General features: G+C 48.5%; 2 protein-coding genes across 3 annotated transcripts in view; one reads left to right on the top strand and one right to left on the bottom strand.

Moving 5' to 3' along the window:
* Positions 1-7,793, top strand: part of FAM174B (family with sequence similarity 174 member B) — a 16,309-nt gene extending 8,516 nt beyond the window's left edge. Inside the window, exons 3-4 of one of the 2 annotated variants that reach the window (XR_009488161.1) lie at positions 3,991-7,641; positions 7,709-7,793. Coding sequence is in view for 1 of the 2 variants with exons in the window: in XM_059858580.1 (XP_059714563.1) it covers positions 3,991-3,994 (4 nt within the window). In the remaining variant the exon portion in view is untranslated. Of the gene's footprint in view, positions 1-3,990 lie in introns of both variants that reach the window. The other variant, XM_059858580.1, reaches the window with a different exon arrangement.
* A 21,980-nt stretch (positions 7,794-29,773) lies between these two features.
* On the bottom strand, positions 29,774-62,144 carry ST8SIA2 (ST8 alpha-N-acetyl-neuraminide alpha-2,8-sialyltransferase 2). Its single transcript, XM_059858579.1, has 6 exons — positions 61,986-62,144; positions 47,819-47,881; positions 45,732-45,860; positions 44,973-45,230; positions 41,820-42,113; positions 29,774-32,167 (listed from the first exon to the last, which is right to left on the bottom strand). The coding sequence occupies exons 1-6, from the start codon at positions 62,081-62,083 to the stop codon at positions 31,882-31,884; spliced, it is 1,128 nt and encodes a 375-aa protein (XP_059714562.1). The 5' UTR covers positions 62,084-62,144; the 3' UTR covers positions 29,774-31,881.
* Between the last annotated feature and the right edge of the window lie 8,531 nt (positions 62,145-70,675).

Genomic DNA, 70,675 nt, shown 5'->3' with positions numbered 1-70,675 from the left:
TAATTTCAGCTTGTGCAGTTTGTACTTTGTGATCAAGCTTTGTTAAACCCAGAGTGCAGAGATCTGAGTTTAAACAGCCCTCATGTCCCACTCTCTTAACTCCATACTTTCTCTGTGAACTTTTGGAAATGGGGTCTGAGGGTTTTTCCCCAAAGAGGGAGAACAGAAGAATCTCAGTCATGGCAGTGACTTCAGGACAAGATGTTTAAAAGTGAAATAGTGGATGAACAAAGAGCTTGCTGGAAATCATTTGTCTCTTGAGAGCTGTGTTTGTGTTACCTGACGTTGCTTCCCTGGAGCAGGAACTCTGCTGCTACCACTGAAGGTATCAGCTCATCCTGGGTCCCTGTTCTTGGCTAACCAGTTCTCTTTTCAGCTGTGGGAATTCCTCCTTTCTGCCACAGCTATTAAACTGCATGTTTTCTGCAGTCCTTGCTGTTTCAAGCATACTTTTGTTTAGTTTAAACAGAGCTACTCATTTTGGAGGGGAAGATCATCTCACAGACAGCCTCCTAGCAGTGCTGGTTTTGGGAAAGCTTCTTTGAGGATACATTTGCTGTGGAAGGTGTCAAGCTCTCTGATTCCTTTGTGCAGCTTAGAGAGTATATCCCAAACGATTCACAAATCCTGTCACCAGTAAAGAGACTCCTTTGCAAACTGGAGTTACTGAGTTTGACCATTGACAACCCCATTGAACTAGTCAGGACTTTTTTCATAGATGCTTGTGTTCAGATGGGAGGAGAGGGAGGGAGCTGCAGAAAGAGCAGCTCAGACTTGCCCACAGGGAGTCAGGGGACAAACTTCTAACAGATCTTCTCTTGGTGTACCTGCCTCAGTCCTCCCCTGCCCCCCAGGCTGGTGTGGGAGGCTCTGAGCTGGTTTATTTGGGATCCCCTCCTATTGCTGAAAGATCCGTGCTGGCACTTTCATCTGTATTTGGGGGAGTAATTGAGATTCTGTGCTCTCTCCCCATGTAATGCAAACAGCTCTCTAATTAAAAGGCAGTTGGTGTGGAGCAGCAACAGGGGAGAAGCGACATTTACCTCTCCAATTGGTTCTTGTGCAGTTAATTTTCTTTCTTTTAATGCTCTGTCCTTGTGCAGATTTGTTTCCAGTCTTACATGAGGCATCAAAGAACAGCAGACAGTGTAAATTGGGCTGTTGGATGAAGGTCATTGCTATTTTTTTCCATTTTTTTAGGAGGCTTTAAAGTTTTAGGCTCTCAGTAGTTCCCCCCCTGGCTTCCCTTGGGCAGTGGAGCAACAAGAAATAACCACCTTTCTACAGTAAGGCAGACTAATAAGAGCACTTCAAAATCTTACCCAAACAGAGTCCTTTCTGTGGATGCAAAAGCCACCCACTGCTGCCTCTGTCAGATGTGTGCTGGATCAGATCCCCTCTTTGCAACCTCATTCCAGTAGCAGGGAAGCAGCTCTGTCAAGAGCCTCTAATCCTGCAGGCAGCATTTCTGTGTGAAAAGAGGTGGAAAGTATGAAACAAAGATTGTCACAGAGTAAAAGTGCCAGATCACTTGGACATTGATACCTCCTTAAGAAGCTTTTTGGAAACCACTTTTTTAATATGTGTGTTTCTGTATGTATTTGCTCTGCTGTTGAGGGAGGCATTTGGGTAAATAGTTCAGGAATTGTTCTGAAATTACTATAAAGCTCTACAAAGAAAGCAAACAGAGCAATGGAAAGAGTGTTTGTTTCTTGATCACTGATTCAGTCTGTGCTGAAGGGCAAAAAGCATTCTTGTCCAGTTGATTCCTGGACCATATGAACTATATTGGTCATCATTTCCCAGATGTCAGATGGTCTTTCAAGTTTTATGATGGGATTTGCTACACATCTTCAAAAATGAGTTAGTGGAAAGCTAGATCCCACTCTCCATATGTGCTTTTTCTCATCCTCCAAATAGATTTTGATTTGAAGATTTCCCTCTTCTCTTTGCTCCTTTAGCTCTTTCTTTCAGGAGGGCAGGGGGAATTTGCACGGGTTCTGTGATCTCTGTGATGGAGCTAAGCCATCAATTCATCAGGCATTTGGCACTCAGGGATACTTGAGTAGAGAGCAGTGAAGTAAAGTAGGTTACAGGCAAACATCCCCAACAAACTGGTGTCCATCCCCCACCACAGAGCACTCTGCTTATTTTGTGTAATAAGAGAAAAGAGATGAAAACAGCTGCAAAAAGAACCAGTTTCTGAAAAGGTAAATAAAATTGTTAGCTTGTTAAGCTTATTAACTCTAGCGAGGCTCATTGGGGGATTCCTTGTCAGCTTCAATAGGAAACTGAAAACAGGTTCTGAATAAATTCCGTGGCGCCTTGCACATGAAAGGCTTTGAAAGCACTTCAGTAATCTGGGATATCAGCAGTGACTCCTCTCCCTGCTGATTTGCAGCTGTTGGAGGCAGCGAGTTCTGCTCTTGCTTCGCTTGCTGGGCCCAGCTGGGGGAATTTCACAACTGTCCAGGGCCATATGTGCCATGTGACAGCCCAGAGCTGGGGAAAGAGCTTGGAATTTAAATGCCAGTGCTGGTGTCAGGCTCCTAAATAAATACTGATAGAAAGTTTTTCTTGGGGCAGATTGAAGCCTCTGTCCTTCCTGTTGGCTGAGTAAAATTCCTCAGTTTGGTTTCCCTGTGGATTGTCATTTTTCCTCTAACAGCAGCAGCAGCACTGGCAGAACGCAGAAGTGGTTTAGGAATGCATCTTCCAAAGTGCTCTTGAAAGGAGAAAGATTTATGTGTAAGGAGCAGTGGCAGGCTGAGGGAAGAGGACAGGAATATTTATTCAGCCATTGTGGGTCTAAAGGGCTTTTGAGAGCTTGCAGGAAGTTTTAGAGGAAAGATATACCTTACGCATGTAAGGGCTGGATTCTGGATTCATCCCTTTTCCAGGCACTGATAGCACTGAACTGTAGAGAAACATCTTCAGCACACTTGCAGGGCTCAGCCTTTGATGTACCCAAGTCTTGGGAGTCTCTGTAAAATATGGGTTACACTACTGGTGCCTTCTCTAGGACTACATCCTTTCCAGATCCTGGCTGTGTGTGCAGCTCTGAATGGAGCATGGAATTGTTCCGTTTGTTACTGCGAGGTGTTCACTCTCAAGGGAGCAGCTCTAATGGATTTTTTTCCAGTGAAAGCTGCAGGCAATTCTGGATGATGCCAGGTGAATTGTACTGGGGTTTATAGCAGCTTATTTTTTTTCCCCCAGCAGGCAGCAGTGACAAGTTGTGTGTAAATCGAGGGGTATCATTTATCCTCATCTGAAGGGGGTGCAAATCACCAACACAGGCAGCAGCTCACTATAAATACAACAAATTGCCAAAGCTTTGGTGCTGCTGTTAAGGATTTCCCATAGGTCCACAGCAGGGGAGAAAAAGAGATAGTCAAAAAGCAATTTTTGCTGGGTTTTGAAGGCCAGTTCTTTCCTGATGCTACTGTGACATTTGTTGCAGAGCACACCATGTTCTGCTGCTCTTGCAGTCCAATGGGAGGGCTCTTGCCTTATTCCTGCAGTGTAGCAGGTTCCTTTTAAGATTTTTTTTTGAACCCTGAAGCAGTTAGGGCATCAGGAGGAACATCCAGAGAAATGAGGATGGTCCATGTGTGTTGATGGGTAAGGGGTGCACTGGTGTGTAAAAGCTGTGCAAAATGTGCAAAATGTGGTTTAGTATGCCTCCCTGTGCACATTCCCTTCTCTGCTCTGCACAGTGAGTGGCCACAGGATCTTCCAGCATCTGGCCTTTCCCTCATCTAACTCTGCTTTTGTCTTCCCTTGGTATCTCTTCTCTTGCATGACACTAACATCCCACCACTCCCACCAGATACACAACTGCTGGAATCGGTGGCAGTCCCAGTGAATGATGCTGCCTTTTCCTTTGTGGCCGTTGGGATTTTATTTTTCCACTTCACACTTCTCATCTCTGCCTGTGAGTAATTTTAATTGCAAATCTCCAGCTGTACTAATTCTTCTGCTTTCCAGGTAAAGCAGCTCCGTGGAGCGTCGGTGCCCTGCCAGACGTCATTCTGCTGTCGAGGGACCTGCTGAACCCATAACTGTGAAAGGGGAGGCTTTCATCTCTGCACCTCCTCGAGGTGCTGTTTGTACAGCAGGCTGTGGATCTTCTGACTCAAACAGCACCATCTGGTTCCCTGGTGTCCCAACTCCTGCGTTGGAATGACCAGAGTTCCTCTTTGCAAACTGGGCTCTCTTGCTTTAGGAGGGCTGCAGTGTCCCCAAAGCATTACAAGGTGCAGCTCCTTACAGTCTAAATAAGTTTTGCAGAAGGAGGAAGACAAGATTAAACCAAGCTGCCCCAAGGACTTATTTTCTAAAATCCTAGTTGAACACTTCAGTCACTGTTAAACTTCAATCATTGTTAAATGGATCACGTGTTTAAAAAAAACATCAAGAAGTATTTTTGGGCCTTACAGAGGTGACTTAGGACTTAAGAGGGTAAAAATGTAAGCCATGCTGAAATGCCACACTATGTTTGGTGTAGGGTTTGGGTGGAAGGGGTTGGGAGGTCGACTCATGTAGGAAATTGACTTGCTACTGATTTTTTTTTTTTAAACAACAATTGCACTAAGTTTTCACGATGACACTCTCATTGTCCCGAGGAGCTCTGATCAGATCAACTTCAGTAAGTGAGACCACAGGGAAATAGGAAGAATCAGGCATGCTCTAAACTACAACAATCTTGGATTAAAGAAGATATATTTTTGTAATTTTCTGCCCTTCCACTGGGAGTAAAACCAGTGTTTTGTACTGTCCTGTGCTGACTGTAACTTGTCTACAATTCATTAACTTTTTCTAAGCAAAGTAAGTCCTCATGTGGAATGATTGGATTGCAGAGAGAACATGTCTTATTTTTCATGGAAGCTTCATGTAAATGATCCTATTCTGTCAAACTGGAAGTTTTCCTTTACTACCTGCTTGACAAAGCTCATTTAACTCAAGGATGATTTTTACCTGTTGATCCCTGCTGTGCTTTGTGCTGCAGAGGTCAGAGCTGTGGAATGACACTGTGGGAATTAGATTGCTGCATCTGGAAAGGTTGGGTTTGGGAGACCACAGGCATCCAGGCATTTCAGGCCAGCAGTAGAAAGGGCAAACCCATCTGGGTTAGTTTCTTTCCTTTGTGGTTTTCCTTTAGAGTAACCACAGATGAAGTTCAGACTTTACTGTTTACTGCACTCCTTAACACCTTCTATTTTAGGTTTTTAAGCTGGCTGAAACCTTGCTTTTCTTGGGGAATGCATATTTTCCAATTGTTTTAGGACTGTCCCACTGTTTGCTTGACCCTCTCCCAGCCTTGCAGTTGCAATCCCTCAAGGAGACTGCAGTTTCTGGCAAAGCACCAGCCTTGCAGCAGGCTGCCACTTTTGGGATTTTTGTCTGTTTTTTAAAGCCCTATTGAGATTTGAGGCCTGTTGAGAAACCAAACTGCTTTGTCATGATACCACGACCTGCGCCAGTTCTGTGTGGTTCCCTTTGGCCCTTCAGTCAGTAAAAAGAGCTGAAGGGGAATTTTTTTTCCTTTCCAGCAGCCTTGTGCATTCATCCCAGCAGCTGCCATACCACAGCTTGCTTTCCCCTAGCTGTGACTCAGCAAAGGCTTTGCAGACAGCCAACTCAGCCTGGATGGAAAAATCCCAAAGCAGACTGTTGTGTTAATATTAGTCATCAAGGCAATATAAAATGCTCTGTTATTTTCATTCATGGAATAGTTTGAGTCATTCTGTGCCTCTGTTACCAAGCAATATTTGACATGTCAGCTGTGAGGTGAGGATGGGCTGGGCAGGTTGTTCTGGCTGGCAGGAAGCACAGGGAGCAGAGAGTGGAACGATGCTGCAGGTTCAGGTGAGGTCTGGAGCTCTTTCCTCACCTCAGTAGAACAGGTTCAGGCTCTAGGCTGGATGCTCCAGAAGGAAATACTGAGTTTATTCAGGGCTGCAAGAGTGAAGGCTGGGAATTGAACTTTGTGGGCAGACCAAGCCCTTTTGAAGTCAGAGAAGTGGCAATCCTGAGAGGAGAGAGGGAGGTTAAAAGCTTCTGTTGGCATTTGTGGAAGGAGGGGATGGGATGAGGTGGCTGCCCTGTCTGTGCAGGCACCATGGCAACATGTTCATGCCCACTCTCCTGACACACTCATTAAACTGAGCATCAGGCACTCTCAGAGTGGAGACAGGGAATGAAACCATCTCTTTGCACCAAAGAAAGGCAAGACCAAGTTACGTAGGAGATAGATGAGGAGAAAATAAGCATGAAGGGCACTTCTGCCTTCTGAGCAAGTCTGTTCTTGAAATCAGTTTTTCCAGCAGCTTCAGGTCATTTGCTGAGTTAGGCTGGCAAAGGCCTTCTGCTCCCCTTGCTTGTAGCTTAAAAAAACAAACAAAAAAAAATCCCACTATTTTCACAACATGGCCAAATCTCAATGGTGGACGGGGACCAGGTATTTAAGATGTTGAAGATGGAGGTGCTCAACAGCAGCTGGGATTTCCTGGCTCCTTGAGGAAGTCCCAAACTGTGTGCCATAAGCTAAAAAGTGCTTATAGGGAAGCAGCAGCTGCTTGGTGGAAATAAAAGGTCAACCTGACCAGTTGCTCACAGTCATGAAAATAATCCAAATGCTTTGTCTGATACTCAGTTGCTGTTGCAAATGTGAGGCAATGTTTACCTCTACAAAACTTGCTGTATGTGATTTAAAGTGTCTGGTTAAATATTCTATAGCTATATTTAGTTAAGATTTTAAGAGCACTTGACGTGACTCATCTAATAGTATATATATGAATATTTTTTTAATTGTAGAAATCAGTTTAAAACATAGTTTTAATAATTTGAACTGTTTGGTTCAGGTAGTTCTAGGAGTTCATCAGAGAAGAAATAGCCATTAACCACTACATGAGTTTTTTACCTTAATGTTCTGTGTATCTGACACTGCAGATTTAATCTGATTGTGGCTGTAACATGTCTTAGCATCTGCTGCTATTTTGTGTTGCGTAGTCAAACTTGCTTTGTTCAAGAGCATTTTAAAAGGCATATTTTTTTGTTACAGAAAATGAAAACAGAAATGTTATTACAGCTGTCTTGTCTGTAGCTCACTTACTGCTTTCAGAATCCTCCAACTCCTGGCTGAGGCAAACCGAGTATGTGAGTCAGAGGCTTTTCCCTTTGTGCATGTGGAGGGAAAACCCTGCACAGAACTGCAGCTGCTTTGCTCCAGCCACAGCCCTGTCACCAGAGATTACACTTGAGAAGCCAGAAGTCAGTGTGCCATGCTTACATGCAGAACTAAGTGCACAGATAGCTTTGTATTTGCATTTTCCCCCGTTTTCTTCCCTGGAAGTTGCAGAGATGACTGCAAACACTTGTTTGGCACACTGACTCTGTGATCCCCCAGTGTTTATCTTAAGACCAAACTTACTTGTAACAGTCTACAGGCACTAATGAAGCTTGAACACATAGACACTAATTAACTCAAACATTTTGTTCATAACTGTTCCCTCTAATTCCATGTACATGGTATAATCTCTGCAGGGTGGAGGGCTGTGGTTTTTGTTAAAGATTTTTTCCTTGTTAGATGAGTTTCTGCTGCTGCAGTTTGTGTGTGAGGAGGTATCAGGACCATGTGTTCTTTTTAAAAAAACTTCAATTGCTTTGAAGTTTTTTTAAAAAGAATTTGTCATTGTGACCAAAGCTTCTTTTTAAGGAAAAATTGGTTGTGGTTGAATGGACTTCATGTGTGTCAGTAGAAACTGCCATCATTAAACATGTTCTTGAAATCCCTGTGCTGTGTGTTATATTTAAGGCAGGAATAGGAAAGGGCTGATGTTTTTTGGAATGAGGTGGGTGTCAGAGCTCCCGTGTGCTCCATTATTAGAGGGTTGCAAGTCCCTTTGTCCTGTGACTCTGAATCAGGGCCGGACAAGGGGGAAAACTGGTTTTAGCAGCATGGTGGAGGAACATGTTTAATCACACAAGGTTCCCATCAACCATCAGGAAGCTGGGCTTACTGCTGGGATCCTAGGGAAAAATCCTCTGCAATAGGGAAGGGATCTCAGTGCCTTTGACTTTGTGAGGTGTTTGGTATCTCAGAGCCCACAAACTGTAGCCTCATTTGTTATCCCAGACTCTGAGCACCACTGGGCCAAGCCCTGTCCCCTCCCTGGGGTGGCCAGGTCACACCACAGCTGTTCAGCAGGCTTCCTTCCCCTCCAGACTTGCTTGATGAAGTTGCCCATCTCTGAAGCAAGTTGCCTTGTGGCTTTCAGGCCATGTCAAGATGCTGACGTCGTGGTGGTAAGGATCAGGGCAGACTGAGGCTGCTTGTTCCACACTTTTGGCAGTTCTCAGGGGACTGTTTTCCTCCTGGATATGGAGAGCAGATACTCCTGGGCTCTGGAGCAGCTACAGGACAGACTGGTCCAGCACCCTGTGCATGGATTAGCTCTGCCTCTCTCCTCTGCCATGATTTTTCTGCCTTGATGTTTTCATCTCTTCAGGAACAGTTGAAGAGTAATTCAGTGCTGCAGACAAGAGGCAGCTGCTGTCCCGCCTCTGCTTTTTGAATTATGTCCTACCAGCAAAGTGAAGCTCAGTCTAATTCAGAATACCCACAAAAATGCTGTCAGCCTTGAGCCAGCTGTTGAGCAGCTCAGCTGGTTTGTGTAGGAAGCTCTAAGACCCCTCAAGGTAAGCCCTAGCCTAACACTGGCTAAGCAGCACAGGCTGCAGGAGTGAGGATGTGACAGAACAAAAGGCAGAGGATGCAATCACTGGTGTACTTACATCTCTGAAGGAGTCTCAAGTGGAAGATGAGCAAATGACCTCTGGAAATTATTACCTAAGTAAGAGCTGAAGAGCTGAGTCTGATGAAGGTGATTGCAGCTGAGGCCATGTGAGGAAAGGGCAAGGCTCAGCTTAACCCTTCCTGAATTTTGACATGGGAAAGCCCAAAGCTGCAACAAAGATTTTCTCAGGCAAGTCTTAATAATTTTTTTTTTCTAAATGGATCCTGTTGAGTGGATGTTTCTGCAGTATCTAGAAGAGTTCTGCCTGGGGCAGAGTACAACACAGCTTCCCCTCTGCTGTGGGTGGCTGTTACCACCCTCGTACAAGCTGCTGCTCTTCTTGGTGAGTCTGTGTGCAGGAGTGAGGTTAAGTGAACAGAGCTAATTCACATTTACAACCCTGGAAAAGGTGGGGGCTGTCTTCCTTGTGTCTCAGTGTCAGTGATCTTTGGATGCCTTGATACTGATAACTGCAAAATTGTCAGTGATGTGTGGCAAATGCTGTCAGGGACAGGAGCTGAGCACTGAGATGATTGGAATCATGCCTGACAACAAGCTCTATTAAGAGTGTGAAACAGGAACAGCTCTAATTGCTTAAGACTGAGTAGTCTGTAACTAGGCTGCACAGAAACCTTGAGGATAGTTAATCTCCCCATCAGCTGGCAATTACCACTTTTGAAGAGGCCAGAAACTCTTCTAGCTCTGGTTTCAGACAGACACCCACTCCAGGTTGGCTCACTTCTTCTGTGGCCATTTGCTCACAGCATGTTAGATGAGCCAAATATATTTCAAAACAGTACTTCTAATTCATGGAAAACAACTCTTCAGCTGAAGAAAGCAGCATGGAAGGCGTGGCCATTGCTTTAAAAGCAAAGAAGCGAAGGGTGTTAAAAATCCAGATGCTGTTTTTGATGGCTCAGGAGGCATAAGGCTGGTTTCTAGGCTTTTCTCTCCCCTCATGCTGGTGTCTCCAGCCCCCTTGTTCCCTCACTTGTCTCCATGCTGGGGGACCAGCAGCACAGGGGAGCCCAGCTCCCTCCAGCCCCATGGGGAGAACCCACTTAGGCTGCAGATGGACAAGGAAGGAGAAGGCAGGTCCTGAGGAGCTTCAGCAGCTGCTTCAAAGCTTCAACCAGCATCTTTAATCTCTGTCTTGGAAGATGTTACAATCCTAATTGCCAGCCTTCAAAGGCTGCCAGCCCTGGCTTAGAACACACTCCTGGTTGCTGCCTGTCTGCCCCGGGGTGGAGGGAACCCACTGATCTGAGTGTGAAGCAAGGACAAGGACTCAGATTCCCTGGCCAGGGTTTCAGCTCTGCCCTGTGCAGATGGGGACTGTTGTTTGAAGGATGAGGAGGGATTAGGATTAGATGAACGACTGCAGCACCTCAGCCAGAACAATTTATTTCAAGGCTTTTCTGTGAAGGGTAACACATCATCTCCTCGAAGCTCAGCCTAACTCCTCTGAGCTTCTTGCAGTGGCTCTTTGGAGATAATTTAATTCAATGTGCATGTTGTTATTCTGTTTTATCAACAGTGTAGCACTAGATACCTGCCCAGGACATTCACCAATTCCAAAAGCCAAATAAGCCAGTTTAAACATCTTCTCTGACCTGTGTGGAACAGCACAGAACATCCCTAGGGGGACTCTGCCAAGTCTAAATGCCAGTGAAATAACTGTGGCACAATTCCCTCTTATATCCAGATTGGAAAGAGACTCTCTTTGGGCTATGGGACCACAGAAGCCAACCTCGCCTCCAGACTTGCTGGCCCTGCTCACAGTGAATCCTCAGCTGTGAGTTTCAGAATGTGCATTTCTTGCCAGGGAACAAGTCTGCTAAAGGGGCCTGTGTTGATGTAGCTCGTCCTCCTCAGCTCTGATGCCAGCCCAGAATAACCACTGCAAAAATAAACTCTTTGTCATCAATTCCTTGAAGCACCATTTCCAAATCCTTTGCCTCCCCCAGCTGTTTCCCCTCCATGGATTTCCAGACTGTCTGTGCCTTGATACAAACATATTTATCTGAAGAGAAGCTCTTCTTTACAGACACATTTCTCTCCCTCTGCCCTCAATTCATAAGGGTTTAAGCTCAGGTCAAGAACATTTGACATTTCCCCACTTCATTTTTGCCTGGCTGTCAGCAGAGCTGTCTCAGTACTGCCTTTTGGACAGTGTCTGAAATTACCTGGTTCTCTCCATCTCCTCGCAAAAGGACTTGTACAGCACAGATCCCAGTGGCACCGAGGTGATTCTCAGGTAAACAGAAAAAACCCAGTCTGTTTAGGCAATGTCTCCTGTTTCCTTTTCTGTGTATAACCTTTATTGGGTCAGACCAGTTCCTCTTGCTGATGGTGCAGCAATGCTTTCAGAGCTCAGCAGTGTATGCAGTGGTCCCTTCCTTTCTTCCCCTCCTGCCCTTTTTGCCATCTAGCTCCCCATGGTATTTCTGCCACCAAATTCCCAGTTTCCTGACTCCCACCTCCAACCTCTACGTGTTACACATTAACAACATCCTTGTGGATAAAGCTGTGGCAAAGGAGAAATAAATCTCTTTATTTTGGACTAACGAGGCAAAACATTGCTGCAACAGCCTCCTGATGAGGATGGGTCTTGCTAGAAGGGCAGGGGTTACCCAGAGCAGTGCTGAGATCCTCAGGAGCTGCCCTTTCCTGTGTCTGACTCCATAGGCAAACACACAGAGCTGGATGATCTTTGAGGTCCCTTTCAATCCAAACTACTCTGTGATTCTGTGATTCAAGGTTCCAATCTGAGCTCCTGTAGTTAAGAGGCAGGAATATTTAGGTGCTCTTAGCACTCCTGAAGCTTGCTAAGCTTAAATAAAAGAATGGTCCTGCTCAGGGTGCTCACAGGGTGCTCTTCCTGAGGAGCTTCTATTTAATGAGCTGCTCAAATGGAGGACATACTCTGTCCCTCTGCTTGTACATAATATTTTTAAAATCACATATTTGCAGTGCACTGTTCATTGCTGTTCAAGGAAACAAATGATTTGCTTTTAACATAATCATTATCAGAAATAAGTTATTCAGCGTTTACTGCTTGGAAGTTAAAAAGGGAATCTGAATTTCTTTTTAGTTCCTTCCTCTTTTTTTTATAATAGATATACAAGCTGCAGGGCACACTTTTATGCTCCTGTAGCCAAGATTTTATAGAATTGACTAATAATCTATTTTGCATATTTATAAACACTTTATTATTTATTAATGGTGCATTTCAGGAGTAAATTTATAATCCTGCCATGTGATCTCAGCCTTTTAGAGAAAAATGGTTGCTCGTGTCAAAGAGCTGGAAATTAGAGCTGGCATAACAAAGAAATGAGTGAGAATATCTCATTAGTGTGAGAGCAAAGAGGCAGGAGCCTGTTTGGAGGATGAGTACACGCACACGAGGTGCAGGCACGGTGTCAAATGCAGAGCACAGCACTCCAGATGTATCAATCCCTGCTCTGTTTGCTCTAAACCCACAAGAACACAGCACAGCCCTTCAGTCTTGTGAAAGCACAGGCTCAACACACCCAGTGCTCACTCTCCCAGCTGACATTACTGCCCTTGGCCACGCCACCTCCAGGCATTTAAAGCTTCAGGATTTTGAAGAGTCCTGATGTCTACCTTGGTGAGTTCAAGCCTGAAGGTCAGGTACAGGTGACCAATCACCTCAGTACTGCTGGGAGTCACAGATCCCTCACCCTTTTCCAGTCTCAAATCTGGATGTCTCAGGCATCCCCTCTCCACCCTGAGCATTATCCAGCCACTAGGAAGGGGGTGCCAGGAGCAAACAAGCAGATGTACAAATGTCGTTTCTGATACCAGCATTATTTCACTTTAAGCCAAAACACCTCTGTGTACTCAGAACAAATCCTCTGAGCTACTTCTTCTACCTTACCTGTCTCGAGGAAGCCCCTGGAGATCTCTCTGGTCAGGTGTGGAACTCCACCAGCCTGGTCTCCACCAGCCTGTAGCTAACAAAACACTTGCCAACCACCTTGTACCACGTGCAGTGATTGCTTCACTTGTGCCCTTCATCATTTTCTGGTCCTGACCCTTCCTCCCTTCAGTCTCATCAAGTGACCAAACACCTGCTAAGTTGTGTCCTCTCTAAAGCTGCTCCTCACATCCCAGTCACTATCCATGAGGTCTGGGGGGAGGAGGAATCCCAGTGAAGATCCAAACAGAGCTGGCAGCTTGTGTAAAGACACAGCACTGGGCTGAAAGTTTCTTGGTCATTCAGATTCACCAAATCACATCCCTCTGAGTGCAAGGATGCTGAGGCTGCCCCAGTGCCTGGCCTGTGGCACCATGGCTGTGCTTCTGGGGAAACATGCCAGTTTTGGAGCCCCTGCGTGCAGAACTTCACAACACAAAACCCCCCAACAGCTTCAGTGGTGCTGTGTGCTTTTCTTACCCCGGGAAGATGCTTTCTCCTGGCTCCTTGCAGCCATAAAATGAATGACACTTCCTTCCCCAGTGCCAGGGCAGGGTTATTCAGCTGTTTAGCTGTGTGGCTGGCCTTGGAATCACTGCATGGCTGGCTGGCTGGCTTTCCATCAGGCTGGGCTTGCAGCTTGTGCCAGCCTGGGCAGCCTGAGCCTCAGGAAAGACCTCTCAGAGCTCCATCCCTTAACCAGGGCTTCACAAGTCAGCTGGGGCATCCCCGCCATGCACAGGGGGCTCAGAACCTAAAGCTCCCACAGCCTCAGGTCAAAAGCCTGGGAGCCCCATCTGCCTCTTTTCACTCCAAAGCTGGCAAGCAGGGAGTGTGCAGTGAGGTCTCTCCTGGTAAGGGAGAGGTGATTAATGAGTCTGGCTCATAAAAGCCGGGAAGGAGAACTGAGGAGACCTGCCAGGCTCTTCATCAGCAGAACAGGCAGCTGGGCACGAGGTGGGTCTGCTCCTGCCACGGGGAGCTGCTGTGCAATTTGCCCTCTGCCAGAGGCATCAAGGTGCTGCTGCTGCTCTGGGGCAAAAGCCTCTGAAAGGCAATGTTTCCTCGTTTAATTTTATTTTTCTGAAAGGAACTCGGAGCGTTTGGAGTTCTCTTTGATGGGATTTTCAGAGGAAGCAGAGCAAACTGGCTGTGCCTCGCCCTCTGATGGGGAGCAGGTGGGGAAGAACAGAAGTGGAGGGGAGAAGGTGAATGGAGCTGCAGTTTGGCAGATCTGAGTGTAGCAACATTTCATTAATGCCATCTAATTGTTCCCTGCACCTCGAATAATGTGAAAGGCATTAGCAGTAATAGCAGCTCCATTATGTTCCTGATTTGATGTGCTGTCTAAAAAGGTGAAATCTGAGGAAGGACAGGAGGAATGTGGAGTTTTAGGCTTCCTTTGGCATTTTGGTTTTGTGCAGGACCTGAAAATACTTTATTTCAGCCTATTAAAGGCTGATAAAAATGTGTGCAAACAGAGAAAACCTTTATGGAGCTCACAAATATCAAGTGTTCAGCAGGTGTGGGGTCAGTCAATGGTGTAGGTGCTGCACTGAGCTTTTGTACACCATGTCTGTGACTCCCAAAAAACCATGAACTGCTAGGTCAGAGACCAGGAGCCCTTGTTGGGAGCTACCTTTATTTAGCAGAACTAATTCTGCTGGCTTAGAAGCCTTGCTGGGATGGAGGCAGAAGGTGCAGGGGAAACAGCCTGGCTTGAGGCAGTGGGGGAAGAATCTGGAGTTCCTGCTGTTGAGGAGGTCAGCTCAGCCCCTGGTGATGCCTGTGCAACACGGCCAATACATTAAATCATCTGGCTCAATGGCTCCAGCTCTCTCCCCATCACACTCCCCTGGCTGGGGAGTGTGAATCTGGAATTCCTGCTGTGGCACCTCCAAGCACACAGAGGATGTCACAGCTTGGTGTCACTCAGCCTGCATTATTAGCCTTTGGTGCAGCACATACTGACCACGAGCGAGGGAAGGAGGAAGGGTTCCTGCCAAAACTGCAGCTGGTGCAGCTGTGGCTCTGCTGAGATGACACAAAGGTGGATTTCCTGTGCTGCCAGCTCCCAGCCAGCAAGCCCTTATTTTGCTCTCAGTATATAGACATCTTGTTTTTGTTTTTTGACTTTGCCCACCCAGCAGTAAAAAGCCAGAAGGATGGACCCTGCTCCTGCTGCCACCAACACAAATGTGGAGCTTCCCCCCCCTGCTTGCAAGAATTCAGTGCCTTGTGTGTGCAAAACAAACTGATTTTCCTTTCACCCCAGTGCACAGAGGGGAGGCACACCTGGGAGAGGTCTCAGTGCCATTGGGGGTGCTGGATGGGTGGTTGCACTGAAGATACTCAGGTGAGAGGCTGGAGTTTGTCACACCTCACCCTCTTTTCCTGCCCCAGGCAGCCCACAGTGCTCAGCCTGTCACAGGGCATTTGCCATTGCTGCTGCCAGCAGATTTCCTGGCCCTGGCTGGGGAGCAGGGACTCGCTGAGAAGGAAGAGCTCAGTGTGGCAGCAGCCCGGGGCCATGGGAGGTGAGAAAATCCTCTTGCACATAAGGCAAGAGGCCCAGCTGAGATTCCAGTTTGCAACTGACCTACATTTGTGCATGAGCTGTGGGATGCAAACATGCACAGGGCAGGAGGGAAGAGCTGGGGAAGGGCAGGAGGGGTGTGTGGCTCTGGGAAGGCTCAGGGAGGCTGCGCTGGTCTGAGCCAGCCCCTCAGGTTTGGGATCAGTGCTGCACCAAGTGTGCTGGGCTTGAACCAAGCCTGCCCTGTTTTCCATCAGCCAACAACAGCATGGAACCAGTGCCAGATATGGCTCTCCCTGGGCAGCCTCAGGAAGCTGTGGGAGGCAGGAAGAGGAGAGGAGCATCGATAGTGATTTGTGCAAAGCACCTCGGTCTTGAAATAAACAGTTCAGGAGAGAATTTGGGCTATTTCTGCTCCCCCAGCTGTTCAAGCTGTGCTGTGTCCTTGATGCCAGGCTATCCAGGATTTGGAGACATTCCCAGGGTGAGCATCATTGCCCTTTCAGATGTTTTTTGTCACTGAAAGGCCACCAAGCACAGCTAGGTGACCTGCTGGCTGCTGTGAGCCATCACAAGGCTTCCCCAGGGCATGTAGGCACCAGGAATTATGTTTTTTTTCCATGCCTTGTCTCCTCTTTTTCTTTCCCTCTTTTCTCATGCCATTCCTCCTCCGTCAGGTTTTTTTTTTTGGTCTTTCATCTTTAGCTTGTGGAAGGAATTGCTAATAATAATCTAGGACCATTTTAAACATCCTCCGAAACTTAAAGTACTGGGCATTGTCCTTGCTCTCTGTGCACAAGATCCAGTCAGTTTGACTCATATTTTCTGGGTGTCCTAGGTGCAGAGGTGATGTGATGGATGGTGACGAGGTCTGAAAGGATCAGTGAAAGTGGCAGTTTTGTAAAAGACAGATGAAGCACACAAAGAATTCCCTTATGCACAAGAAGAACTTGACAGGTTTTTTTTCCCCTCACCTATGTGAAGAAAGAAGAAACCTGGATGAAAAACTTGCCTCCAGTGAAGACACCAGCAGGAGTGCTGCCAGTGGCAACCAAGGCAGGACATTTTTGGGTGCACAGAGATGATCTGAGGGCTGGAGCAACTCTCCTACAAACTTCAGGCTGAGAGAGATGGAGTTGTTCATCTTGGAGAAGAGAAGGCTCCGTGGAGACCTCGTTGTGACTTTCCATACACCAGGGGCTTCCAAAAAAGAGCAAGACTTTTACAGAAGCAGATAGTGATAGGACAAGGGGGAACAGTTATAAAATTTAAGAGGATTAGATATTAGGAACAAATTCTTTCTTGTGAGGCCACTGAGGCCCTGGCACAGGGTTGTGCCATTCCTGGCAGTGTCCAGGGCCAGGTTGGATGGGGCTCTGAGCAGCCTGGTCTAGGGGAAGCTGTCCCTGCCCATGGTAGGGGATGTTGGTTGAGATGATCTTTAAGGTCCTTCCCAATCCAACCCATCCTGTGATTCTGGGATTCCACAATCATTGCTGGAGCTGCTCCCTGCCTGTGGCTCTGCCAGGGGTGCCACGTGTGGGTGCCTTTTCCTCTGCTCCTGCCAGCCCCATCCAACACACTGGAAAGACAAGAGGAATGCTAAAAATCCTTTTGTTGTCCATCCTTCTCCATACCTATGCATGGTACTTTTACACATTGATCTTCAAGCAAGAACTTAAACTAGAATATTCTAAACACAACCAGGCTCCTTGTACTGCTTAGGAGTGAGTCTCAGACAACTCTGAATACTCAAAATATGATTTTGAAGGCATAAGCACAGTGAGTGCTGAGTGAGGAGATGCTTTCACAGAGACCTGAGGGTGCTGTTGGCTCAGGCAGGGCCTTGGTGCAGCCATGTGTGCAGGACACTCCTGCTCTGCTCAGGCACGGTCACACCTCCCCTCCTTGGACACCCAGGCAAAGCAGGGCTCTCATGTGTGCATTCCAGATCAACCTGGGGCTAGAAAGCAGCAGCGTTGGCAAAAGGGGCTTATTTGGAGCTGTGAGTGGGGGTCATGCTGAAGGTCAGCGAGCTACATTTCCCAGGTTTGAAACTTCAGAAACAAAGAAAGTCACAGAGAGACAAGAACCCCCCAGTGTCCTGCTGCTGTCCCTGCCACGGGGGAAACCAGCCTCCAAGGTCCAGAACAGGAGGGAGATGGCCTGCTCTAGGGAAAGCTGAGGTGCTCTGGGCTGGTTAGACAGAATTACAGTTTGTAAGCCAGCACTGTGTTTGTGCTGAAGGGCTGTGAGCACCTGGAGCAGCCATGGGGAGAGGAACCCAGGGTGTTGGTGGGAATTGTCCATCTCATCCTTCCAGCAACAATCAAGGCTCACTGCTGTGGGAAAAGTTAAAAGTCTTGCCCCAGACCAAGCTGGCTGTCTTTATCACAGTGAAGAAGTGAAGCAGGATCTCTCCCCAGGGAACATGAAGTGCTGAGTCCTGTTCCTCTCTCTGAGCCACAGCTCTGTCTTTCCTGCCCACCTATTTCTTCCAGGCCCATGTTGTGCCCTGCTGCTGCTTCTGCCTCTCCTCAGGCTCTCAAGCATCCAACAGTCAAAACACTGGCTTGAAAGGGTTTGAAAAGATCCCAAATCAGGCTTGTTTGTTTATCCATTAGTCCTTTATTGTGTTTTATATAATGTTGTCCCCTAATTAACTTGAGCATCTCAGTGGGCAGCTATTTACACACTTCTCTGCACATCCTGTCACCTGCAAGGTCTTCTAGTTTGGGGTTTGGAAGTGAAGAATGAGCATGGACTCAGACTCAGGAGCTGGAGCTGCAGAAAAAAAAGCACTTTTGAAGGCATGTGAGGCTCAGAGGAGGATCACAGTCTTCTGAAGAGATGTGCTCAGATTGTAAGGGCATCACACGAGAGCCAGAGCTATCCTGCCTGCTCCAAATGCATCCTCCTGGGGTGTGTTTGATGCTGGAGAGCAGGAGCATGCTGGATTCAGGCTGTGTGGAGGTCAGGAGCCAGGGCACAAACAGTGTGCTGGCAGGTTTGGGCAATTAGCAGCCCTGTCTGAGTCCCCAGCAGCTTGAGCTGCTGCCTCTGTGCAACCTGTGTAGTCTCAGAGGGCTTTTCAGCATTTCCAATGGCCAAAGCCTTAGCAGGGGATCAAGTGTTAGATCCCCTGCTCACCTGCCTTGATGTTAACTGAAGAATTATTAGCATAATAAACATTTAACTTGTTTTTTAAGCCTTTGGTGCGGAACATTTTGTAGAATTTGACTGCAAATCCAGACCCCGTGGCTTCTGTCAAAATACTAAACACTGAATTCTCTGCTTGCCTCCCTTCTGACATCATTAATGATAATAATCATCCCCCACAGCTGCTAATCCTCTTTGCAGAACGCTCTGCTGAGAGCTGAGCTGAGTCTCTTCTGCCCTGAATATTCTGCAGTCATTTGTATCCATTTGATAGGACCATGGAAACGACCTGGTGGGGCTGGAGGCTGATGGAGAGGGCCATGGAGATGGAGGGCAGCAGAGAGAGAACTCACTGGTCAGGGATGGCTCAACCAGCTCGTGGAGCTCAGCGTGGGGATGGCACAGCCACGTCCTGCTCCTCGTGTGAGGAGAGCCATGGCAGAAAACCCAGAGCAGGGGTTTCCCTGAGCCCCACCTCAAAGCTGTCAGAACCCAGGACATCCATCTGGCTGTCCTGGATGGCTCCAGCCCCTGCCAGGGGGCTCACAGACCTTGGCACAGAGCCCAAGACACCTGTGACTGTGATTTTGACCCATGGAGCAAATTACCACCTTCATATGAAGGATTACAAGTCAAGAGAGTTTAAGCAGAATAATAGTTAGTTTGTCACGGGGTGAAAAGTAAATTTTTGGGGTTTTAGAATGGGGGTTTTGGGCGTGCTCTGTCCTTCTTTCTTCTTCCCAGCCTCCATGTTTTGGGTGATGTTGGCACTTTTGGGTTGGTTTAAGGTAGAAACTCACTGTCTAACATAGGTGATAGGTATTGGGAAGTTATGGGAAATAATGTACACTAGTTTTTAGTATAAAAGACACCTCCGAGGGCAGTCAGTGTGCCTCTGTCTGACCTGCTGGACAGACCTCAGCAGGCCAGAGAAAGAATGCTATAGATAAATAATAAACAACCTTGAAAACCACAGCCAAGGAATCCCGACTCCTTCTTTGACTGCCAGGCTGGGAAAAGAGACCTGTGCATATCTCAGAGTCACTCTGACCAGCAAAGATCCTGAGACAAAGCTCCAGGAGTCCCAGCTTGCTTTTATTTTTAACATGGGCAAAAATGGAGTGTGGCTGCTGTGTCAGAAACACACCCAAGCAAACAGAGCCTGCAGGTGATTAGCCTGACCCCCTGCCTGAGAAACCCATCTGTTTTTTACATCTATCTCCTCTTGATGTGCAGGTGTAAAGCCTCAGCTCATTTCATGCTCCCCTTTAAAATCACCTCTGAAGTGATGGGTCCCCTCAGACTAACACTTGAAGTGGTGATTGCAGATCTCTGGGATAGCCTCTGCCACGGGCTCACATTCATCAAGCACCAGTTTTGGTGCAAATTCAGCCTCACAGGGGAGCAGCAAGACCTCAAACACTCCCTTGTACAATGGTAACAGGGAGCTTTTATTTAATGCTCAACAATCTGTCTCCAAGAGCTTCAACAAGGTGGGCTACTGTTTCTCTCTCCCTTTGGAAAATCAAGAGCTGCAGCAGATACTAAATTATGTCCTCAAGTTCACACATTTTAAGGGCTGCCCAGCACCACCAGGGAAATAATTCCCATTAAATATACTTCTGATGAAATTTTCAGTTCTGCATGCCTGGAGTTTTCCATGGGAATTATATGATTTCTTGCAGATGTTCTTGATTGGGAAAAAAATCAAGATGACCCAGCCTGCACATTTCAGGCATTTTTATCCAACCTGTGAGATGTCTTGTGGACCCCACAGCCCCACGGAGCAGGAGAGGAGAACCCAGGGTATGTTTGATCCAAACTGTGATGCCAGTGGGGCTTTTCTTCTGCATGTGGGTGGATGTTGGACACGCTGGAACCTTTTCAGCCATTCCAAATTCCCCCTCCCTTATGTGTATTTGTGTCACTTTCTCATCTTGGAAATGCGTGGCTTTTGTCTCTGTTCCCCAAAAAGTCAAATGCTGAGATGCTGAGATGATGCAGATGCTCTTCTGCCTGGTGGGTGGGATGGGATTAAATTGCCAAAGGGATGGAACAGATGGATTTTCCTGCTCACAGGTCCCCTGCCTCCTGCAACAAGTCTGTGCTCTAAAAAACTGCAAATTTGTGCCCTGTCTCAAAGTTTTGAACTGTCCACTCACTCAATTTATGGTAGTTACTGAGGAGTCCAAGGAGAAATAGCTTTTCCTTGTGGCCTGTAGAAGATTCCCAATCTTAGTCCTTTGGCACAGCCTTTCCCCATTTCTCCCTCCTGGTTTATCACAGCCCTGAGACAAGGTCTACAGGGCTCTTTTTTTTTTTTTTTTTTTTTTTTTTTGTTTTCTTTATGAAATGCCTCATGGTCCTTTTACCAGCACACTGTAAAACCTAAACATGAATAATTAAAACTACAGATGTCAAAATAAACGGCTGAAGTCCATTTTGGCAATGCTATGAGATTTTATCCTATCAGGCTTTGCAGGGGCAGTTGGATTTTTGTGTGCTGGCAGCCAGAGCCTGGCAGTGCCCTGTAATCAGCAATGAGTTCCCCAGTCATTAGTTCAAATTAGAGCAGCTCTGATGACAAGTCCATGGCAACTCCAAAGGCTGAGCAAGGTGCAGCCTGACCCTCCTCGCAAGCAGAGCAGAATGGTTTATTTTGTCCCCATTTCAGAGCAGAGGAAGGGCACAAAGCACTTGTGTAACTCTGTGTTCAGATGGGTTGGCAGCCAGGAGGGCTGGGGCCAGCAGAGAGCAGTGGCTTTGGTCAGAGAAGCAGAAATTTCAGCAGGAGCCAGCAAACTCCTGGCATCTGGACAGGGCTGGAGCTTCCACGTGTTCTGCAGACCATGTGCCCCTTCTTTGGGCTTCACTTCACATCCACCTTTTCCTCACCTGCTCCTTCCAAAACAAAGCTAGAGAGACATTTTTCCTGCGAGCTGCTTTGGACAGATCCAGTGGTGTGATGTGTGCAGCAGAGTTTGCAATGTCAGCATCCAGCTTAGAGACCACAGGGCAGGGTGGGGCAGAGGTTCCCATGTGGATCTTCCTTAAAACTGTGGGGGAGGCTCTGGCTGTCAGGGTCTCTGCTCCCCCCAGTACAGCAGCAAGAACAAGCTCTTAAGATCTCCTGATCTCTGCTTTCTCTCCCAGCCATCAGGCTTAGCCCCTGGCTTCTCACAGTGAAAGTCCTGACCCGGGAGCTGCAGCCTTGCAGGAGATGAAAACAAGCTGTGGGTGAGAGTGGGATGTGAGCTCCAGGTAAAAGCTGAGCTTTGCAAGAATAGGGGAAAGGGGTGCTGTGAGCTTGAACTACTTTTCTTTGTTTTTTCCCCACAGGGCATGCTATCTGTGGGGTTTTTGAAGTCACAGCTCTTGAACCTGAGATTATTTGGGATGCTCAGCTTTCATTAATGCAACAAAAGCTGTGAGTTTATGGCCTTCAGGGTTACGGGGGGAAAACTTGAAAAGAGACCCTGAGAACCAGGAAAAACCCACAGTAAAATTAAAAATAGATGGCATACAGGAAGATTCCCACAGGTATTACTCCAAAAGCATTCCCTTGCTGCCTGATCTGTGTTGGGTCACTCAAACCAAGCCACCCCAACCCTGTAATGCCCAAAATGTCATGTGCCAGCCCTTGGCCAAACTACAGAGCAGCTGCTATCACTGGACTCCAAGCTGCATTTTTAAATGCCTGGATTTGGCTGTGGAGATGACAGCACCCTCCTCCATGCCTCTGTTTTCCTTCTCTGTGGAGTGAGGATAACAGCATTGGCTCATTGTCACAAATCACACAGAGCCCTTCCTCTGAGGTGGGAGGGGATGTTTCTCAAAGGCCCTCAGGCATTTTGGAAGCATAAATCCTGGTGAAAATCAGTTTGCAATTAGTCTTAGATGATTTTTGAAATTATTATTTCTCTGCTGGAGGGTGAGGTCTCATCCCTTACACGGAGTTGCTGCTTTCACTCCAGATTAGGAGCTTTTCTGGCAGAGGTTTTCCCAGTCCCTACCCAGCTGCAAACAAGCCCTTCTCCAGGTCCTGAGGACCTGAGGCTGGACACACATTTCATGGGTCCAGGGCCCTCCTGGGAGTGCCCTCTGAGCACTGCTGATGCAGCTGCCTTCTCAGCCAGGAGCTTTCCAATCACTGCTGCTCTTGGATTTCTCTCCCTTCATGGATCTGGCTGAGCCCTTTGAGTGGCTTTTAAATGCCACCTCCCCTGGGACTTGTTAAAGTGCTTTATCAGTGCCCATCTTCCTCTGCAAGGATGACCTTTAACTCATCCCTGCTGTTGCTACCTGACTCAGATCACCTTGGAAGAAAGGTTGCCATGGCGATCTCATATTCAGCTCAGCCAAAAAAACCCCAGCTTCTGTATCTTATTAAATGCTGCTTTTTGAGGGCCTGCACGTGGAGAGCCACTGCCAGGGGTTGTCTGAATTCACTACAGCCAGGAGTTTGGTCACCAGGAATTTCCCTGCCAGCCAGCCTGGCTGCTCCTTACCCCTTTCCCAAGCCAAATGGGTTGCTTTGGTTTGGTTTTGGTGGTTTTTTTTTTTTTTTTTTTTTTTTTTTTTTTTTTTTTTTTTTTCATGTTTGGTTATAAGCTGGTGGTTTGAAGCCATTAGTATTACCATGAAAACACTCCTCTGCAAAATGTCAATCTGCCTTTTCAGGGGGATTTTTCACTGCTCTAATCTAAACCATTCTGTCAAATGTCAGGAATGGGTGTTTAATGGGGATCAGTTGGAAGACTTAATTGGATGGGTATTCAATGGGCTTCCTTTTTTTTTTGGTTGTTGTTTTATCCTTGGGATGCTGTTTTCACAGAGATCCTCGTTAAATTTTAGAAGCTAATCTCCATTTAAACTACAAGCTCAGGGAACTGTGGTCCTTGGGGGCTGCTGGGAGCCATGGCTGTTGGGGACTTTCATTGAATTCTGGATGGCAGAGAGAAAACCCATCCAGAATGCTTCTGTGGGAGCAGCAAGGACCAGCTGGGGGCATAGGCAGGTCTCTTCTTGCAAAAAAACAAAGTAACACACATGGAGAAAACAGTCTAAAGGCCTCAGGGTCATGGAAGAGATGGAGAAAGAGCCCAGGAGTGCTGTGGTGGCTGGCCCAGGGCTCCCTTCTCCACTGAGAATGTGAACACAGGGACAGGAGGAAGGGGACCAGCTCACAGACATATCCAGATGGATTCATCTCCAGATGGACTGGGCACCCCAGCAGTAGGCTGCAAACTCCTGATCCTATCCAAGGCCATGGACAAGCCCAAACCCTCATAATCCTTAAAAACAGCCAGAGATGATGCCTGCATGGCCTGCAGCCACCTCTCTGGGCCTCATTAACTCCCTTCCATCCTGTTCCAGTGTGTCCCTGCTGTCACCTCTGTCAGAGGCAACAGGTGCTGCACAAAATTATTTTAGTGTGCCTGTCACTAAGCACAAAATGCATCGTGCTCTGCAATCTCAGAAATTACAGCAGAAACTCCACAGAGCCATCCAAAGATCATGCCAGCCCAAACCCAACATCCTCCTTGTCCCACCTCCTGGCGTGTGATCCTGCTCCCAATCCTCTGGCATGTGCCATGTTTCTGGCAGACGTGTACCTGGTGGGGAGACAGCCAACTGGCAGAACCCCACAGCAGCATGGAAGCCCCCCTGCACTTTATTGTCTGTGCAGCACGTGCTTCCTGACAGGAAAACCTTTCCCAGAGGATTTATCTCTCCGTGTGAACTCAGTGTCCTGAACTCCTTTACACAAACAATTGTTCTTTGATTTTCTTTCCCCCCTAGAAAACAATTTATAACAGCTGATTGTTAAAACATCCTGGTTTCTGCTCGTTGTGCTTTTATTGTGTTTTTAATTAAAACTTCGGGAAGGCCATAAAAGACACATCACAGATGTGAGTGTTTCCATGCCCTGTTTCACATTAAACACCCCAAAATACCCACACACCCCTCCCTGCCCCCTTTGGCCTGTGGCACAGTCAGGGGTCCACGTTTTGAACTGGCCCTTTGGCTTGGAACTGGCTCCTGCTCCAACACACATGCAACACCTTCCCTCCATCCCTAATTGCCTTTCATTTAACGCGTGCAATTACCAGAATTGCTTCTTCCAAAAATAAACCACAGAACGCTCAGAGCTGCCTGGCTTCTCAGGCGGTTTTCGGCCAAGAAATTTGTGCCCTCCTGGTCTCTCTCTCTCCTGGGAAGCCCGGGAGGAGGCTGGCATGCTTGTAAATCAGCCCCTTCCATAAAATCCCCCGAAAAGGAGCCGTGAAAGCCGTGCTGGAGGCAGGTGAGACGCACAGGTTACAAATCACAACGCCTGCCCCGTCATTTCCAGCCATTTGTTATGGTGTCTTAAGGCAGCAACCTCAACAACTCCCCTGGTCTCCAGCCAGGAATAAAAGTGCTGAAGGAAATCAGGCCACGGTAATTTCCCCAAACCCCAGAGCTAACATGCATGGCAATTAATTAATTTAGTGGAGAGAGGTTTTTTTTCCCTGCTATGAGCTCTCCCAGGGGCTGCCACAATAGCCCATCTCCTTGGCGGTCATCCCATGGCTTTAATCATGTGTCCCACACAGTTCTGCAGGAAAATTCAGCAGAAATGTTTCCAGCATGGTGCCTGAAATTCAGCCTCTGAGGCCCATCTTTCAAAGCAGAAATGTGACCTGAAGAAGGATGAAGCCGTGGTGGTGCTGCTGGGCTGCAGTGCCTCCTGATTCCAGCGAGGGCAGGACCAGTCCCACCACACACTGGCTTCTCAGTGCAAGAAACAGCACAGCATGCTAAGACTTGGAGTCTTTTGGGGCTAATTATTTGTTTTAAAAGAAAAGAAAACATCCAAGTCTGGAGCTTGTGGTTAATAAAGAGCTTGTAGGAGCAAAGTTCATTTTCCCTAGAGTTGTTTTAGTCGTGGAAGAACTTCAAGAGTTCTTTCTCCAGCTTCCTTGAATTTGTCATTGAGAGTTGCCTGAAATATGCCTGCAAACATCTTTAAATCTGATCACAGATGGAGCATAAATGCCATGTTATTGAAGGTGAAGGACACAGCTTACTTTCTGGGGAATAATACGCAGGAGGAAACTGATGCAGAATTACTAGGATGATTCTTGTTTTGTTTTCTTTTAGCCATGTTGCCTTCAAAGCTTCTATCAGCAGCACAATACTCACCCACCCCCGTAACTAATTCATTATTTTACAGCAAGTAAAATCAAACAGGAGACAAATGATTGTTGTTTAGTGCCATCAGTTTCAATGGCTTTGCACAATATTTGAGTCATTGGCTCTCGCCTTGCTTTGGAGGAATCCCAAATCTGGATGAATCTACGCGCATTATAAACCATCCATGGGGCCAGAGCAGGCCTGCCTAACAGATGGAGGTCCATATGCTTTGGCTCTGCACCCATATGGAACACTAATATGCAGTCCAGGAATAGAGCATGCCTCTTCTCCTCTTCCTAGCAATCTCCAACCCAAAGTTGTTTCCAGGCACCAGCCGAGTTAAGCAAGCTCATCTGGAAGCGGTGCAGCAGGACACCACAAGACTGATGGTCCAAGCACAACATTTTCCTTGCTCTGTGGTTCCTGCTGAAGCCTAAATTGCAACATTTTCTAGAGAGTGGCACGTGAGGCTTTCCAGAGCCCTGGTTAAAAAGCTCATTACGCTGCTCTAATGTGCTTTAACCTCTGCTGCCTGGGTTGTGTGAGAACACCGAGTGCTCCTCCAGCCCTCCACGGAGCAGCTTCTCCAGGCAACCAAGCCAGCAAATAGCTGAGGATATTTCACAATGCCTCAGAGGCTTTGTTTGCTGGAGGCTCAGGATTAGTGTCAGATGGCCTGCCACCATCTCAGCGCAAGGGGACTTTACTTTTATTGCTGGCAGTGTTCCTCCAGCAGAGCCACGGGTTTGTTCTGGCTGGGCACCTTGAGAGGGGACAACAGTCCTAGCTGCTTTTTGGCGTTCAAGGACAGTGTTTTTTCCTAATCCATGCTCAAACCCTGTGCTTTTCTCCTGGATACAATCAACAGATACTGCTCACTTCTACTTTGAGCATGAGAGCAGTAAATTCAGTGCCTGCCCTGTGCAGCCTTCATCCTGGAGAGTTTGGCATCTCCTTTAGGATGACATCTCCCTGACCATCCCTGGGGTCTGTCCTCCTCTCTTCAGGGGCTGGAGATGGCTGAAGATTCCTTCATTAACCAAGCAGGAGGTATTTCCATCCATGTTGCTACTTCACATTTGCTCTCAGCTCATGCACAAGGTCTTGGGGACATCTCAAGGGTCGGTGAGTGCTGACCCTGGTTTTTGTAGGGGCACGGGTGGATTTGCTGGGAGATGATGTTATGCAGCCAAATGCATCTGCCTGCAGCTGGGCTGTGAAGGGAACCAGCCCGTGACAGCTTTGCTCATGCATTGGGTCGGTTTGATGAACAGGAGTTCCTCAAACAGGAGTTATTCCAGCTGGAAAAGGAGCTTACTGCTGAATGCCTTGATGTTGAGAGACAAGTCCATCCTCTTGGGTGGATGATGGATTTCTTGGCTATCATTCAAGGCCCTTCTCAGTACTTTCCTTACCTACATGGGTGATGTGCAACCACCTAGGGGGCACCAGGAAGACATGTGGAGTCCCTTCCCTGCTGCTGGTGGTGTTCACAGTGAGAACATGACCCAGTGCAGAACCTGGACATGGGCACCACTGGAGCTGCAGACAACTTCTGCCAGCTCAGAGGTGCTCAGCTGTTTTCACAGAGAAAAATAAGATCAAGTCACAGGGAAGAAGAGGAAGGCTAGAAAGAATTTGATGTGGTTAAAAGGGGGACCCCAAAATGAAATTCTGCTGTTTGGTGCTGAGGGTGATAGAGTAACACATAGAAATGAAAATATATGCTAATGAATCATTCATAAACATGAGGAGCCTAAAAATTTAAACAACCAAAAGACCAAAAGAGCTGAAAAATGTATGGTTTGACAAAGCATTACATTGGAGACCATGGATATGTGCCTGGTTTTACCTCCTGACATTGGGGGGTACTCTGGAGGAAACCAAACCACTTTCTGGCTGTCCCCTGTGGGTCTCTCAAAGCTTTAAGCTTTAATCTCCATATTTTCAAGCCTCTCTAGCATGAAATTGGATTGTTTAAATTTTGAAAAGAAGTGGTGGATTAAAAAAAACCCCCAAACCCAATATCTATGTTATGATTTGTAGATGGTGCAACCTTTTTGAGATTATTTTGCACAAAATTAAAAATGAATTTGTTTTGGGATCAACTGAAATAATTTGTATCATTTGAGACTGTCTAAAGCACTCAGTGTTATTCCCAAGAAGTATCCAAAATGCAGTGTAAAAATGCAAACAACTTGCACTACACCTTGAATACAAAATATTGTGTCTTTCTGGTATCCAAGATTGGTGTCTCAACAAAAAAAAAAAAATCATTTTTCTTCACAGGACTAAAGAAATCCCTCAGGCACCTTGAAAAGAAATTAAAAGGTAATTTGAATCACAGTGACTATTTGCACTTTGCTCACTAATTATCTGTGCTGGGAGTGAAGCAGAGGGTTGGTTATTGACCCACAGCAAGTCCTGGCTGGTGGAGAGTTTGGGGGAAGGGGACGAACTCCATTCCTGTCCTGTGGGGCTGGGAGGGGCTGGGCAGGGTGGGAAGCAGCCAGGGGATGCTGTGCTGCAGGTGAGAGGAGCTGCTGCAACTCAAATCACCCCAGTCAGCTTTAAAGAAGGTGGTGCAGGTATTAATGATAAAGGATGCTGGCAGTGGAGCCTGCAGACTCTGCAGTTTGACCAGAGGAGATGTGCCTGGTGTCAGATATGGCATGATCTCCCCCAGGAGAGCAAGAGCCATGCCACTACATATATATTTTATATATAAATATATATGCCAAAGCTGTGGCAGACTCCAAGGGTGGGATGTAACCCAGCAAACCATGGATAAAATGAAAAGACAGCTCAGCCTCTCACTGTGGTGTGGGGAGCAGGGAACACACAGCCCTTATCCCCAAGCTGTCATACCTGGAAAATGCCCCAGGGGCACAGGGTGAGGAGAACACTGTTTGGCCAGCAGCACCTTTCAGAGCATTGCCCCAGAAAGCCCCAAACTCTGGGCTTAGCCAGTTGGAGACTCACGTTTTCCTCTATTTTTCAAGTTTAGGTCACTTCTTACCATCCAGGGGCCTTTTGGCACAAGTGTGCCTAACCCATGGGAAGGAGCTTCCCATCCCAGAGCCACCAGCACCACCAGTTTGGACCAGCCCCAGTGCTGGAGGGAGTGCTGGGATGGAGGAGGGAAGAGCAAGGGGAGCTGCTGCTGCCTTTTAAGGCAGTCAACCACATTCATGGTGCAACATGTGCACCTGCCTCTCTGCCTAAGCAGCATCAATGCTCTCCTCTGCTCACTCCTGATGACAGAAGAGCCTTAATTGGGCATGAAGAAATCCATCAAGCAGCAGCTTGGTGCAGCTGCAGGGTCCCCACAGCATCTGGCAGCTGCTGTGCTGCTCCAGGGCTTGGGGCTGCCCCAAAAGAGCCCAAAAATCATCCACCCACCCCAAGCTCTGCTGCAGGAGGTGAATCTGGGTCTCTGCTCCTGCTGCTCATGAACAGCACAAGGGCTTCATGGCTCGCTGGGGCTTGGTGGAGCCAGGTCCCACCTATTTGCTGGAAACTGAGATGATAAATTGTGCTCCCAACCCGAGGAGCTGCTCAGAGAACCAGACCAGAGGGCCTGACACAAAACACTAAAGCAAGGGGAAATTGTTAGTTGTTTTTTGTGCCTATAAACACAGCAGAGACCAGCCTGCACGGCAGCAAGGTGAAATGGGAGCTCAGCCAGGGATTTCAATAGCTGCAGGGTCTTGCTCATGGTTTAATGCATTTTTACAACGGGGGTGGAACAGGACCCATTCTGGGAATAGAAACATCACCAGCAATTTCATCCCCCTGAATAATTTGCTTATAACTTGCCTGTGCTTTGATGCAGCAGCTGCTTCAAGAGCACCAGAAAGAAAATCCCTTCTCCCATCCCCTTTTCACCCCCTGGCACACCCTTGTTGTGCTGCTGTAGCTTCAGCTCAAAAATCCCTGTAGGCACAGCAAGAACATCCTGATGGCTCTGGATGTCTCCCTGGCACAGCCCTGACACCCACCCCACGTGGGCAGACAAGCCCAGCCTTCCCCTCTCCTGCACCAGCCCAAGGGGTTCCAGGGTCTCCTGGAATTAATCCCATGGCACTTCATGGTCTTGGCTCCCCTCTTGCCCTTCCACTCGATGAAAATACAGAATAAAAATAAAACCCCTGCACATTTGTTTCATTTCCTCTACTTTTATTTAAAAAGAAGGTTTGCTAACAGCAATCAGTACCATGGCCCAGGCCCCTCAATACAACAGTTGGCTTTAGGAGTCCCTGCAGCCCCAGCCCTGCTCTGTCCCTCCCCCTGTGCTGGGGACAAACCTGGGAATTATCTGGCTTTAAGAACCACTCCTGAATCGTGGGAAGCTCCCTGGGACTGCAGATTACTTCCAACCTGCAGTGTTACTCTCTGTCTCCTTCTGTCCCAGCTTAAGCTGAGGTTCACAGCCAGGTTTAGCTTTATTGTGAAATTAAAGCCAAGTAAAAATAATATGCAGGAAAAAAAAAAAGCACCAGGTTTAAAAAAAAAAAAAAAAAGACATGAAAGAAATTATTTTCTGGTGCTGGAAAGAAACATCCCCTCAGTGGCAGATTAGCCCACATTTACCCACTATAATGTTGCTTATACCTTAATCTTAGCCATCTTCATCTGACACTAATTAGCAGGCTGGAGGCTCCTATGGGTACAGTAGCTTCTATGGCCCAAAACATGAAAGTGAGCTCTTTACCACTTGAAGCACTCAGCATTTAAAGAGACAATGTCAAGTATTTCAGCCCCAAACTGTACACTTTTTAACTTAAAAAACGCAGCAGCAGGAGGAGGCCCAAAGGTGATGATAGCCAGCCATGGCAGCAGTGAAGTGCATGTCTGAGGTCTGCCTGTGCAGTGTTATTTACTCTCCCACAAATTAAACCCAAACAGCCCTCACTGAACGCTGGACTCACCTGCATTCTGGCACTGAGTGCTAATTAGGAGACAAACAGAATAGGCTATAGAGGCAGAAAATGAAACAGAATCACCAGATCAATCTAGTTGCTTCCTTCAAAACCCCCGAAAATCAGAGAAAAGCAAATGTGGTTATAAAAAATTCTTTATATTTTGGGTTCTGTCTGGCAGGAAAAAAAAAAAAAAGAAAACATTATTTCTATGATGCTCATCACTAGGCAAGCATCCCATCAAGATCCATCTGACATCCTATTTAACTGTTGGGAGTGAGAGATAATTAGGGCTTGAAAGGACTGACAGAGTGGGACTCCAGGAATTCAGCACTATGTGCTGGTTCTTCGGGGAGAAACTGAAAATAAATTATTTAGACTTGAAAAAGTCCCTTGAATTCCTGTGGTCTTTCTGCTTGGCTGGGTCTAGGCCTATCATCCATATTTTGGCAGTTTTTGGAGGAGGAAAGAAGGCAGGCTGCTTAGCAGGGAACAGTTGGGAATTAGAGCTGGATATACTTATGGTTTTCACAAGCCCTGACAGATACTGGATGTCCTTGTGACACAGTGAGGCTACTCAATACTAATGGTGCTGCTCTGCAAAGCTCCTTCCTGTGACATTCCAGCATCTCTGCTCCTCGGAAAAGGAAGAGAAATACACATTCAGCATCCTCCTCACCATCCCCCTGGCCCAGTACCTCTGTGTGTGTGTCACTGGGATCAGCCTTGCTCTGCTCCCTGCCACCTCCTGCAGCCCCAGAGGCTTCCCCTGCTCCCAAGGCTGCGCCCACCCCGTGTTTGGACGGATCTGGGCACTGCTCCCTGCAGGGCAGGACCCGGCTCCTGCTGGGTGCCACGGGACCCTGGGCTGTGAGAGCCACCAACAAACCTTCCCTGCCCACCCCCTCCCTGCCCCTTCCCCTCCCCGCCACGAGCACGGGGCCAAGGGAGCACCTCGCTGCCCTTGGCCAAACAAACTAACTACCAACCTGGGACCAGTCACGACAAACGGCTCACGCTTACCCATCCCCACACCCCCTCCGAAACCAAGGCCCCCTCCACGCCTCTCCGACGGAAGGCAAACACCCTTCGAGTCCAGCAAGCCCCACAGCAGAGGGGTCTTGGCCAGGCCAGTGCCGTGAGACGCCCCTGCATCTCTCCTGCCCCTGCCCTGGTGAACACCAAACAGTTATAACACTCAGGTCAATATATATAGGTACCACGGAGATATAGTTGTGTCGCTGTGCTGCGCCTGAAGCGAGACCCACCCCGCCAGGCGCCGCTCGTCCTTTCTGCCCCCTCCCCTCCTCCCGTGGCTGTGCAGGAACGTGCCTGGGGACCAGCCTACGTGGCCCCATCGCACTCCCCCACAGTCAGCTTCAAGGCTCCTTGCTGGTGCAGCGTCTTTAAGGCTTTGAACTCCAGGGGCATGGTGTGCGGGCTGGCCTGCGAGGTGTAGCCGTACTTGAGGCTGTCGTAGTAGTGGTACTTGACTGGGTTCTGGTTCTGGTCCAGGGGGAAGGGCCAGAAGCCATAGAGATAGATCTGGTTGCAGAAGCGGGTGGCCAGGGTGTACATGAGGAGGCCGGTGGTGGGTCGCTTGATGTGCACCTTGTTGGTCAGCCAGTACCTGCAGAGGGACATGGAGCCTGTTATTCACCCTGCACACCCAGCTCCTGCACCTTTTCTCTCTCTCCAGCCTCTCCCTGAGATGTACTGGTGATCCAAAGTGAGAGGATTCTGACTGGCAGAGCTCTCCATGCCAGGAAAAAGCCTCTCCAGGGACTGCATGCTCCTGCTCTCTGCCTGCTGGTTACATCACACTTGTTGCCATGGCACTGAAGCATCTCGTGCCTCGACAATCCTTTATGAAAAACAAATTGCTTGCAACAGTGGCCTTCGGTACTTCAGCCTACAATTATCTTCCAATCAACCCTGGAGATCAATACCACAGACCAAAGCATCCACGTGTCAAGTAGACTCCAACAACCCCTCCAAGCAGACACAGTCAAACACATGCTGATGACTTTCATTGATGAATGAAGATTTTACTCTGACAGCAAACACGACAGGGCTAGAAAAACATCTGCCTTGGAACAAAGGGTCACCAGGCTGAAAGAGCTAAAATGCACTGCTGAGTTCCCATTACACCCAGCCACTGCTGCTGTGATCCTGGACCAAAATTCATCACCACACTCGGCAGCATGAGTCCATCAGACACACAATATGGCACACTGCAACAGAAAATGTGAGATATGGAGGTCAGCTGTGCTCACTGCTGGGAAACATGTTAGTTTTTATGAGGGATGGCAAAAAGACAGAGGAAGCATGGAGGGATGTAGTGATGCAGCAGCAGAAACGGTATCAGCTGTGGTATTTTGGGCTGCTGATAAAAATCATTGCAGAATCAACATCCTGTAAGAAGATGTTTCCAGCGCCCCGTATTTATTGCAAAAGCAACTTATCTGGTTCTCTCAGGAAAACACAGTCAAGAGGAGCAAAATCAGAAAGCAAAAGGTTTGGGGAGGTAGGAAATATCCCCATCAGGCACAGTCCCTCCTCCCCCAGCAGGTCTGATGCCAGCACTGCCCCAGAGCAGGCAGCACATCCTGCCGTGCCATAGCCTCTCTGAGCCCTTGGATTATTTTTACCAGGTGAGTGACTGGCAGCACCTTGGACAAAAGGCACGAGGAAGCAGAGCAGAGCACGTGGCACTTCTGTGCCCTCACCAGGTGTTTGGGATCCTGAGGCAGCTCCTGCAGTCTCAGTGGAGCCCCAGGAAGTGCCTTGCTCCTCATCTGCACTTTCTCCTGGGCTCCTGAGGGTCTGGTGCTCAGACAGCAGGAACCCTTGGGAGAGCTGAGCCTTAATCCTGCAAATTAGCTTTTCAAGAAAGCCATTAAAATTTAGCAACCAAGGCACAAAACGTGCTTGCTTGTTCTCAGCCAGATAAGAGAAAAAATTGACTTTTGTGGTGAATCAAATTCTGGAAGCAGAGTGACCTCCTCAGCGTGGGCAGGAAGGGCACAGGGACAGTTTTTTGGGGTGCCACATCCAGGGGTGTTCAAGGGGGCTTTAAAAAAGGATGAACATAATGTTTTGGGAAGGAGATCTCTGCCTGGCTCGTGCTGGTATCCAGCACAAAACAGAGCAAGAAACTGGGGGAAAAGCAGTATCAGCAGCATTTTCTGTGCTTGCCCAGCCATGGGGCTGTGCTGAGGGGAGCCAGCAGAGCTCACTGCAGTGCCACAGCACCTGCTCCCACAGGTAGCCATAAAGCAGCCTCCTTGATGAGTTTATGGGTAAGCACATTAGCCCCCCAGTGTGCAGAGGGAAACGGGAGATTATCACAACCATTTAACACTGTGAATTAGGGTCTCCTCGTGCAGCAGGGAAGCCACCTGGGAAGAACTGTCAAGTCATATTAACCAGCTGGCTTTGAGGGAGGACAACTGTCTGGGTTTGTCCTGCGGCTGCTTTAGCCTCAAAATTCTCATTTCTATCAATTTAGCTGGAGTACACAGAAAAACACTGGTGACCTTTTGCCCTCCCAAAATACTAACTTCTGTGTTTTGTTGAGAGGCTGTAAATACTCCATGAACATCCAAGGACCCTGACAGCAAGATGAAGAGATTCTTGTACAGAGGCACAGGCCATGCATGTGACCACCAGTTTCATGCATATTAACAAGGATTAAAATGACCTGGGTCAGACACTGAAGCACCCTATAGACACATGCTGCCCTCTGCAACCCAGCACACACAAAAAAACTTACCAATCCCAACAAGTGTGCACAAGCCACCACCCAAACCAGCCCTACCACAACCAACCCAGTGTATCCACCTCACCAAAGGCAGCTAGTGAGCACTCACTTGATAATACTGGGGTAGAGAACACTGACAAGTCATTTTTTAATAATGAAAATTAAAACCTGGCTCTTTTGTCTGAGTGTCCCTTTGTTGCAGGCAGGGTATTGCAAAAACCTCACTCGTGCAGCATTACAAATTCTCAATGCAGCTTTGAGAGGGGGTGAGGGACTCCAGGCTGTCCCAAACCACCCACATGGATGACACAACACATAATGCCCAATCCATAAAGCAGGCCATGCCACAGCTCCTGCAATTTGTTTCCTGGACAGAGAAGGTGGGAAATCCTCTGGTGAGGTCTGGGAAATACTTTTTAATGACTGGTTTGTGATGGGAGTCTCAGAACTATGCAAGACCTTCCTCTTATCTCTCCCACCGCTGTCCAGCTGAGACAGCAGCCACAACCCTGGTGCAGGAGAGAACAGCTGGGGATGGAAATAAAACCTAATTAATTCTGTAAATCCAAATGAGGTTGTCTGGGCGCACATGGGATGCTGTGTCAACAGCACACCTTTAATATGTGAGGTCCAGGATTTTAATTAGGAGGAAAGATAATCTCGAAGCAGGCAGTAATTATTTTTCAAACTGGCTACACCAATCACCATAACTATTAACTGCAACATTTTATGGAAAGAGACAGCAATTAAAAGAGAAGAGCAAAGAGCATTCCTGAAACCCAATACCTCTGTTCTAAGAGCTGTTCTCCCAGTGAGGAGCTGGTGCTGTGTCTGTAAATAAACCCTCAGTGCAGCTCCCAAAATGGGCAGGAGCCTGAGCAGGATGTGGCTCAGAACAGGAATCATGATCCTGTCAGGGAAAAATTGCCTGAGACAGCTCTGGTTTCAGATCGTGATGGTGACAGATGGAAAATGCCATCAGATCTTCAAGGCCATCTTTTGTAAGGAGGCAGCCTAGACACAACCCCTAACACCCTGAGCTGAGACTTAAGAAGAGCAGCTCAGAGAGTCTCATCCTACAGCTGGGAGATGGTTCTGGTTGCTCCTCATCTCCTAATCCTCAACTGGAGATGATCAGAAGGTTCCTAAGGCAGAACTGCTGCCAGGTGCCTTTTCTCAGGGAAAGAAACTGCTGTACTGGGACCTCAAAGCCCAGTGGGAATCCTGCAGGAGGCAACGCTCTGACACTGCCACAGCTGCCACACCAGCCAGGGAAGCTGGTACCTCCCCACTGCTCACCTGGAGCATGTGCCCCACCACACTGAGAGTGCTCATCCTCCCCCAGCATCACTGAATCTGGGGAGAAGAGCCTGGCCTGGATTTGGGCTGGGATGCTGGGTGCAGAACTCCTCCCTGCAGGCAGCATTCAAGGACTGCTAGAGAGGGCAGGGGTCTGCCCTCTGCTTACCAACCTGACACGCCTGAGAAAAACCTAAAATAACTTGTACCCTCCTGGTAAGGGTTAACCCGCAGGATAAAATTAACAGAAAATCCATTGCCCTGATGAAATGAATAAAATACATAGGTCAATGAAGAAATCAAATTTCAGCAGTATCAGCTGCATTATTTCATGATACAAATCAGAAGAGCTGAAATAATGCAATTTCAGACTATTTTAAAAAGCTAATTCATAAAAGGGTGATATAAACACAAGCTGTTGTGGAGCTGCTAGTCCTTGAGTGGCAGCAGTGCATTATCAGTCTGCCACACACACCCTGCTCCAGTAATACCCAGGAAAACCAGACACAGATAACCAGTGCCCTGACTGAGGTTGGTGCAGGGTGGGGCAGGAGCTGCTGGTGCTGCCAGGGGACAGAACCCATCCCAGTGCTGGGTGGATGGAGTGCTGGAGCCCAGGGAGCAGCTGATACCCCCATTCAGCTTCTTCCAGCTCTTTTTCTGCCCAGGTATGGAGTTTCCTCTGTCACCTCCACCAGAACAGCCAAGAGCCACGAGCACTGATGAGAGCTGTGCTGGACAAGCAGGAATGGGCATGGCCCCATCCAGATGCTAACACTGACTCCAAAAACTGCATCTGGTGGCAGCTGGGCTTTATCCAAGGCCCAAACACCAAACCCAGCCTCCTTGTCTAGGCTGGATCCAGACCATGTAGCCTGCTTCTGCTTGTGGTGACTTGGCATGAGGAAATCAGCTCTGAGCCACAGATAAAAAACTCTCTTCTTCTCCTCCAGATCTTCAGCTATGATGCTTTTTCAAACACTTATGGTACTCAACACCCTCAAGTGAAAGCTTTTCTAAACAGACAAAAAAGAAAAATAATTGAGAATAACCTTATTTCTTTCCTTTCTATGCCCCTTCACTTCTTTTGAAAAAGAAAAGACTGAATCTTCCAGATTAACAGGAACAAATTGACTCTCTTGGGCCCCCAGTGCAGACACACCACAGCTCGCGTTCAAGGTGCCTCAAGCACAGAAGAGGAGAGGATAATAGCTCACACTAGGACTTTTTCTGCAGGATATCCACTGATCTAACCCACACAAGGCTTTACGGGTGTTCACAGCTCCCCCTCACATCCCACTGCAGGCACACACTTGTGAATGGCTGTTTTCTTTCCCTACACCCTTTGAACATCTTTTCCCCTGACCTGAGCGCAGGACCACAGTCCTTAAACCATTTGTTTAATGTTTAGGGGAAGAGCTTTAAGCTACAAGACCCCAGGGCAGGTATTTCAGAGGAGCCCCTGTAAGCATGAAACTCCATCAGGGAGGAAGCATGAAGCAGGTGCTTTAGAAAACCCACGAGTGAGTGATGCTGGCCTGACACTGCTGGACACAGCAGAACCAACTCTGAGATAGGGGGTGAGAAAAGCTGAGCGGGGAGGGCTGTGAAAAGGAAAAGCAAGGGCTTAGGTTTGATGTGTTAGAGAAAAGGAGAGGCTGTGGAGGGATGCAGTGAAAGGAACAGGTCAGGAGAACCATCTGCACACATGTCCTGTGTGAGGCAAGGGGATTGGAATGGAGGTGGCAGGATGGGGGCACGAGGAGAGGAGGGAGCAGGTGTGGGTTTCCACCAGGAGGGCTCCCACCACGGCTGATGGATGGCAAAGGCAGCCCTGAAACCCTGCAAAGGTGAAGGCTCAGCCCCTGCCTGGGTGTGAGGGGCCAGGCAGACACCCAAGGCAAAGGTGAGTGCACCTTGTGGCTGCCAGGCTGCAGTTCTGAGTGCCTGTGGCACCTGGGCAAGGTGATTGTCCTGAAGAGCACACACCAGCTGTCACAGCTGCTTGGATTTAAACCTAATGGGAGACCAAGCCAAGGAGCTGGAAGGTTTATTGATTTTTAATTTTTTGTTTTTTCCTCAAGAAGCCCTTAACAAAATCTTATGGGACTGGAATTGGTTACTGCCAGGAGCCCCTTGTGATGGACACAGTGAAAAATGCTGGAGCAGACCAGACAAAGTGAAACCAGTCCCCGAATTCGCTGCAAGGAGTGACAGACAAACCTCCCAACACAATTATTTTCCCTCTCTGCCTGCATCCCATGTTATTTCTCCAAGGAAAGCTGCTTGGCAAAATGGATTACAAGGCTTTTTGGAGACAGGCAACTTGTAAGGGGCTCTCCAGGCAAGGAGTGTGGGGCTTGCCAGAGGAATTGCTCAGGGGACATTTTATGGAAGCACTGCAGAGTAAGGATGCACACACCCTGAAACACACAGGAGCTGGCTCCCTGCCACCCAGCTGCCCCCCTCTCCAGCCCTGGGGGTGACCTGGCTCCTTTCTGAGCTCCTCCACTGGAATGCTGAAGGCTCTCTCCCCTCCTGGTGAGAGCTGAACCCGTGAGAAAAGCCTGCCACTATCAGCAAACATTTAAAGCACCCTCACAGCTTGAAAGGTGATGTCTCAAATGATGCTGTTAAGGACAACAAAACCAAATGCTTTTTACTTATCTCAGCAATGCACCCTCTACAAATGCCCCAAAATGCACTGAAAATTACAGGAAAAAGGCTCAATTGCCACTTGAAATGAGTTTTGGTTTGAGGGAAAGCAGAGCAGGACAATAAACACTGTGGTTCAAGGAGAAGTCAAGGGCTCACAAATGAATTTTGCTGGAAGTGGAGAAAGAAAAGGCAACACTTTTGTGGCCAAGTTGAAGTTGGCTGAGATGTCAGCCTTTGTAGAAAGTGCTATTCCTTGGGAAATAAAATATATAAAGGGGTGCCTTGGCTGAAAAACCTCCCCCATTTCCTCATTTCTTTATGAGTTCCAACTCAACTCAGGGTAGATGATAAAAGGTAGATTTATCCAAAAAGGGAGAAGATGGGACCTCTCTGCAACAGCAGCCCACTGCAGCACAGAGGTGGTGCAGGGGGGACAGGAGCTGCTGTGGGGCTTTGTGGGGTGTTCAATCTCTGCTGCACACCACATGCCCCAAAATGGATTTGTTTCACAAGTCTCAGATCTGTCAAACAAAGACACAGTGCTATGAACCAGCACAGAGAGAGCTGCAGAGACAGAGGATGTTGCTGGAGACCATACCCTCCATAAGCAGAAATATGGGATGATCACAGGAACTGGACAGTGACACAGAAGATGGATAAGGAAACTCCTAGTGATCCTGGTCCTGAGGAAGGACCCCTTCACCCCAAACCACATCATATCAATCACCCTGAGCAGATGGTCAAGACAACCCTGTTGGTACCTGAGAGACTTCCTACACAGCAGCAGGAGCATCACCCACCTCCCCCAGCTGTGCCCAGTTCATCCAGCTCTGCCTGAATCACTCCCAAATCCACACCTAAGGGGGCTGCACCAAGGAAGGGGTTAACACTGACTCAGAACAGCACAGCCCTTCAGCCCCAGCCCTGGGTGAGCCCTCTGTGAGCTCCTGGGCCAGGCCACAGCACAATGGGTCAGTGCTGAAGTGCTCCCATCAGTTCTGGCTTTCTCAGGGGGCTGCACTTTTCATTAGACTAATTGCTAATCAGTAGGCATCTTTGTTTTCCTGCTGATAAGTGTGAGAGCAGGAGGGCAGGTCAGGCAGCAGCTCTCTTGGCTTAGAGGGCAGTCCTTGATGAGGATTAGCACTGGCCTCTGTGGTTATAATTGAATTAGTGCTGCCAGGAGCCACCTGGCACTGCCCCCAGCACGGTGACCAGCCCAGGGGACAGCAGGGAGGTCCTGGCTGCATTTCCAACCAGGACCTTGGGGTCTGCCACCAGCACCAGCCACTGTCCAGCCACGTGCTGCTGCCATCCCCAGCACCCCCAGCTCACTTCAGGTGCTTGCTGCCCTGACTGGCTGCACCCCTCTGAGCCCCTGGAGGTTCTGAGAAGCCCAAACCCACGTTCCCTGCACAGTGGAGTGCATGGTTACACTAGGACAGGAAGGATTCCAGGAAGGATTCCAGGAAGGAAGACACTGCTCCAAGGCACAGCTGCACTGCTCCTTGCAGGAGACAGCACTGAGCCCCTGGGCTTCTCCCAAAATCCCTGCACCTCCTGCAGCCAGGGAACTCCTGCCAGCCACAGGTGGTGGCTCCAACACTGCTCTGCTGGAGCTGCACAGGGACATGCAGCGTGCCAGCCAGCCCAGCTGGACCACAGGGACACAGAGAGGCCAGGAAGATGCTGTGAGTTGGAAGATAAGCCCAGCAGCTGAGCTTGTGGAGGCATCCTCCTCTCCCATAGGGAAGGGATGCCTAACCCATGCCAACTCCTCTGCAAAGCTTCCTATGGGAAGTTTCTGGCACTAGGAATGGTTGCCAGCACAGGATTAGCAGCCTGTTGATTTAGAGGGCTTATTACAGAAGCTTAATTCTATTTTGACAGATGAAAGTAAGTCAATTATAGCTAGAAATAGCTCTGAATTTGGGTTGTGGGATTTTTTTCCTTCCTGTCTTCCCCTTCTGTGAGCTGTGGTATCATTTCCTTCCCTTTCTTCACCTCAAAGCCAGTGTTTTCTGTGAGATGCCTCTCTGGCCCAGGGAAGCCTCTAACACAGGCACTTGGGGCAGACGTGGTACTTGCTCATTATTGCTGCCTGTGAGGCACCATGGCACCACTCCACTCCTCCCAGCCCCACCAGGCTGCCCTACAGCCCCTCCTTGGGCTTGCTCCTGGCAGAAATGACCCCCAAACCTGTCCCCTACCCACCCCCAGCACTGACATAACCTGAGCTGGGACAGGAAACACCCAGCAGGGACCAACTGACCTGCAGAGCTCAGACTCAGGGGTGTGCAGGAGAAGTGCTCAAAGGAATCAAGGAACATCAATGAGGCCTTTTAGAAGTGGGAGCACCAGCTACACAAGGAAATTGCCATCCTGTGAGATTAACGGGGTCCAGTCAGGATCAGAGGACAACTACTGCCATAAGTCATCTCCAGCAAAAGTCACTGTCTGCCTCAACTCCCTAAATGCCTAAGGAATCATGATCTTCTAGAGAAATAAACCACAAAACCAAGAGCCTACCCCCTTCTCAAGTCATTTACATGAAAATCTCACCCCTGGGGCTCCCTTTCTTTTATTTTTTCTTTTCTCCTCCCCACCACAGATGTGTCTCCTGTACACCTGAAGATGCAGGCAGAGAACAGAAAGAGCCTTTCCTTCCCTCAGAGTAAACCCAGCCAGCACCACCTGGCCCTGTTTCTGTGACCAGCAGACCAGACCATGTCACTTCCCTCCCAGCCAGGCTCTCACATGAGCTCCCTGACTTGAGGAGCCGTGTCAGACCTGTGCCACTGAAGCACAGGGTGACAAATCTCATTGCTAGCTCAGTGCACACCCATTTCTCCAAGGAAAGCCCTAACCACAGGCTTGGGAGTTATGGGGATGCCCCAGGAAAGCCCTGGAGGTTTGGATAGTGCTAAAACCCCTCACACTCAAAGAGGACAGTGGGGAGCCCCTGCTCACAAGTTCGTATCTGTCACTGTCATATTTCCTAAAAAATCCTCTTTGCCCAGGATTCTTCTCCTGGGAAGCTGAGAAGCCTCAGAGAGGGATGAAAACAATATTTATCTGATTGCTTCTCCTGTGTTTGCTGCTTTGGAATGTTGGAGATTGTTAATCCAACATGTGAATTGTTTTAACTTAATGATCAATCTCAGTCCGGCTGTGTTGGGACTCTGGAAGCAGCCACGAGTTTTTATTACTCATTCTTGTTAAGCATTCTTTAAGTATCTTTTCTCTGTTCTTTAGTATAGCATTCTTTAATATTATTCTTTCTAGCATTCTTTGTTATTATGCTATTATAATAGAATATCATAAAATACTAAATCAGCCTTCTGAGGACATGGAGTCAGATTCTCAATTCCTGCTCTGTCCTGGGGACCTCACAAATACCACACTCATCTAGGGACCATCCACCACCCCATCCTCATGGTCTGCAGAAGGGAACAACTGCTGCTGTTTTCCTGCAGGAAAACAAGCTGGGGATCCCACCAGCCCAGGGCTGCCCCTCCAGGCCAGGGGATGCTGGCTGGGAGCTCAGCAGAGCGGCGCTCACCCTCGGACCGCGTGCAGCAGGCGCAGCGAGGGGTAGGCAGTCCTGACGTTGATGTGGTGCTTCAGGATGAGCTCGTTCACCCACTCCACTCTCTCCTTGCCCCCCTTGGCCATGAAGGCTGGGATCCAGAGGATGCTGCCGTTGAGGCTGTGCAGGCGCTGCAGCAGCTTCTCCCGCCACGTCTCGTTCACCAGGTCCTCGAAGGCGCGCTGGATCACCGAGGGGTTCATGGTCACCAGGTCTGTCTTCATGCCCACGTCCTGGGAGTACTCCTGCACGGGGGCCAGGTTGCACCTGCAAAGGGGAACACCCAGCAGCCCTGTTCAATGCACTGAGAGAGGGCAGTGACAGCCAGGAGCGGGCTGTGGTGCCAAAAGCCAGGGGTGGGGACATTCTGCCCGTTCGCCGCTGCTTTTGGGAGGAAGAGGAGGGAGAATGACCCTCTGCAGTGGGTTAGTGATGATGAGCCATCTCCCTCTCAGGCCACCATCCTTCAGCATGATGCCATGTGCACACATGTCCCCCTGGGACAAGGCTAGTGTCAGCCACAACTGTGGTGTCTCCTGCGTGGTTTGCAGGGAGCAGCAGCTGTTCTGGTGCCTCTCAAAAATACCATCAGCAACAAAGCTCCAGTCTCTGCTCTCATGGCAGATTTCAGACAAAACAGCCTTTTCCACTCAGGGAAATCACTTGCCTCTTAATTCCATCCCTGCTGGAGTAACATTATCCAAAGGCCTTTTCTCCCCCTGAAGAGTCTCTGCAAACAGCAGACCTGGTGGCACCGGTGGTGATACTGACACCAGTGGGAGGGGGATGCCAGGACATGGTCTCCACAGGGTCTGGCTGTCTGGAGGCTGTGACCCTCAAAAAACCCCTTTTTCTGTAGTGTTCATTGGTGCCTCCTCTCAGATTGTACATGTGAGCACGGGCCATGTATCTTGAGCTCCTGTGCCACAGCAGTGTGAGGGCTGAGGGCCTGTGGGACAAAGTGCCAACAAATCACCCTGCTTACAGAGTGGTTTCCTACAGCTCCCTGAGGGGGGTTCTCTGTGTCTGTGCCATGCCCATGGCACAGGGCAAATGGCACTGGGAACCAGCTGATGGGGAGATGCAGAGAGATGCTCCCCTAGCATCCTAAAAACCAGAGGCTACCCATGTGTTTGCACACTGAGTGCTCTGCTGTGGTGTTTGACAATGAAGTTACAGTATTTAATGAGCAGGAATTGCATCCTAAGCATCTGCCTTGATAATCAGATATTATTACTGTTTTCCCTACTTACAGATGGGAAAACTAAGGGAAAATCCAGCTACTGGCATGGGGGCCCTTTGATTGGCTCATCACAGGAGTGAATTCAGTAAAAATAAACATTGGACCTTTGTCCTGGACACAGACCTGATCTCTGGTCACTGCCAGCCCTGCTGAAAAGGCTGCCTGGATGGAGCAAACCTTCCTCAGGAAGGTTCCAGCAGTGGCTCAGACAACCTACAGTGGGAAGTGTGTCTGTGCCAGATCTGCACCGGCACATGGCTCGGGAGAAGCTGCTCAAAATCCCCATCCTCACATCCAGAAAAGCTTTTCTCCAGCAATTTTGCTGCCTGACATGAATGCCCCTCAGTAAACTTTGCCAGAACCACAGTAAGCAGTTTTTCCCTCTGCTCACTTGTGTTCCAGTTCAGGATGATGCTCTATCCCCTGTGGGCAAGCTGGAGCTGCCAGCAGCCAGGCAGCTGGAGCAGCAGGGCTTGAGAGGGGGACAGAGGTGACATTATCCTCATTCCCATGTCACACCAGCACCCCGCCTCTGTGAGCTGCTGATGGATTGGGCTGTCCCTGTAATAGACTCACCAGAAAACAAATGTCTGCATGTACATAAATCATCTGTGGATTCCACAGCCTCTCAACTAACAGGGGCATCGGGCTGGGAGGGTGGGAGCTCCTCCTCTCCACTTCAGACACCTCCAGAAGTGAATTTGGTGTGTCCCAGCAGGGCTCAGGATGTGCTGCTGCAGGTCCCTGGGGCAGTGCAGCCACAAGGACAATGGCATTGGGGACAGAGGGGACACAGGGGAGTGTCACACCTGGGTATGTGGTGCCAGGGCATCGTGTGGTGCACCCTTGTGCTTGAGAGCAGAAGAGAATCAGGTTTGTGAGAGCCCAGGATGGGGTTTGTTTGCCAGAGGACAAACCTGAGAGAAGAGGAGGTTGAGGGGGTAAATGGTGCACCATGAGAAGAGACAAGGTGCACTTACAAGAGCACCTGGAGATGCATGCAAGGGTTTCCAGCAGAACTCTGAGTGCACGTGGGGCTGTGCTGCCCCAGCTGACCCGGACTCCAGCCCCCTGCACTGCTCCCAAAGCCCCTCTGTGTCACCATCACATTTTCTGAAAAATCCCTTCGCCAGGATTTCTTCTCCTGGGAAGCTGAGAAGCCTCAGAGAGAAATGAAAACAACAATTATCTGGTTGCTTCTCCTGTGTTTTGCTGCTTTGGAATGTGGTTGGAGACTGTTTATCCAACAGGTGGCTGTTGGATTGGTTTAAAGAGAATTCTTTTTACTTAATGACCAATCACAGCCAGCTGTGTCGGGACTCTGGAAGCAATGAGGAATTTTAATTAGTGTCTTGTTAAGCCTTCTGTATCCTTTCTCTATTCTTTAGTATAGTTTTAGTGTGATGTAATGTGATGTAATGTGATGTAATGTAATGTAATGTAATGTAATGTGATGTAATAATATAATAATAATATATAATATAATATAATAATATATAATATAATATAATAATATATAATATAATATAATATAATATAATAATATATAATATAATATAATATAATATAATATAATATAATATAATATAATATAATATAATATAATATAATATAATATAATATAATATAATATTTCAATTATTAAATGTACTAATTTTTCTAATTATAGTTATTAATGATAAATAATAGAATTAATAATCACACTAATAAATATAACTATAAATATAAATATAAATATAATAAAATAAATATATACATAATATAAATAATAGATAAAAATAAATTAGCCTTCTAAGAACATGGAGTCAGATCCCTTTCCTTCCTGCCCCGGGGGAGCCCACAACCAGCCCAGCTCCGTGCTGCAGGAGCAGTGCCCTCCCTACCTTATGACGAAGCTGTGGGCGTCGATCTCGGGGCCGCAGCCGCTGCTGAGCAGCACCCCCGAGTTGCCCACGATGGCACAGCTGGGGAACTGCTTGCCCTTGAGGGGAGAGGTGCGGGGCAGCAGCTCGTACAGGTTCTGGGACACGTTCATGGTGCTGTCCCTGTCAAAGACGTAGTGGATGATGTCCCCCGGCTTCAGCGTCCCCTTCAGCACTGAAATGTCCTTCTCTGCATCCAGGAACTTCAAGATCTGTTTTCTGAGCACAGGGAAGGAAAGAGCCTTGTCAGGTGAGGTGCAGAGATAAGCTGGGTCAGGTGTAAGATGAGCTCTTGCCTCCTGGCTGCCCTCACTCTCTGGCCAGTGCATCTGACCACACTCTCCAGGCACAGCTTACTAAAGGATATCTCCATCTCAGTGCCTGCTCCCTCTCCACTCCACAGTCAGCCCACCATTAGTGAGGGTCCCTGAGTTTATCCAGGCAAGAAGGTCTCCTTCCCTCTGTGACCCCTCACCTGCACACACAAATTCCACTTGGCCTGAAAAACAGGGGCTCAAGTGCTCCTTGTTTTGCTGTTGCTAGGCCAGCTGGCTTAGCTGGGAATTCACTTCCAAGCAATCGTTTACAGATATGAAACCTATCTCAGCAGGAGGTAAGTCTTTTTATCTCTTCCTTGACTTCTTTAGATGATACACAATTTGCCAGCTTGCACTGGAGAGGACCAAGTCTGTCTCTTGTCCTACAGGTAATTACCAGTACCTGATCTTCAAAGAGAGTGTCTGGTTGTGTCTCCATTTAGATGAGGCTGGTTTAATGTTGTGCTTAATGCTTTCATTACTTCTGTCAACAACAGCTGGAGATGAGGAGTCATTTATTACTACTTCAGCTCTAGAGAAAAGAAAGTCAGGGAGAGGGAGACAGAATCTGTTAGCATCCCAATGGCACTTCTAATCACAGTCTTCAGCTCTGGCTGCTGGAATTCAAACTTCATCAGAAAAGCCAAATTGTAGTTATTAGCTAAACAAGAAGTGAAAGCCTGCTCGTATTCTGCTGCACTCAAGCAGACAGACAGAGATCCTTAAATATCCGCTCGCTTCCACCAGCACAGACTGACAGCCAGGCACAGCTCCACAGAAAACACACCATTACCCACTGAGCTGCAGGGAAGGCATGCACAGAAAAACACAGAGTGACAGGCTGGCAGATGGGCACGTGCAGACAAGACACCCCAAAGCCCCCAGAATTCACTAAGAAACTTCCTAGCCAAGGTGGCTGCCCTGCTGCCTCGTGGTCACACACAAACATCCCAAAGTGGAGCCAGCTCAGCTGCTGCAGAAGATAAAAATCCTCTCCAGAGAGGAGCAACCCTCTCTCCACCCAATGGAGAAATTAATTCAGCTGAGCTGCTGGGTGCTGCTGGTGAGACTGGGCTGTGAACATCCTGTACCAAGAGGGGCTGGCTGGCTCATTGGAAACTTTTTCCCTCCTTAGAACTGAGCACAAGGATTTCAGCATCCATATCACCTGTTCCAGGTCAAGAAATGAGCAGCAGCCAGAGATCACTGTGTGTGTGAACACCCCAGTGTTTAATCCGTGCTTAAAAAAGCAAATCAGCCCCAGCACTTCTGTGACATTAAAATAAAACTGCATGAATTGAAGGGGCTTCCAAATATTTGGTTCCAGCCAGCTGCCCTCCAAAAAGAAAAGCCAAGCATCTCATCAGGAAGATGAGATGCTTATGTATCTGTCGACAGATACACACACAGATACAGGTATCTGTAGACCCAAAAAAGCCTTCACACTTCAGAGCACTCTGAAAAATACACAGCCAAAGCACCTGCTATCAGCTAAAGGGAATCTCCCTCTCCACTGCAAAGGGCTTCTTCCAGCTGGGAAATGCTTTGTAAATAAATGCATTTATATAAAGCACGTAAACCCCAAGGAGGGAGCAGAGTGAGACATGGGGCAGAGGTGGTGGCCCAGGGTCATGGACAAACATCCAGCTCCTGGGAAGGTATCTCCAGCTCAGGGAAAGAGCTCCCCAGGACACATTGTGGCTCACACTGTATAATGTGTCGAAAAGGCAAGAAAATGTGTTTATAAATGCTGGCTGCCAGTGTCCTGATGTGTGTGTGTACAGTACCTCTCCAGAGGCTGCCAGTCTGTTGGATTTGTTTGTTTCTTGCATTTTGCTGCATCACTCATGTCTTGGAAACCTTACCTAGAAGGTGTCAAAAATCATGACTGAAGTAGTGTAAAGCAATCCTGGGACTAACTCTGGGTTTTTTGGTTTTGTCAATTTTCTGTGTTTTGGTCACGGGTGGTGACATCATCACAGAATGATATCACTCTTCCTTGCATGCTGTCACAAAGCTTTTCAAACATGCCACTTGGCAAGGCTGGGCTGACAGGGAATCTTTGTAAAAATGACACAGAGAGACACTGAATGGGGCTGGGATGCCAGGGAATGACTGTGCCACAAAGGGATGTCATGGGAGTGCACTGCAACAAAACTGGAGCTCTGATCCCAAACACAGTGATTGCTCCTCTAATAGCACTCAGAACTATGGAAAATAGCAACTCTATCACTGACTTATTTTCACAATAAGTAAACTCTTTCTCATTCTCTCAATCACCACAACTTCCAGATCCTTGGTTATTTGCAAATGATTATTGCACTGAGCTGGAAGAAGGAGGGGGGGAAATGATTAAGAAAATGCAAAGCAGAAGTGAAAAGGAACAGATACATTTGCTAAATAAGAACAGCACTATCCAGCGAAGAGGAGAAGCAGATTAATAGCTGCCTTACAGCAAAAACAAATGAACACAAAATCTAATTTACAAACCTATTAGATTTGCTATGTAAGCTGTTCACAGCTGATCTGATTGTACCTCTGCCTCCAGAACTCCTGCAAGACAAAGGAAATGCATTATTTATAATTCCAGCTCCTTTCTGCCAAGCATTGTTCAACAGTCAAGAGAGCCTGCTCTGAAGGGCTCCGAGCGGAGACACTGCCACGCCGCCCGTGTCCCACCCCATCCAGAAGGGAGATGTCCTGATGCCTCAAAGGGCTTTTCATGCCTTGTCACCATGCCCTGCTGTGACCATGAAGCCATTCTGGCAAAGAACGCCCCGAGCCACCCCAATTAAAGATCCCTGTGTGCTCTAACCAGCCATCCCAGACACCTGGTCCTGCTGCCACAGCAGAGTGCGCCCTACAGCTGCACTGAATACAGCTCCACTTCTCTTTACCAGCCAGGTGCTAGCAGTGCACTCAGAAGCTCTGCTCCATCTCCAGGCTGCCAATGGACTTGCCCTGTCCTTTTCAGGTAGGGACTGAATGATCTGGACAGATCCCACCACTGTCTTCACCTGGGCTTTTAGTTGAGAACATCCCATATCTCTATTTTACACAGCCTCCTTGACTTGTGGAGACCTCACACTCTCAGTGTACCTTCTCCCAGCTCCCAGGGACCCAGGGCAGACCCAGGGCTCTACTCCAGCCCACTCCAATCCTCTGAGTGCCTTCAAGCTCCTTCTCCCCACCTTTGGTGTAACGTGCCTGAAGCTACAAGGCCAATTCTACAGCAGTCATTCACACGCTGGAGCTGGGACCTGGAGTGACAGCAGTGTCACTCCCATGGCCTGACACCACCACACAAGGACAGATGTCAGACCAGTCTGACCAAGACCTGTGGGAATGAACAGCCATTCAGCACCTCCATGAAGCAATACTGAAGAACAGGTTGGACCAAGCCCCTTCAGAGAACCACACCATTCACAGGAGCTGTCAATCCTCACTAAAATACACACAAGTTTTGGTCTGCATCCAGCAGAGCTCCTTCCTGCTTTAGCTTGCTGTTTTCAGAGAGGTCACAAAGAACAAGCCACCCACTCTGTGATGCTCAAGGGAGCTGGGCTCCCATTCAGACACATTTTAATGCCATGTACTCATTGCTCTGTTTTATAGTTCCTGTTGCACAGATATCCCAATGAGCACACTCATAAAGAGAACCAAATTCTCTTCCAGCAGAAATATTGCTACCCAAAAATATACACCTTAATGAAAATGTATCTCAGGAGAATGTATTTCTACCAGTTCTGAAAAAAAAATCCCAAATGCATTAGACAAAAATGAAAGAGAAAAAGCATGTGTGAGTGTGCTTGGTGCCACTAAAAAGGATTTCAGACTTGCTGGATGCCACATAAATCCCCTCATTAGGCTGAGCACAGCCCTCAGCACCACGTAACATCAAACCCTTGGAAATGCCACCATGGTTTTCCTTTTCCTCCCTCCTGCCAGAGACCATCCAAGGCCAAGCCAGAGCGATTCCTGCTCTCCCCTGTCCCTTGACAGACCCGAGAGCCTGTGAGCTGTTTCATTTTTTGGTGCATCAAGGGAACAGCAGGGCTGGCTCATTCCTGGAGCCTCGTGGCATTTAACAAGCCTCCCCATTAATGGGGTTCACGGCAGGGTGTGGGAGCAGCCTGGATTAGTGTGCAAACCACGCACCTGCTCAGAGACATCTCCTCTGAAGGAGCTTCCAAATGGGATTCACACTCCTTCACACCCGCTGCAGGACAGACAAAGCTTAGAGAAAGAAATGGTTTTTTCCCCTGAACACATGCTGGTTCACATGTGCAAGGAAAAAAGGTAAATTAGGAAGCAGAGAAGACAGTTCCCTAGGTGTTAGTTCCTACCTCATCCATGTTTTGTGGCTACAGCAGGAAGGATTCAGAGCATCACAACCTATTATTCAAATGCATTTATCCAGTCTGGCTTCACATGCTCCCAGTGACAGGTCTGTGTGCTTCCTCCTGGAATTAAGGCAGGTGTAGGGGCTGGAGATGCTGGATGTGAGAAAGACAAGTTGAGAGCACCTCTGCCTGTGTGCAGCCTGGTGGGGAAGGGGACTGGCTGCCAGCTGAGAAGCCCCTCAAGGACAGTGCCAGGGGTTACTCTCTCCTCCTCACACGCTGTGAAAAGCAAAAATATTGCAATGCAGACAGAGGCACAAAGGGTTCTGCTGTCATAAATGAACAGGGAGGGGGCAGCTTACTGGTGGAGGAGTGCAAGGCTTTGCTAACCACCTTCCCATGGCACTGGGATCACTGCTCTGCTGGCCACGATGCTCTGGTGGACACCTGAGATGCTGGCAAAGACATTGCTCCCTGTGCCAGGCTTGGCTTCTCTCTCCAAGACAGGGAGACTGCCCAAAGCTGAGACACGATACCTGGCTGAAGGTCTGAGCTGGTTTAGTGGATCTTAAATGCTCCAAACTGTCAGTCCTTTGGTGCTTTGTGTGCCACACTACAACTTCAGGACGTTTTCCCTACAATCTCCCTGTGTACAGTGGAAAGCAAGGTGTGCTGCAGGATGTCATGGGGTGTGTGGCCCTGTCCAGCCACCCTGCTCTGCTCAGCCCACTGGTGGGTCCCAGCCAGACAAACCAGCTGCTCAAAACACCAGAAACTGAGGCAAGCACAGTATTCTCCAAGGTCTGCCCTAGTTCATTACCAACACAGGCAAGCCAGTACCCCTGTATAGCTTCACTTCCCCCACCTGGGAAGGGGAAAACATTTAGAAATGGAGGGTACTAATTAGGAAGCACATGTTAAAACAAACAAACAAAGCACAACAAAAAGCCCCAAAAACCCCAGTCCATTTTATTACACCTTCCTGACCTGGAGTTTCAAATCTCTTTGCTTCAAAAGGCAAAGACCAGTCTCGATTAAAATAGCAGAGATAGCATTGATTTTGAAAAGCTTTCTAGTGCTACACTGTGTTTGGGCTGAATTGCCTTATTAATCTAGTTGTTATCAGTTTCATTGTATAGCCAGCTCCACAAAGCACCAACCTGCTTCCTAATCCTATTATTTACAAAACATTTTTCTTTAGGCTTCTGTTGGGATGTTTTCCAGTGATAAGTTGCATCTATATGTGCTAATGCCATCTTACTGACTTATGTCATCTTTTCTCATTTTCTCTGAGATTTTCAAGCTGCATTGCCACTATCTAAGATATTATATAGGTCAAAACATTCTGTGCTCAGATCTAAAGTGACACTGATTCATATATCAGAGGATGTAAAAGAAAAATTGTCATATGGTTCAGGTCCTAATTTTCCTGGATGAATAATTTGTGACAAATCAGGTATGCAAAGACTCTTCTATTCACCCCCTGTGAATGGGCCTGTTTAGGGTTTTTATTTCCCTTTTCATCCTTTCCTGCTTCTTAAATGCTTCTCTTAATTGTTGCTAGGTAAGTTTGGTCTCGCTTGGAGCCACTTGGACACGTGAAATCAAAGCTGCTTTGACTGAACAAGTAGGTCACAGAGCCTCGTAGGGAGAGCTGATTTCCATGAGCAGACTCCACATGTCCACATTCCCAGGCTCACAAACCAGAAAATGTGTTTTCCATGGCTATTTTACAATGCCCACCCCCAAGTCCTGCTCCCCCCCAGCATTTGTGGCAGGTGATACACATGGGAAGAGGGCAGGAGAAACAGGAGCTAACTGGAAATTTCAGCCACACCCAACCACCCATTTCACAGCTCACAGAATGATCTGGGTTTGGAAAGGACCTTAAAGATAATCTCATTCCAACCCTCCTGCATTTATCCACATTTGTGAAGCTCACTCCTGGTAGAACAAAACCCCTGCCTCCTCCTGACCTTGGGCAACCCAGGTCCTCCTCCTCTCCCTCCTCCACATAAAAGTTAGATAATAGTCCCTTGGGGGATTATTAAGCTGAATTTATCCACCTGAATTCCCCAGGAAGAGAGTTCAGAGTGCCACAATTTTTACCTGAGGGGTTCAAAAGACTAACACCTACTAATTAGGTTTTCACAACCTGCTTTTATGTTAGGTGCATTTTATGATCCTTGTTTTACAGCTGGGACACTGGGGGTGAAGTGGCTTGGCCCTTAACACCAAAAAATGAGTTCCACAAGCCAGGAGCAGGCACTGTGAGCTTCCAGCAGATCTGTCCTCTTGAAAACGCTGCTCTTTACTTGCTGAGTGTGGTTCTTGCTGGGTGAGAGGGCCCAAAGGACCACAGGAATTGATCTGCAAAGGTCTCACTGGCCCAAAGAGCAGAGGCAGCCACCAGTCTCCTGAGATGGCTGCAGACTGTGCCCATTAATGCAGTCTGTATCTATTTAAAAAAAATAATAAATCACCACCTACATTTACTTTGCTTTTTAAGGACTGCTCTGATGTTTTCCTCAAGACCAGAACTGCTATTTTCTGAAGAGCACACAAGCATGATGCCAGGGCTGGCTAGAGACCACCCAGCCACAATCACTGTCCTCCCAAGCCAGTCACCATAACTAACACTTCTGGGGGAAAGGATACACTGCCCAGCCCCTGGAAATGAAAGAGATAGATGGCCCTCCTCCTCCCAAACTTTAGAGATTGCTCCTGCTGATGCTCACAGTGCTGTGAAATGTGGATCAGGAAACAGGCTCCAACCCTTCTTTCCCCTTCCCCGAAATTCAGGGTTTGTGTTGAGAGCAGCAGGACAGCAAATGCACTCCAGGGCTTCTGGGGGAAAACTGTCACATTTCCAAGTTGTCTATGAAAGAGAAATAATTGGCTTCCAAATGCTAACCTGTCCAGCCCTACCCTGCAGGGTGGACGGGCAAAGGTGTCCCAGGAGCCAAAAGAGAGAAGAAACTGAGCCCAGAATCCGACCTGGATTCCTTGGAGATTGTGTCCTGGTTTTCTATCAGCCCATCAGAGTGTGGCTGAAAAGATGGAAAAAGGACACATTCATTGACAAGTCCCCTTGTGGGCTTCTGATTAGACACTCAGGTGGTTACTGTGGAGTTTAGGTCAAAACCCAGCCATATCCATCAAATGCTGTCCCCATTGCAAGAGGAAGGGCTGCTTAGCCCCACATGTAAATCAATTTGCAAATCAGAAACAAAAGCCAAAGCTAGATGAGAATGATGGATCAGAGATGCATTCCTGAACCTTGAGATCCTGCACTCAAACAATCCATTGTGCACTTTCCTGGCACTGTCCCCCTCCAGGAATGCTGCTCTTCCAGGCTCCAGCATCATCTCCCCTTCCTGCAAGCCATCCCATGAAATACTGGGGGGAGCTGGCACATCAGACCCTTGCAGGCCATTCCTGTGCCATGTCACCAGTTGTTCTGGAGGCTCTCTCACCCTGGGATGTGAAGGAGACTATGATGAAGAGAAGTGGTGGTTACTGGGTGGTAGATGTGGTACCCACACTCCCCAGGCAAGCAAGGGATTAATTGGGAAGATATTTCCAAAGCAGTTGTCTGCTAGGACAGAAGATCCTGCAATACATCTTGATGAGATATTTGAAATCACACTTCCATGTGTTTAAAAAATCTCACTTGAGTATATTGTCACAGCTTGGCAGCCCAAGTGTCAAAAATTTCCTAAATATCAGGTGCTACTTTTACTGTTCCAAGCTTAATTCCAGCAAGTCATACAATCCCATTTGGGAAAGTGTGCCTGTATTATGGCTTTCAGAAACATCACCTGGGCCAGCTGGGGTCCCAGTGCAGGGCTGGTACATGAGGAGCAGCCAGGCTGGCAGAACAGCAGCTTCCAGCAAGCACCAGTGAGGTACCAGGCAATGGTCCTGCTGCTCATGGCACTTGCCATGGGACATGCAGCTCTGTCAGTCCCATGCAAAGCAGCCTGGTTAATTTGGCCACCTCTTCCCACACCCCAATCCCACCTCCACAACATCACCCACCCTGCAGGCTCCTTCCCAGGGACCACAAGAAGGTTGGGGGTGCTCAGCAGCCCTGCCTGGCAGTGGCTCCACATCAGCTCTGCAGTAAATGTGAGCAGGGTTTGAGCCTGGCACCCCTGTCTGGCTGAGAGCCACGGAGTGTGACCACTGCAGGTGTCTGCTGAGGACACCATGGGATGGAGACACGTGGGTCTGCAAAACAGACATCTCCTGCTTAATGAGGAACAAGCCAATTAGTCTGAAACACTTCTGAGACAAAAGCAGTGACAAATCAGCAGGAATGGTGCAGCTCTGACAGCAGATGGACACGAGGCAATGGGAGAGATGCCTGTGGCAGCCTGTCACCAGGACTTTGGTTTTCCTGAGCCACAAAAGTGTCTCTTGCACCTGTGGAGTGTCAGCTCTCACATCCACATGCATTTGCCACACCATCAGCAGGGTCTGACTCAATCACCTCAAGATGCTCTTGTTCTATCACTGCTCTAAAGACAAAATACTCACAGGGCTCAAATGGCAGACACTTCCCCTCTCCTCATCTTGAGTACTGGCAGGACCTTATTCCCTCCTTCATCTTTACAACATTATTCCTGGCATCAGCTCTTTTTCTCTGGCTCTGTTAATGAAACAGCCAGCAAAGAAACAGACATTGAAACAGGCAAAAAGGATCCAGAGGGGCTTGGGACGGGGTAGAGTGTTTGTGTATTTCGTATATTGTTTGTGTCACTTAGTTTCTTTCTGTTTTTTTCCTTCTGGAAGGGAGAAGGTAAAAAAAAGTTCAGAGAAGATCTAGAAAGTAGCTGAAACAAAAGCCTCACTGCTTACAAAAAACGTCTACACCATACATTTGTCCTGAGGTAATTTTTTCTGCTAACAGAGCAGAGCTCTCAGGGAGCACAAACAGCAGAGCATCAGGCTTGCAGCAGAGCCTGTCACCCTGAGCATCCATGCCCCAGAAACCAGAAATCCCAGTGGCTCCTGCAGCATCTTGGGTGCCACATACCTTGGGAGATGGTACAACATGAAACATTCTCATGTGGGGCTGTGGGCCCTTGGGCTCATCCTCCTACACCCCTCTCCTCCCTTTTCCCAGTGCTCTGGGCAGCACACTGGAATACTGAAGGTCTCATGTGGTTTCTTCTTTCCCTGTTGATGCAGATGCTGAGGACCCCTCCTGAGCAGAGACTCCCTCCTGGGGCAGCTCTGCTGTATGAGCATCCTCAAAATAACAGCTGGTGCCTACACAAAGAGGGCTGGGAGTGCTGGGGTGAGAGCTACACCCCACAACCAGCAATGGAGCCATCCCAGGACCTTCACAGGGATGTAGATCCCAGATCACAAATACTGGAAAGTCCATGGTGGTTTCAGAGCTGGACCTCCTCTCACCAGCCCTGCTCACAAAGCGACACCATGGAAATCCAGGCAGCAGTGAGAAGTTTAATTACTCACTGAGCAGCTGCTGGTTGCCAGCTGAGTGTGCTTCTGGGTGTGTGACAAGGCGCTGGAGATGCCTCATGAAGATGTTTAACCTTTGCAGGGGAAACATGGTCACTGCTGTAGGCAGTGGCCAAGAGCTGGCTGATATCCCTGAAGGTGCTGGCAAAGCCTGGCTGTAAGAACCACCCTTGGACTCAGAGCTGCCAGACACATGGGTGATACCTGGAGCCCACTGGGATGCTGTTGGACCAAGGATGCCTTGAGGGAGCACCCCAAAGCTGTGACAAAATGTGCTTTTCAAGGCAGCCCTGCCCATGGAGAGCACTGCATGGGGAGGGACAGCGTGCTCAGCATCAAGACAGAGAGCCTGGGCTGGGGTTTGTGCTTGTTTGGGATATTCCCAGGGGATTTCTGCATGCAATAACAAGGACCTGATTTGCAATAGCAGAAGTATTCAGAGCTAAGTTTGGACAGAGGTCTCACCCCACACTGCTGTCACTGCTCTGGCAGGTTTCAGCAGGGCTGTGCCCCTTTCCTTGGACCAGTCCTTCCACTTCCCAATCAGAGCCAATTCTGCTGCTGCTGATGAAGATGCATCTCCCAAGGCCACCACCACCATCAAGGCTGCTGCCAGCCAAGACAAGGATTTACAGTGGAAATGTGAAGAAAAAGGAGCTGTAAAGATACTCTCCTTTTTTCCTCGTTCTTTTTTCTTTCTTTTTCTATTGCATTGCAAGGGACTGAGAAGCTGACACCTGTCTGCCCTGCACTGGTGTTTGCTGAAGGACATCTGAAACTCTGCACCTCCAGTGAATTTACTTTGCCAGGGAACTTGCTTGTTTCCTGAGGCCACTGGGGATGGTAGCCAGAGAAACAGCAAAATAATTATTGTCTAATCTTGTACTTTGGGCTTATTTCTTGCTGCTGAGGATGACCCAGGCCCAGGAGAAACAAATGTGGGAGGCAATTAGAAGTCCAATTTTGGTTTGGTTGTGGAATAACTGGTTTTTACAGGAACTGTGCCTGATGTATTTAAGCAGTGCTCTTCTCAAGGATGAAAAAGCAAAATACCTGTAGAATCAGAGAATAATACAGATTAAAAATATCCTTTAAGATCACTGAGTCCAACAGTCATCCCAAGGCTTCAAAGACCAGCATGAAACCATGTCCTAAGATCCACACCAACACATCCTTTAAATACCTCCAGGGATCATGACTCTACCACTTCCCTGGGCAGCCTGTGCCAATTGCTTGTCAGACCTCTCAGTGAAGAACTTTTTCCTACTATCCAATCTAAAACTCCTCTGGTGCTAGTTAAGGCCATTTCCTCATCTTATCATTAGGACAGCCTGAAAGCCCAAGGAAAGATAAAGGCACTCCTGTTAAATGCTTTTCCTGGAAGATCAAAAGCCCATCTGCCACGAGAGAAAAAACCAACCCCTTGAGTTCATCCGTGCCTGGGGAAGGCTGGGAGGGGTGGTGATGCTAGGGAAAGGCTGGGAGGGGGGGTGGCAGCAGCAGGATCTGCTGTGTCACTGCTGGCCCTGGTCCCAGAGGAGGATGAATCTCTGAAGTCACCGTGAGCTGCTCAAGAAGCCTTCCCTAAATGCGCCATCATTCGCTACTCTGTGTTCTCTGCTGGGACAGAAAGGTCTCCTCTGTACTCCCAACTGCAATTCTGCACTTGCAGGGTTAGAGGTGGGACACAAAAAGCCCACCTGGGCAAAAAGGAAAGCTGAGGCCCTGCTGGGAACTGCTTTATTGTCTCCATTGCCCTGGTCACATGAACTGGCCAGGCTACAGCAATAGTGCATCCAAGAAAGGCTGGCTGGTGATTTGCATCCTCCTACCACAGCTCTCCTCACCAGCAAGGTCAGAAATTTCCTCCTTGGGGGTCCTGTAAGCTGCTGACAACCAATGCTGGGCTGAGGAGTAACTTTTCAACAGACTGGAAGTCCCTTAGCACTGGCTTTTCCTTTTTGTTTCCCTTGGGGGTCTGTGAGTGCTTTCCATCCTGCTGATCCCAGCCCTCCACTACTCCAGCATTCCCTCAGAGCTCAGCTTAATGTGGACATTCATTTCCCAAACCTGCTCCAGGCAGGTTTGGACATGTTTTTGTGGCAGGAGGTGAGGGAGAGTTTCATGGGGAGGACAGGGAGCTCTGCAGCCAACCTGAAATTGGCTGCTTGTACTTCAGGTTATTGTCAGAAGAGCTGCAATCAAAGCCTACCCTGAGTATTTCCTTACCCAAATCAGTGCTCCAACATTGCTTTTATTTTCCAGCCTGATGTGTCACGGAGCTTTTATTAGAGCCCTGCCATACCCAAGGAGTACAAAGGTCTCCTCTGGCTCCATACACATGAATATTTCCAGGATGTCGATGGGCTCCTCTCCTGCCGAGAGCTAGTCCCCCTCCAGCCCAACCTGGGTAACTGTTGGTTGTGCACACCCACTGTGTGAGGATACAAAAGCGCTTGTTGGTAGACTGCAGCACGTTCTCCAGCAAAACTTTCTGCTGGAGAGCAAGTCTTAGACTAACTCTGGGCTGGGTGCAGTGAATCACAGCCTGGAAGATGTAAGCAGGACATTTAGACCCCACGGACCAACCCTGACAAGAAGCGTTACGACTACAGCCCGCTCACAGCAAGTGCAGCAGCCTCCATAAAGGACACAAAATCTCTCTTCCCGAGCCTTTGAAAGGCAGGTGTTAGAAAAGGGCACACGAGGAAAAAGTGGCAATTTACTGACAAGCTCCCAGGCAGGCAGGCAAGCCAGCAATATCAGAGACTCCTATTCGTCACTTAGAGCGAGCAGAATATAATTCCTCCTGTAATCAGGATGGAAAGGATGTGGTCTGGGCTAGCAGGGAAAAGGTTGGCTCATATAAAGACCAACCCATTACCAAGTGTCAAGTGCTCCCTAAGATGGCTCAGACTCTAATTCGAGAAGTCACCTGGTGGCAGCGGGTCACCAGCTCCCTCTACAGACAATCAGGACACAGCCGGACCCCTGCAGAACTGCAACAGCAGGCGCACCGTAACAAAGAGAGTCCCCTCCAACCGGAGCAGAATTCTCCTCCTCACCAGCGACAACAGTCACCCTACTGGATGCCAAATCCTTTGTTTTGCTCTGCGGGGACAGGTCTGTGGCGCTGCCCCATCCCGGGGCGGGTGAAGGAATGGCTGCGATGCCATCAGCGCTCCCCAAGGCAGACGGGAGCGCGTCTTTTGTTTCCTGCCAGCGAAACAAAGAGCGGGAGCGGTGCATGGAAACGCAGGCGCCACCGGGCTGCAGGAAAAGTTCAGCAGCCCGGAACCAGCTGCCTGTTCGGAAACAAAGTGCCAAGACCGCTCAGCACAGCAATACCTCACGGAGCAGCACACACCGGCGAGCGTGTCCCTGCCCGCCAGCATCCCGCCGGCATCCTACCAGCATCCTGCCAGCATCCCACAGCCCCACCACCCAAACCACACAGCCGTAGGTGACACATCCAGGCAGTGACAAGGATGTAGTAGGGGGAAAAATCCCCGCACAGGGGTGGCTGCAGGGTGGAAGGAACGGGCTAAGCAAGAGCGACGCAGCATCGCAGCATCAGGAGAGAGAAACTGCTGAATTCTCATCCTTGCCCCAACACCTCTTTGTTTCAGCATCGCCTGGCTGTGGGAGGTGGTATAAGGATGTCTAGAGGAGTGAGATGGGACTGCTTAAGGCACAAACATCTTTCTCAGAAGCCTGTAGCAGGCAGAGCAGCTCCAGCTGCCCTCGGCTCCTACCTCCCTCCACCTGCGAGGCGGGGAACTTATTGTCCAGAGAAACGGCACGGCTTTGGGTTTTTTGTCCTTTTGCCAGTAGTGTTATATTCTCTCTTTCTTTTTACCTAATGAACGTTTTGTGTTTTCTTTCTGAAATTTCTCAGTGTTTGTAGGTGAGAGAAATCTGTTCCCCCCCCCACTCCTACCCCTACGAGGAACGTTCTTCCAAAGACAATCCAAATCACAGGCAGGGGGCAGGGTACGTGTAAAAGTGGGCAAGCTGTTCGCTCCTCACAATAATTAGAGAGTGTTTCCATGCCAAGGAAAAAGAAGAAAAGAGTTGCACCTGCCTGTGTTTCCCAGTCCCACTCAGTGCCACCAGCCTGCCAGGGGACAGCTGGGCAGCTCCTTCCTGCCCTGCTGCACTGACCACAGCGAGGGTGATCTGGGGGGGTGAAGGAGGATACAGAGCCACACAAGACAACAGCCGAACATTCCTGATGTGGGAGAAGGCTGCACAAATATACAGCACCTCCCAAACCTCTCACAGAGAGGAGCTGCTCCCTCCTGGACACACAGAGGGCTCCTGGAAAACTTTGGAAGGGTCTCTTCTCTACACTGCTGCGCACTTTTGCTGACACACAGTTCCCTTTACCTACAGGACCTGTTAACAAAAAATGCTACTATGTGGCTCCCACAGTTGAAAATCTTCTATCATCCCCTGACCTGCTGCAGACCAGGCACTCTGCTTTTCCATGTCACCACAGCAATACATTTCTGCCAGGTCAGAGCACTGTGCTCACCCTTCCTGGCACCATGGCAGCACACAGGGATGCAGTGCCCATTGTGCCAGGCTTCTGTGCCAGGTGAGCAGTGTTTGGTCCCTTATTGTGTTTGGGATGCAGGAGCTCATTGAACCCAAAACACTCCAGAGCTACAATGGGGAAAAGTGGGTGGGAGAAGACAAAGCAAGAGAAAGGTTCAGTTTGCCCAACTTCATGATTAAATAATATACAATTAATACAGCAGGGTCCCACCTTTGCTCTGTTTATCCCCATATGGGAAGCACAGCGGATGTGGGCACTGATCTGTGAAAGGTTTGGTGATCATGTGCATCAGAGGGCTTGGGTGCAGGGTGCTCCTCTCCTCTACCAGTTCCCTGCTGCCCTACCCTTTCTGAGGCTGTGTGGAACGAGCTGCTCGCTGTTCCTACAGAACTCATCTGACCCTGCTGCCGTCCCTGCCGCTGCACAGCTTGGCAGAACTTCCTTGGAGGAACTACAGCAACAAACTCAGATGCCAGGGTTTGGAGATAAGCAGCCAGCAAACAGCCAATTTCCATACAATGTATAGAAAAGAGGGGAGAAAAAAGACACAATACTGGGAATCCCTAATGAACCAGGGTGAAAAACAGGACAAGTAAGTAACAAAACAGAATAGATTTTCAATAAGGGCACAGCAAGTTCTAGTGGGTAGATCTAGCAGATAGGGGAGGAGAGAGAAGAAAGAACAGAAGCCGGAAAAGGAGATGGGAAGAAAGCAAGGGGATCAGAGCAGCCTGTCCAATGGGGAGGATGCATCAGAAGATTTTAATTTCCTTTATTATTATATAGATAGTGCCAGCTCATTGCAGAGCAACAATTCATCTACCCTGGTAACCCACAGTTTGGTGCTGGATATTTCTGGGCAAGGCTACTGACCTTTAAGCACTTCTTGCCTGTGGCACCCAGCATAACATAACAATGAAACAATAAACAAACATCACTGCATTTCATTTATCATCTCATAAAGGTCCTTGTTTTGGTGTAACACAGTGGACAAAGCCAGCTGGTCCCAAACAGAAAGACCTTTGTGTCATTTGGGCGCCCCAAGTGCACACCTCATTACTAAAATTATTTGGTTTTCCACATTCCTGTAGCAAGTTCCTTAAGTTAATGCAAACCCTCCTCTTTGCATTTGTTCCTCTCATACCCTAAATTTCCAAGCAGACCTCAGAGATGGGGTTTATGGGGAGGGTGTTGCTCCTCAGACTGAGGGGCTGCTTTAGCCCCTGCCATACATGGCACCTGCAGGTAAACACCAACCATGACAGTGATCAGAAAGGGGTGATCATGAAGCCCCTAAAGCATCCCACAGGGACACACCAGTGGGTTAAGCTCTCTGCTCCATCACCCCCGCCCAACTGATCCCTGCTCAATCTCTCCTATCCCACAGACTGGTCCCTTATCCACCTGCAGACTGCTCTGTTATCCACCACTCCCATCAGCTGGTGCCCTCTCCACCACACCCATCTGGACCAGCAGTGGCACCTAAGCCCCCTGGGCTGCAACTTGCCCCAGCATCCCTGTCCAGCAGACCACTCACACCAATATTCCACTTAGGGACCTGTTCCATCCGTCCATCGGCACCTGAGCACTGCCCGTGCCAAAATCCCTCTCTCCAGACCAGGATCTGCTCCAACATTTCTGATCAGACTGGTACCCACTCCACCATCCTTACCCAGACTTGTACCTGATAGAGCATCCCTGGAGCGGTACCTCAGCCTCTCTAAAAGGACCTCCACATCTCTAATGGGAGTGGTACCTGCTCTGGCATCTCTGCCGGGACTCAGTGTCTGTAAAGGGAGTGGTACCTGCTCCAGCATCCCCATCCGGACCGGTACCTCAGCGTCTGTACCGGGGCGGTACCTTCCCCGGCATCCCTATCCGGACAGGTAGCTCAGCATCCCTAAAGGGACCGGTACCTGCTCCAGCATCCCTACTCGGACCGGTACCACCGCGTCTCTAGCGGGAGAGGTACCTGCTCCCGCAGCCCTGCCCGGCCCGGCGTGGCTGCCCCCGGCCCCGTGCCCCATCCTGCCCCGTCCTGCCCGGCGGCGGGGCGGTCCCGCCCGGGGCTGCCTCCGGCCCCGCGGAGCTGCGCGGGAGCGCAGCGCGCTCGCTTCCCACTTGGGCACGGCAAAACCCGGGAGAGCCGGAGACAAAGAAACTGTCCGGGCGCCCGCCCCCTCCGCCGCCGCCACCGCCTCCTCCCCGGTCCCCAGCACCGCTCCGCGCCCCTTCCCCCGCGCGGGGACGGGGGATTTACCCGCTCTCCTCCTCGATCTCCGAGATATCGGCGAAGATGAGGAAACCGACGAGCAGCGTGAGCAGCGCCAGCGTCCAGCCCCGGCACGGCAGCGGCATGGCTCCGGGGCTGGGCCGGGCTGGGCCGCTCCGCGCCGCTCCGCGGGGTGCGGAGCCCGGCGCCGCGTCCCGGCTCGGCGCCGCCGCCGCCGCCCGGCGGGGCCGCTCCGCCCCTCGGCGCCCCCGGCCCGCCCCGCCGGCGCGGGGAGGCTGCGGAGGGGCGGGGAGGGGGCGCTCGGGGCGGGCTCGGCCCCGCCGCCCCCCGCCGCTAAAGTTTGCGGCGCGGCCCCGCGGCCCGCGCGTCCCGTGCGGCCGCACCGCGGCCCGGGGTGAGCGCGGGGCACCGGGAGCCGCCGCCTCCGCCGCGCCCTGCGAGCCCCTGCGAGCCCCCTGCCAGCTCCTCCGGCCCCGGCCAGCGGGCTGCGCTCCTCGCCGCTCCGGCGTCTCCTCCCCTGCGCCCACCGCGCGGTGTGGCGGGGTCGGTCCTGGCCGGGGAAGGGGTGGGCACCGCGCAGGCGGGGCGATTTCTCCCCGAAAGGATAAAAAACTGTAATAAAATCAGACAACGGGAACTCCCGCGCGCGGTGCGGTGGCTGTGCCTTCTTCTCCTTAAAAAGAAAAAAAAAGCTGAGTAACTTATCACACCCAGTTCTATTACTATCAATTGCTATTTTAGCAAGAATGATTTCTTACACTCCTATAAATACTGACCGTCATAACCGCACTAGTCCTGCCATGGCTCTAGATCCCGCTGGAGTTTGTGCGGGCAGAATTTATTTAAGAACAAAACTGCAAGGTAGGTGTTCTGCTTCTGAGATGCTTGGCTGCATCTCAACCACCTTGCAACCCCTGCAAACATCCTCCTGCAGGCTACAGGCGCCCTTGGGTTTTGTTACGGAGAGAAAAAACTGCAGTTTCTACGCAGAAAGTGTGTGAAAGCTGGGAAAAACACAGAAGTACTGGCTGGACCAAAGAACCGCCAAAAAACCACCAAGAGGTGCTTTCCCTATATCCCTCTTATCTGTTAGTCCGGTGGCAGACATGGAGAAGAGAGGCTGGCTGTGTCAACCAGCAATGCTTAGGCAATGCCAGCCTGGCACAGCCTCACCAAATCCAAGCACAACTCTTTCAGACCAGAAAGTTGCTGAAAATCAGAATATCTGGTGATATATGCACTGCCGAGCTGGAGAGGCACGCGATAGATTTATAATGCAGCAGAGAGAAGCAGCACAGATGTGTTGAGAGCGAGAGATACTAATTGCTTACATATTTAAAACAGCATCTTTAGTCTGAATGGGAGGCACCATTAAGCAAAACAGAGCTATTAACTGGGGCCACTTGGAAAGCTGCCATTTTCCCTTCTGTGCACGGCTTTTTGCATCAATTCAGAAGTACAGTGTGGTACACTGTCAGTGTTGTGTGATTCCTGCCGAGGTGCCTTGCACCAGGATAAAGCTGTCCATATGTACAGGGATGCCAACACCAGCGTCGTGTATGGAGAGGCACACTCAGCACAAGACTTCTCTCTTTATCTGGATTAAATGGTAGAATGAGTGTGTTATGGCCCACGTGCTTTCCTGGGGATTCTGAAACTCTTGTAGAAAGAGGAGACAAACAAATCACCATTACATTTATAGGTAAAAAATACGACACAGGTGAGTCTGGTACAATTATATTGTAGTGTATATATGGCAAATTTACACTCCAGTATACAGCTTTCCTAATAGACCGTATTCAGGACCCTGGGGAGAAAGTGATTTTAGGTGGCATAAGTAGCCCCATAATTTACCTTTTGCGTAAATCTGAGAAAAGCCTAATTTTCCTCCCGTTTTATTCATCTTGGACTCCTTTTGCCCACCCTGTTCTGGAGTTTCACAGCAGTGTGACCGGCCTGAGGATGAGGAAGCAGGCTCTGAGGTGACCTTGCTGGTGCAGGGATGACATTGGGGTTTCCCGAGATGCAGCGGGGCAGAGCACCAGTCCCCTGTGATTCGGGAGCACCACACCGCAGCTGCCTTCTCCTCCGCCACATCCTCGAGAATACAGATGGAGATATCTGCTCCTGCATCTTTTTCAGCTCCATCCCAGGTGGTGTTCCAGCCTCTTTTGTCTGATCTTTGTGTTTCAGTTGCCAATCACAGTGTCAATGTGCAAGAGCAGAAATCTCGATGGAGGCTGAGGAATAAGAGGGGGGATCGTTCAGTGTACGGTGGGAGTTGGTTTGCCTGGACAAGGACTCTCAGGGGCAAGGGCATCCTATCTGCTGAGATGCTGCTTCTGCTGAGGAGTAGCTTTTCTTAAAAGACACGCTGGGATTTGGCTCTGCTCCTGTGTAAGTCAATGGAAATGCTGCTATTAAATGAAATTGAAAAAAAATCCTCCTTGCAGGGTGAGCTGAGAGTTAAGCTTGATGCCCTTCGCTGGAGAGCTCCATTGCTAGGGGCTCACACAAAGAGCTCTGTGAATCCTCTACTTGGTGTCATCTGTTGCTTTCTTCCTCTGAAACATGTAGGTCAAAAAAAAAGGTCATTCTTTGGCTGATTGGGCTTCAGATACAGGGACCAGGACCTTGAAGTGCAGCTGGTTTGAGGTGAGGAGGCAGCAAGCTGGATAGAAAATGCAGGAACAGTGCAGCTTGCTGAATTATTTTGTAATCAATTAACAAAGCTGTGTAACACCACCAAGTGTGACTCTGCGATGAAAACCTTGAGATCTCGATGCACTGCTGAGGGCTAAATTCTGCACGGTCAGGAGTCCTACTGCAGTGATAAGAGGAAATTAATATAATAATACTGACTACAGAGAGGACAGTTTACTCTGCATTCACTCCAAGTCCATCCTTTACAGCATCCTGGCCAGATTTGAGGGAGGAGCAGATAATCCACCCTGATAATGCACCAGTTTCATGCATTGCTCATTATCCTGAAGAACTGCAGACTGCTTTGGAGCAATTGCCATAGTTCCTCAAGTGTTAGTCATTCTGCACATTCAATCCACCATGAATCTTTACATGATTCAGCTTAAACAGGTGCATAAATGTTGCAGGATTGGGTCCATAAGCATCCACAGCCTCAATTTTATGTCTCATTTGTAAGATGGGTTGCAGGAAGATGAGAGCAAACTGTCGCAAATAGACTGTTGTGGTAGAGTAATATCTTCTAAAACAGAATAAAAGCTGATTATATCTTCTAGTTCCTAATAATTTGAGGAAGTAATTCTGTATCTGGAACATTTGCAGTAAATACAATAAGGTCTACTTAAAAAAAAATAAAATGTTAGCATTGCAGCTAAAGTAAGTACACCAGAACAATATTGCATTTTCTGCTTTGTAAGGAGAAGAGAAAAGAAATGGCATTTTTACATTTTCTTTTGACCTTTGAGAAATATCAGGAATATGTAATAGCCACACTCACCAGCAATAGCTCAGAGGATTCAGAGAATAAGAGTTAAACACCTGGGGACATTTACAAACAACTGGCAGAGAGGTGATGAATTTAAGATGTGCGTATGAAAGGCACAGATACACAAAGAGTGCAAAAATAATGCATAATTAAAATGCTTTTAATCTATGTGAGAAGCATCACTGAGGTGAGTAGTGACTCCTGAACAAGCACAGGAGGGGCAGGGAACATGACCCACGAGGTCCCTGCTATGCTGTGCCAAATGCTAGGACCTGGTGCAGCAAGAGGTCTCCGGGGACCTTTCTCCATCAAATTCGTAATGCTGTAAAGCACACATAACCTTTATCGTATCTGTCAGCCAAAATGAGCAAAGTTTACAGCCTGTTTTATACAGCTGAGCACTGCTCTGATGTGACAGAGGGGCACAGGAGCCTGGGCTAGCCAGGGTTGTCGTGTTCCATCGTGTCACTGCTGACACCCAACCTGCCTCTCTCTGCTTTCGCCAGCAAAGCCCTCCCACGAAGGAGAGGTGACTCCCAAGGGCCATGAAGTGTCTTTTCCTCCCCAGCAGGTTCACTGGCAGGAGGGAAGGATGCTGATTCAGTGAGTTTGACGCCCTTCATCTTATCCTGAATGCTCTTGCTGGTCTCCATGCTGAGCAAGGGATAGGACAGTACCACCCCAGCAGCTCTGCTCATGGATGAAGGGTGCTGGTAACAGCCCAGCAGCTTCCAGAGCTGCCTGTCTCCTCACCTGGCTTCATCTACCCTTGGGTAAATGGTTTCCAGCTGGATCCTGAAGTGGCTATGTCCATTACTGAAGTGCATTCCCCTGGCTCCTGAAGGACAAGTTGTTTGTCCCAGGCTGGGAAATATGAATAGGGCTTTTTTTTTTTTTTTTTCTTTTTTTTTCTTTTTTTTATCAGCAGAGAGCCCTGAGTTGCAGCCCAAGCAGAGAAATTTAGACCTGTCCTAAAGTCAGTGAATCTGAATTTTGCCACATTACAGGGCTCCATAACTTTCTGTGGAGCATCCCCTGCTCCTCATCTTCTAGACAGGGAGAGCCTTCACATCCTTGGATAAAGAGCCAAAACCCTCCTGATTTTCTCTTTTCAAGGATTTTTGCCATTGGAAGGAGGATGCCAAGTCTGTCGTCTTCTTTGTACCCAGACTTGTGTGGCAGCAATAAGAAAGCTTTGTTGGTTCACAAGAAAGGGAGAAGAAAATTAAATGGTATTAATTTCAAGCTCTATTAGGATTTTAAGAAAGTAAAATCAATAGAAAAGGATGGACTCGGTAGGGAATGTGACCTTATTTTCCCAGTGTCTGAAGGGGAAGTGCACACAATAGAGAGATAAAAATACATCTATAAAACCAGATCAGTTTCTTTGATGTTGAAGAAAAGAAGTTAAAATGTTTATGTGAACTTGCATCACTTGACTGGCATTTAGGAGAAGCGTCTTAAAGATAAAAAGAGCAAAACCAAAAAATCCCAACTCCAAATCCATCAAAAAATCCCCAAACCCCACCCCATCCATTAGTCCTTTTTATTTCTTTCTCTCTTGCACTAAATTGTAAAAATGGTGCGATCCATGCAATATTTCATCAAATATGACTCGCCGTTGTCAGAGCAAAATGTTTGATATAAAACAAGAATGATATTTCTTTTCTTTTTGGTCAGATAAGCTGGTTTGGATTAATAAAAATGCCACACTCACAATGATATCGATAATTTGCATGTGAAAAGCCTTCCACCTGGTAATGAAAACAATTTTTCAGTTTTGCCACCACTAGTCAGGAGAGATAAGGTCTGCCATCCTCCCCCTTGCAATTAACCACTGACACACAAAAAACGGAAAAGGGAGAAAAAAGGGAAAAGGCAGAATATGTGTGACAATTGCAAATTGCCTGTTACCTGAGCCTGATGCCAAGGAATTGATATTTTCACCTCCAGCTGCACAGCTGGCTCACTCCTACAGCCTGGCCCTGCGTGCCTGCCAAGCTGGGCACCTCCAGGCTGGGAAGGCAGAGCTGGGTGTGTGTTTGTATTAAATTTGTGCACCATGTTAATGGCATTTAGGGGAGAAAACCCCACCCTAAACCAAGTTTGCAGCCCCCTTTTGTGGTCAGCAAGCCACTGGGTGGCAGTGCTGTGTGTGCATGGGTATTTTTATACACACACATAATGGGGGGCCCCTCTTTTTGGGGGGTGCTGTGAGCCTGGGTATGTTTTGCTCTTTCTGTGGTGCCCAGGGCAGAAGGCAGGAGAAGAAAGGAGTTTCAGCTTCGAAGAACATGGACAACTGCTGCATCTTCATGGACCTGTGCAAAGCTCTACAGCTCAAGGAGGTGTGAGTGCCCAAATGTCACTCCCAGTGCTGGCGTTCCACACTCTCCAAGCTGTGCCAGCCTTTTCTTCAAACTTGCACTTGCAGTGTTTGTCTTGCATGGTCACCAGAGGAACAAAGGAGCCTTTTGCTGATGGCCATGGAACAGAAATGACACAAGACTCCTCCCTGTTCCCTGCTTCTACCCTAACCCCCATGCTTCACCCTTCTTTCCCCACCTCGCAGAGAAATAATTAACCCAGCAAGGCCATGTTTTCAGTGACTCAGAAGATGCCCACGTTCTCAGTGTGTATGAAAGATGCACATTTTTGCACACAACCAGCAATGATTTGAACTTAACAGCACATCCCCCCGAGAGAAGTCCAAGGTGATTGTAATTCTCACATATAATTGTAGATTTGAAGTGGCTGATAAACAGATGTAGGGTTCAGACGCCAAACGGAGACCTCGGCGAATTTCAGATTTTGTGTTTTATCTCTGATTAAAGCTGCTAAGACATGACATTTCTCTCAGGTTTGTTTCTGCAGCACTTCCAGCACAGTATTCCTGCATTTCATGGCCCTTGAAGCACAGGTCATATTTGACTCTAGTTTTGACCTGTTTCAGACTGACAGGTTTGATTAGTCTTGTTCTATACCTGACAGAAAACAAATCACTCTCTACAGCCACATTGAGGGGGTAAATCTACCTAGTTTGGATAAACAATCTCACATGTAGGATGAAGGAACAAGCTCTGTATGGGCACTGCAAGGTGAGAGAGGGGGTTTCTTGCAAGAATAATTTGAGATTTCAGATTGTTCCCACCTGTGAGAAGTCAGAGTGAAAAGGAGGGCTGGAGGTGATAACACAGGAATAGATAAAGAAGGGGAAATTTTTATAACCCTCCTTTGGGCCATCCAAGACAGCACTGTTAACCACTCAAAAATCTATCACCTTAGTGATGAGCACCCCTGAAAAAACCTGCAGGAAGGCTCTCTTGCTTTTTTCCTCACTCTCTTAGGGTGCTTTGAAAAACATTTTGATTGAAATATTTGCAAAATGTGCAGGTTACAACAGCAATTTAAACAACCAAAAAAAGAAAAGGAACAAAAAAACTCACATGCACACATGGTCCTCTGCAAATGAGAACTCTTCTGCCAGGAAAACACGAGATCTGACAATATGTTCCATTTAGCAAAGATGACAAAACCTAAAAGGGTAACATTAAGAATGTAACTTTTTCTTCTCTCCACCTCTTGCTAACAGCTAAAAAACTGCTGTGCAAAATGTGAAAAAGGCCTTTAATGTGAAGCCTCATTTCAGCTCTAGAAAGGCACTTGATTTCTGTAACCACAGTGACTGTCATTCTGCCCCCCATCAATAATAAATGCTTTTTTTCTTCTCTTTTCTGCTAATATTTCTCTTCCTTCTTGTCCTTTGTGGTCGGCAGAGCTGCCGAGGGAATTGCTTGGGCTTTGAAATAAAGGGAATTTTGAAAGAGCAAAGTAGGGCAAAGGGATTTATCCTGAAGAGCTCCAGCCAGAAGGTGCAGGGAGAGCATGGCCCCCAGGTTAGGTCCTCCTGTGAAGCAAGAACAGAACTTCTTGGCTAGAACTCACCTCTTGGTGGCCAACACCAAGAAAGAAGCACTTATCTTGATCCAGAAAACTCTTAAGGAATTGCAAACACCCCAATCACACTAGGAGCAGCCAGCTCAGGATATTTTCAAGATCATACTTCCCTTCTGGGTTCCAAAAATGGAATTTTTGAATACCTGCTCCTGGCTGTGCAGCACCACACGCTCCAAAGCCCTCCTCTGTGGGAATCCGATTTGTCAGCTCAGCGAGCACGTTCCCTGGGAGGGAAAACTTTAGTGCAGCTTGTGCCAAAATGTGATTTTTGCTCTGATCTGGGATCATTAGTGTCCTGTGTGGTGAGGAATATGAATGATCTGCTGCCAGATCACACCTAGCACAGAACAGCCTCAGGAGGGGGGCTGCAGGGACCACTCCTTGCAGGCTGAAGCGCTCTGTACAAATGCAGAAGGAGGAAGGAGAGAGAAAAAGAACCAGTGTGGGGGAGAGAGAGACCACAGGCATGTAACAGCCTCCCTGACCTAGTGATTTATTTATGGCAGTCCTAGAGGGGAAGGAGCCATGCAAAGATCATGAGCCATGCTGCAGTAAGTGCTGTATATGTGCTGGCATATATTTAGCAGGCAGGAGTATGAGGCACAGAATCTACAGAGGATGGGGAAATGCTTCCAGTCCTTGCAAGGTTTTTGAATGGTTCGAGTTAAGCAAGAGGAGAGGTTTATTTGGAGGAACACCAAAGATTTCCCGTGTTTCTTCCTATAAAGAAATTACAGGTTGATTCTTGGGTTTGCTTCCTTGAAAGCCAGGGTGTTTCCTCTCCCAGCAAACACCTCACCATGCCTCATTCTTGGGCTGGCCAGCAACTTCAAAGGCCTCAGCAGGGAATTTTGGATGCTGATAGCCTTCTCAGGTCTGTAAAAGAAAAGGCTCTGTCTGGGATGAGGTGCCTGAGAGGTATTTCACAGTGAGCTGCTCTTTCCAGGGTAGGTGAACAACAAAAGGAGCATTGCAGGGAATAGGCCTCCAGTACAGCAATAAAAAAAGCAGAATCTGTGTCAGCTGAAACCAGTTGCAATGTTCATCAGCCTGACAAATCCCTGCTCTGGAAGGTTTATAAAGTACAGCATCACAGGAGGGGACTGCACAAAGACTTACCCTGGGGAAGAGCCCATCACTGTGGCACTGTAAAGAGAAGTTATCAAAGGGGTTCTCCTTCACATCCCACTGGGGTGAAGCCTGATTCCACCAGGATGGTGCAGTCAGTGGGACCTGGAGCAGCACAGTGCATGGGGAGAGCAGGGGAGCACGAGGTGTTTGGTACCCTCCATCA

Source organism: Haemorhous mexicanus, chromosome 13, assembly GCF_027477595.1.
Source record: "Haemorhous mexicanus isolate bHaeMex1 chromosome 13, bHaeMex1.pri, whole genome shotgun sequence".
NCBI classification, from domain to species: domain Eukaryota; kingdom Metazoa; phylum Chordata; class Aves; order Passeriformes; family Fringillidae; genus Haemorhous; species Haemorhous mexicanus.
The sequence above is the reverse complement of the archived record's forward strand: the minus strand, read 5'-3'. Positions and strand labels throughout refer to the sequence as shown.

What these genes read in the sequence shown, in the direction of transcription:
- ST8SIA2 (XM_059858579.1), bottom strand. Translation starts at nt 62,083, where the DNA reads ATGCCGCTGCCGTGCCGGGGCTGGACGCTGGCGCTGCTCACGCTGCTC. An exon ending in GCCCACAGCTTCGTCATAAG is followed by an intron (nt 42,114 to 44,972) that starts GTAGGGAGGGCA and finishes TCCCCTTTGCAG; the next exon opens with GTGCAACCTGGCCCCCGTGC. An exon ending in CTGCTGCACGCGGTCCGAGG is followed by an intron (nt 32,168 to 41,819) that starts GTGAGCGCCGCT and finishes GTCCCTCTGCAG; the next exon opens with GTACTGGCTGACCAACAAGG.